General features: G+C 39.5%; 6 protein-coding genes and 1 long non-coding RNA gene across 8 annotated transcripts; 4 read left to right on the top strand and 3 right to left on the bottom strand.

Moving 5' to 3' along the window:
• The first annotated feature begins 9051 nt into the window (after positions 1 to 9051).
• Positions 9052 to 9651, top strand: LOC141586771 (uncharacterized). Its single transcript, XM_074408099.1, has one exon. It carries the CDS (start codon positions 9052 to 9054, stop codon positions 9649 to 9651), a length of 600 nt encoding a protein of 199 aa, XP_074264200.1.
• Positions 9652 to 39835: 30184 nt separating this feature from the next.
• Positions 39836 to 45088, top strand: LOC141585919 (inositol-pentakisphosphate 2-kinase-like). The gene is made up of 9 exons (XM_074406995.1): positions 39836 to 39994; positions 40143 to 40250; positions 41445 to 41648; positions 42292 to 42439; positions 42747 to 42787; positions 42980 to 43090; positions 43189 to 43785; positions 44452 to 44630; positions 44727 to 45088. Exons 2-8 carry the CDS (start codon positions 40149 to 40151, stop codon positions 44605 to 44607), a joined length of 1359 nt encoding a protein of 452 aa, XP_074263096.1. The 5' UTR covers positions 39836 to 39994; positions 40143 to 40148; the 3' UTR covers positions 44608 to 44630; positions 44727 to 45088.
• Positions 45089 to 45465: 377 nt separating this feature from the next.
• Positions 45466 to 49191, bottom strand: LOC141585918 (pentatricopeptide repeat-containing protein At4g01570). 2 transcript variants are annotated; one of them, XM_074406992.1, is made up of 2 exons: positions 45794 to 49191; positions 45466 to 45703 (listed from the first exon to the last, which is right to left on the bottom strand). In XM_074406992.1, exon 1 carries the CDS (start codon positions 48559 to 48561, stop codon positions 46186 to 46188), a length of 2376 nt encoding a protein of 791 aa, XP_074263093.1. In that variant the 5' UTR covers positions 48562 to 49191; the 3' UTR covers positions 45466 to 45703; positions 45794 to 46185. The 2 variants fall into 2 exon arrangements, with proteins under 2 accessions (XP_074263093.1, XP_074263094.1); XM_074406993.1 differs by having other exon boundaries at positions 45466 to 45699.
• A 2087-nt stretch (positions 49192 to 51278) lies between these two features.
• LOC141658455 (uncharacterized) lies at positions 51279 to 52807 on the bottom strand. The gene is made up of 2 exons (XR_012549267.1): positions 52736 to 52807; positions 51279 to 51796 (listed from the first exon to the last, which is right to left on the bottom strand). It is a non-coding gene; the product is annotated as an uncharacterized LOC141658455 (long non-coding RNA).
• A 2332-nt stretch (positions 52808 to 55139) lies between these two features.
• LOC141586756 (uncharacterized) lies at positions 55140 to 56779 on the top strand. Its single transcript, XM_074408075.1, has 2 exons — positions 55140 to 55149; positions 56112 to 56779. Exons 1-2 carry the CDS (start codon positions 55140 to 55142, stop codon positions 56777 to 56779), a joined length of 678 nt encoding a protein of 225 aa, XP_074264176.1.
• Positions 56780 to 61604: 4825 nt separating this feature from the next.
• On the top strand, positions 61605 to 63269 carry LOC141586731 (putative UPF0481 protein At3g02645). Its single transcript, XM_074408040.1, has one exon. The coding sequence runs from the start codon at positions 61605 to 61607 to the stop codon at positions 63267 to 63269; it is 1665 nt and encodes a 554-aa protein (XP_074264141.1).
• Positions 63270 to 66092: 2823 nt separating this feature from the next.
• On the bottom strand, positions 66093 to 71397 carry LOC141585917 (phosphatidylinositol/phosphatidylcholine transfer protein SFH8-like). The gene is made up of 14 exons (XM_074406991.1): positions 71258 to 71397; positions 70526 to 70826; positions 69968 to 70067; positions 69487 to 69753; positions 69320 to 69397; positions 68714 to 68815; positions 68587 to 68636; positions 68404 to 68503; positions 68218 to 68289; positions 68021 to 68131; positions 67710 to 67839; positions 66824 to 67227; positions 66668 to 66742; positions 66093 to 66585 (listed from the first exon to the last, which is right to left on the bottom strand). The coding sequence occupies exons 1-14, from the start codon at positions 71262 to 71264 to the stop codon at positions 66565 to 66567; spliced, it is 1818 nt and encodes a 605-aa protein (XP_074263092.1). The 5' UTR covers positions 71265 to 71397; the 3' UTR covers positions 66093 to 66564.
• Between the last annotated feature and the right edge of the window lie 488 nt (positions 71398 to 71885).

Raw genomic sequence — 71885 nt, 5'->3', positions numbered from 1 at the left:
ACTTTTTCCCGCTCAAATGCTTATACCTATAAGTAGGCCTTTTTTTTACATATTACTATGCTAGGCTTAGTATACGCTGTCAAATAATCTATAACATATACAAATCCACTAAAATCTATAACATTAGTACGCTGTCAAATAACCCTAAATTGAGTAATATATCATAGAGGAATGTATATGCAGCAAATAAGTATAACAATATCAATTAAAATATGCACTAAAAATATCAAAATTTTACATATCTTTGTAATAAAAATATACAACAAAACTATTCCTAATTATACAGCAAAATGATTCCTAATTATACTACTCAATAAAATTTTACATATCTTTGTAAAAATACATTCCTAATTATACTTGATGGGGCATATTCTGCACCCGTTGACCAGTCAACATATTGAGCAAGGTCAAAGATATCCACAGCAAGTCAACGGCTTAGACAACCTAACCGACGAGGCCTGTCGGCCTGTCAGATGGGTCCCGGCCGGCAACCACCAATGGGCACACATCCGCGAACTCATATCCAAGACCCCTCGGCGGTGAGTCAACAGGGCCCGCCGGCCTGCCATGGGTCCCTCGGCCGAGGGGTAGATCAGTCTTTCCACCTGCTAGCCACTTGGCCACTACGCGACAAATGGTGAAAGTCTATAAATACTCCTCAACTCTCATTGAGGAGGGGATCCACAATTTAACCTAAGAATCACTATTCATCTGGTAATATCTTCCTTATCTCTCTACAATATATATTTCACCAAGTAACAACTTATCTTTCTAAGTTTACTGACTTGAGCGTCGGAGTGAGTTCGCTCGGCCCAAAGCCGAGCCCTCAGTTTGCTCATTGTTTCAGGAGACCGCAAGGAGGAGTCAACCAAAGACGTCATTCTAGAAGCACGGGTGGTAACAAATAACTGCTCTGGAATTACACCCGGAACAATTGGCGCCCTTTCCAGTCCTTGCAGGAAGAAAGCTTATCAACAGAGAGGACGCCCGGCTCCATCTGCACGCTGTACCACCCCACCTTACCGGGGGTCGATGCCCGAAGATGATGAAGCCGGCGGAATAAGTTAACTGTAGGTACCTCCCCCTTGAAAAGACAGAGCCACACGAAGCCAACTATCGTCCTAATGGCCAACGGATGCAGTAGAGCCGCGGCGACGTTCATAGCTTTGATGATGGCCGTGACGTATTTATTCAAAGGAAACCGGAGGCCATACTCCAGATGCCTGATATATACGCCGATATGACCCGGAGGAGGGCAACAGACCGCCTGACCCTCCCCAGGGATAACAATTTTGTACCCCTCACCGAAATAGAAATGACCCTCGAAAAGAGTTCCACCGGGAACAACTGGCGAATTTATTGGTCCAGGCACGGTCAGGACCAGTCATGCACGCCTCGCCGTGATCCAGGATATGCGGCCTCTCTTCACCAGAAGAAATCCCTTCCTCACAGTCATCATCGTCGTCATCATCCTCCCAGTCCTCCAAAACCTTTTGGTCGACCTCGGGAGAAGGAGACCTCGGACCCCCGGACCTTAGCGGGACGGCGGCGGTGCCTCCTCTTCATCCGACGCGACGGAACCCCCCAAGCACGATTACTAGGTCCGGCCTCGAGAAGACATGGTAGCAACGATTATTCAACAAAATAAGAGATCGAGAAAAATTTGTTTGTTTACCTTGAAGAAAAACACTAGCCGAAAAACGACACCGAAGATTAGAAAAGAGAAAAGCCCTTGGAAATTTGGAGGAAAGAAAATTTTAAGAGAGAATGAAATTGGTGCCCAATTTCAAGGACTAACTCGCCTATTTATAGGAAAAAGCCCATGAAGAAGGACCAATCGGGCACACCCATGAAACGTCGGCCAATCGGTGAATGGACACGTGTCGGACATGCAACCACGGAATGTCAATCGTTGCAACAGTTGAACGTCAATCAATGCAACAGTGGTCAAGCGTCTTCAACACGCCCCTTCATATCTCTCTGCCTGTTCATCTTCCTCAACAAATTCCCAAGTATCCGTTTCTCCGCCGCCACATGATCAACCAAGCCGAAAGCACCGCCGGGGCAATCGAAACAACCGGCACTCTCCACCCTGGTCTCGGCCAGCGTCATTGCCTTTTCCACATCGGATGTCCATTACACAACCATGTGGAGGGGGATATGGTGCGGCCTAAGCGAGCCACGCCGAGGTAGTAGGCGGGCGAAATTTTCCACTCGCGCGCGAGAATATCGCTCAACATACATCGGAGCCCATGCCACGGCATAGACTACGCTGGGGCAAATTGATGGGACATATTCGCACCCGTGACCGATCCAACATATTGAGCAAGGTCAAAGATATCCACAAGTCAACGGCTTAGACGGCCCTAACCGACGAGGCCGGCTGTCGTTGATGGGTCCCGGCCGGGCAACCAGACCAGCCGGGCACACATCCGCGAACTCATATCCAAGACCCCTCGGCGGTGAGTCAACAGGGCCCGCCGGCCTGCCATGGGTCCCTCGGCCGAGGGGTAGATCAGTCTTTCCACTTGCTAGCCACTTGGCCACTTGGCCACTACGCGACAAAAGGTGAAAGTCTATAAATACTCCTCAACTCTCATTGAGGAGGAGATCCACAATTTAACCTAAGAATCACTATTCATCTGGTAATATCTCCCTTATCTCTCCACAATATACACTTCACCAAGTAACAACAACTTATCTTTCTAAGTTTACTGACTTGAGCGTCGGAGTGAGTTCGCTCGGCCCAAAGCCGAGCCCTCAGTTTGCTCAATGTTTCAGGAGACCGCAAGGAAGATGGAACCAAAGACATCATTCTACAAGCACGGGTGGTAACGTATAACTGCTCTGGAATTACACCCGGAACAATTGGCGCCACCCCCGGCGCAGGCTTACTAGGTCCGGCACCAGCAGGAGACATGTTACAACAAAACTTACGAGTTAAAAAGAGAAAATTTATTTGTTTACCTTGAAGAAAAATGCCACGCCGGAGTAATGATTCTGAAAGCTAGAAAGAGGTTTCGTCAAAAGGGCTAGAGAGAAGAAAATTTTTGAGAAAATGAAATTGGTGCCTAATTTCAGGGGTTAACTGCCCTATTTATAGGGGAAAGCCCATGAAGAAGGACCAAATCGGGCACTGACCCATGAAGAAACGTCGACCAATCAAGAATCGGACACGTGTCGGACATGCGACCGGAAATGTCAATCGTTGCAACATGATTGAATGTCAATCAATGCAACGGTAACCAAGCGTCTTCAACACGCCCCTTCATATCTCTCTGTCTGTTCATCTTCCTCAACAAATTCCTAAGTATCCGTTTCTCCGCCGGCCACATGATCAACCAAGCCGAAAAGCACCGGCCAGGGGGCAATCGAAAACAACCGCACCTCCACCCTGGTCTTAGCCAGCGTCATTGCCTTTTCCACATCGGATGTCCATTACACAACCATGTGGAGGGGGATATGGTACGGCCTAAGCGAGCCACGCCGAGGTAGAAGAAGCGGGCGAGAAAATTTTGTCTTGCGCGTGAATATACGCTCAACATACATCGGAGCCCATACCACGGCATAGACTACGCTGGGGCAAATTGATGGGGCATATTCGCACCCGACACGACTACCAACATATTGAGCAAGGTCAAAGATATCCACAAAGTCAACGGCTTAGACAACCTAACAAGACGAGGCTGTCGGCTGTCGGATGGGTCCGGCGGGCAACCAACCAGCCGGGGCACACATCCGCGAACTCATATCCAAGACCCCTCGGCGGTGAGTCAACAGGGCACGCCGGCCTGCCATGGGTCCCTCGGCCGAGGGTAGATCAGTCTTTCCACCTGCTAGTCACTTGGCCACTTGGCCACTACGTGACAAAAGGTGAAGGTTTATAAATACTCCTCTACTCTCATTGAGTAAAGGATCCACAATTTAACCTAAGAATCACTATTCATCTGGTAATATCTTCCTTATCTCTCTACAATATATACTTCACAAAGTAACAACTTATCTTTCTAAGTTTACTGACTTGAGCGTCGGAGTGAGTTCGCTCGGCCCAAAGCCGAGCCCTCAGTTTGCTCATTGTTTCAGGAGACCGCAAGGAGGAGTCAACCAAAGACGTCATTCTACAAGCACGGGTGGTAACAAATAACTGCTCTGGAATTACACCCGGAACAATACTACTTAATAAAATCTTTCAATTATACCCCTAACGACCTCTCCATAGTTAAGATCTTTTGATGAATCAGAGATGGTAGCATAAACATGTCGTACAAAATATATTGAGATGGTAGCTTATACTTATTTATGAATATGGAGAAAATAGTAGTTTTAATTGATTATGAATCGTCCGTTTAGATGTGTCGTATTATTTATAATTTGTTCCGTTTATAAAGTTAATATGCGATTTACTTACATTTTGTTTTTAACTCAATGATCATATTCCCCTATTGTAGTGACTAGTGACCCTATATTAGGGTATGTTTTTGAATAATAATCGGTTTTCATTATATGTAATAATAATAAAAAACTTGCACAAAAATAATTTAATCTAAAAGTCTTTTAAATAGTATACTTTTTTTAAAATATATCACTAACATTATAACGTACATTAGAACTTATAATAAGTACAACTCATTTATACAAATATCTTAAATGACCACTATATAAGCAAAACTCACAAATATCGTTCTTTAGCTCTCAAATACCGTGCTTTAGCACGGGATCTCAACTAGTCACTAATGAATCAATGATCGATTTTATCCATTACTCCGAAATAATTAATGTGGGAGTGAAAGTGTCATAACTAACATTATCCTTCTTGTAGACCATGCCACCATGCTGGAGAGCCGAAGACATTATTTTAACGTAAGGGGCGAAAAAAATTTAACTAGGGTCCAGGGCAGGCGGGTAGTAGTACAAGGTAAGCTTTTTCTGTAAGCACGAGATCGATGAATTGAGGTTAAAAAAAGAAAACATGATGAAATTAAGATGAAAGTGTCAAAAAGTGTGTTTAGTTTTGGCACTTAGTTGAAGGGGTTTCCTACTTTGTATGACTACGGTCTACGTCCAATCGACTAATCAAATCCTCGTTAATTGTAGTACAGCTAGTAAAATATCTAGCAATGGATTTACTTAAATACTCCACAGTTGTTAAATTATGAGCTTTGCTTATGTATTGTTGATCAAGTGTTACAATGGTTATTTCAAATCGAATTACAAGACAAGATATTTGTAACGATATTTATAGCGCAGCAAGTGCAATACAGTTGTTCTAACATGTAATGGCGGAATCAGGATTGGATGTTATTACACGAATTAAAATGTAGAGCAGAAATTTTAGTGGTGAATTGGCTATGTGATTTACTAATTTTAAAGAATTTGGCATTAAATTTAAAACTTTTCATCGCCACGATCATAGTTTTTTTTACACCCGTTGCGATAATAATTATCGCATCGGGTGCTTGATCCTACAACTCTAGTTACATAGGAACAATAAGTTGTTGCCTGTTGGCAATTGGCATGAATGGATAATGGTAGGTACACCGTACACTCAAAAAGAAATGTTCTTAATTGAAGTGGTTTGTGTTAATAAGTTGTACCTACAACAGTGTTATAAACTTAGACCAAAATGTTTGTTGTTGTGTTAATTCGGTGTTAAATCGTCTTGAAGAAAGGATATCAAGATATAATTATATAGGGCATTTCATTAATTGAAGTTCGTATAAAAATAAGGGATACATAAAAGATGACTTATGTGTATATGATTATATATGTAAAACAATAGATACAAATATTTTCTTGTATGAAAACTTTTTTTATCAGTTGCCAAAAAAAAAGATTTTTTTTATTTTGGTTTAAGGAAGCCATAAAGGCGATAATACTGGCGGAATTCGAATTCAGGTTATGAGTACCACACTTCATGACTTTATCAATTAAATTAATTGACATCAACTAAAACAATAGATATATATATCAATGACTGACTTTATCCATTAACAATTAATATCGAAATCAAAGTGTTGTAAGATTAGTAACATTATCCTTCTTGTAGAAGAGTGACCCTAACTACTTAAACTAGATGTTGATAGTGTGTTATGTGTAGGGCACAATGCATCGGACGTGGGAGTGGTTACATTGGTTAGGTCCCCTACGCATAAGACATTAATGTTTATTCCTTTGTTTTAAAGGTCCATGAATAAATGATGGATTATATGTGCCACATTTACTATATGACGTGGTGAGGAAATATATTCTTCGAGAAAATTAATTTTTTGTAGTTTAGACCATGATTAAATTGTAGATTTTGAGTTTGTCATTAAATTATATCCCAATAATATTCTGAACATTAAATTTAGATAATATAGAGTACTCTATCTATTACGGAGTATGTAAATTGCAGAGCATGTTCAACTAGATGTACATTTAGAAGTGTTGCAAGTGTTGTATATGGAAGACGGAGTAACTGAAAGTGGCAAGTTCTTGACTACTTGGATGAACCAGTGAATTATGTTTGAATTATTGAAATCGTTTTCTTGAAGAGTAATTTTACATCCTCGGGTTATAAGAAATTTTTTCCAAGGCAAGAAACATGATTTTCCCCTCTTGTTTCTAGGTTTGAATCAATATATGTACCTGGTTTTGTATTTTGTTAGGTCTTCCAAGGAAGTTTTAAAATTTTTCTTATTTCATGATGTGCCATATATTTATATGGACTGAAAAGAAGATGAACTCTTATGTACAAGTTTTAAGCCGTTTTTAACTCTTAATAATAATAATAATAATAATAATCATAGAAAACCACGCTAAGTATGAAACGAGCGAACAAGGTATTAGTCCTAGTGTACTATGAATTGGTCCTTGACTAAGGCCGAGAGCCTGGGATCAAATGTTCTTTATAACTCGGGCTGTTGTATGACTATGCAATAATAAGTCTACAATTTGACCTAACAAACATATCAGATTATAATCATATTTCTACGTTTTTACTATAAATAAGTCATTTCTCTCCTAATTCAAACCTGACCCAGCCACATTATTAACATTGTAAAGATAGAAATAAGAAACAAAGCCATAAACAAAAGAAGCATCACCATACATTGTCATTAAGAGTATGGATATATTTTGGAACATATTCTTGTGCATAAAAGTTAATTAAAACAACCATTATCATCCATTGATCTATTATAACAAAAGAATCATGCCATTATTCTTATAATAATATACTTTTTGATAAATTGATGTTCTAATTATCTAATTTAAGCTAGTTTAGATGCTCAACTGAAAGTAATGTTGGACCTTTTGCCTAGAACAAATATTCCTAAATATTGAAAATTGATGCATAAATACTATTAATATGTTCAATAATTCATTAACTTGATCACTTCAACGTCCTACCTTTCTAATTTAAAGGAGATCTTATTCTTTACGGGTCCTTTAAGAGATTTTTTAACAAAAAATATTTTTTGATAAGACCGCCTATTTATATGTGATTTTAAATATACTTATAATACTAGAAAAGTAATTTAAATTCTTAAGTTTGTGAGCTTGAAAGTTATTTCATTATGCAGTATATTTTATTTATTTTCAAGTATAACTTGTTAAGCTGACTCATATAAAAAAACGGTCTTATAAAATTGTTGGACATTGGTATCTTGACTTTGAAGCTTTTTTTTTAAATACTTAACTTGGCTTTTTACATTCAAAAGTTATTATTTTCTTTTGAGATTAATTTAGAGTTTTCTTTCTAATACAGAGTATATATTAGGATTAATTTATGTTTATGTTCACCCTTTCGACTAATAAACTAATAGACATGTTATATTAAAAAAAGTTAGCACTATTACAAAACTTTGCCTTAATAAATTGTTCTTTTTAGGGACAATATAGTTTAGTGTTAATGCATTTATTCATTTTTCATGATTTGTCTCTATTAACTTTGAATAAAAGTATTTAATTTAATTTAATTGGTATTTAATTTAACACAAATTCTCATTATTATAGTTGGGATATATCCGTCTATAGTTATAGCGGAGCCAAATATCCATCCAATTTAATCATAAGACAATCAACAAGTTGTATGGTGGGTCTAAAAAATATCACCACTCCAAGCATATTTGACCCGTCTTTTACTTTAAACAGATACTAGTTTTAACCCGTGCAAAATTGCACGGGTATGTATTTAGGCCGGTAATAATGTTTTGGGACGATTTTTTTTTTTTTTTTTTTTTTTTGCATTTTTATTGTACTTATCTAGTTGGTCTAAATCAGCGATATACATAATTAATGTTTCAACTTGTTACAAATACGTGTTCACATGCAATGGTTTAAGAGGAAATAACAAAGGATGTTTTTTTTTAAAAAAATATATCGTACTATCTAGTTTTTATAAATTATGCATGTAATTTATTCGCATTATATATAATTCAATCCCGTAATTAAATGTAATTCCTTCTCGTAATTATGTAATTTTATTATTATTATTTTTTTTAAAATTATGTAATTCATTTATTCCGATTTGTAATTCATTCCGCTTATATGCCTTAATTTCATTTATTCGGAATATATAAAATATATCATAGTATTATTTCATAGTATTTGTTCTAAGACGGGATTTGTCGCATGTTTGTATAGCCGGAATTCTGAAGAAATAAATACATTGTACACTAACGGGTCCCACCATAACATGTATTTCCAAAAAAAAAAGAAAAAAAAACCGAATTAATGACGTGGCACGCCGTGGATTGTGTATTGTCTTCTGAATTAATAAAGATAAGATTATTTATTTAATTTAATTTGTTTGGATATATAGGGAGCCATACCGTCTTATAAAACCACCCCGACACTCTTCCATTTCTCACTACCTTCGCCCTCTCTATCTCTTCTTTATCTCTCTAAAACAAACCTAAACAAAAATTAACCGCTTCACACAGTTTTTAATAATTTCACATTTTCACACTTTCACGTTAAAAAATTTCAAATATGGACACGATTTACGAAATCGATATGATCAAAATCGAGAAGGAGAAAGCGATGCGACGATATCGAAAATTCCGAAAAATGGCGAATATTGTACGAACTATTGAGGTAACGATCGCAATTACGTTGATTTCAATTGTGATTTCGTGGATTTCGTCGTGTATTCCGACGGTTGTTGAATTTTCCGGCGTTATTTTGCCGCGATTATCCTCGATTTTGTTCAGTCCTCGCTTCGTTTTCGTTATCGGTAACGTTATCGTTATTACTCTGTTTGCGAACTCTTCGCCGTCGAAAACGGAGAATTCCGGCAAGAATTCGACGAAAAATGATGACGTCAGCGTCGAAGTTGAGTCTGAGGCTGCCGAGGTTGTTGAATTTCCGACGGCGGCGGTTGAGATGGCGGTGGATAGAAAAGTGACGGAGAAAGTATACCGGAGAAGCCAGTCCGAAGCGATAGATTTTGTGGAGAAGCCAAAGCTCCGGCGGTCAGCGACGGTGCCTTGTCGGAAAGTCGGATGTGATGAAGTTTCGACAACGGAGACGGAAGTGAAAGCGAAGGCAAAGAGTGACGAAGAGGAAGAGTTGAGTAATGAAGAGTTTAATAGGAGAGTCGAAGAGTTTATTAAAAAACAGAGGAATTTCTTAAATGAAGAAAGTAAGATTTTAGTTTTAAGTAATTAATCAGGATATTGTGTTATTAGTGACGTTATTGCATTTTCCTATTATAATTCGTGGTCTCTGTGAGAATTTTTCTTGCACGAGATCATGAATTGAGGTTAAAAAAGAAAAAGAGGATGAAATTAAGATGAAGGTGTACAAAAAGTGTTTTAGTTTTGGTACTTAGTTGATAGATTTGTTAGATTAGTATGAGTATGTTTAATCGATTAATCAAATACTCGTTAGTTGTAATAGTATTATATTAAGCAATAGATTTAATCAAATATGAGTAGTTGTTAAATATGAGTTTTGTTTATGTATTGTTGATCAAGCAAGTGTTACGAATTCACAATTGTGCGTTTAAAATCAAACAAGACAAGTATGTGTTTTGTTTATGTATTGTTTATCAAGTGTTTAGTGTTATGAATTTATCACATTCGTTCTATTGTTCTGGCATGTAGACCTGTACTCGGGGCGGGCTCTCCTGGTTAGACCCGGGCCAGGGCAAGGGGAGGAGCGGGCTTGCCAAGCCGGGCTAAGATATGCTTAACCCGGGCCTGGGCTCAAGGTGGGCAAAGGGCGGGCCTCACCAATTTATTTTTTGCTAAAATGACGGGCTAAGGGCGGGCCGGGCTGGAATTTTAGGATCCGGACCAGGCCCGATCCAACGGCGGGTCAAAGCCTAGCTGATCCTGGCCAAGTTGAATAAAATAACGGGCTAAGGCTTGCCGGGTCCGGGTCGGGTCGGGCTGTTCTGATGACCAGCTCTACTAATATGTAAATAACGGGATTAAGATTCCGAGTTATTACATGATAGAAATTTTTTGGGGGTAAAGCTAGCTATAAATTTCGAAGTTTTCATTATTTAGGAATACAGTGTTTTTTGTAAGCCCTCTTTTGTCGACCTGTCGATAATTTTTTGTTCACAAAATCTCATTGAAGACGGCACATATCCGTCACTCCGGAGTGACAGATATTATTTTCTCTCACAAATGATCCAAATAGAGGAGAAAGAGGGAAGGACATGGGGGTGCCCCCACCTTGTCCCCCAATTCGTTTTGTGAGTGACATTACCTGTCACTTGCTCCGACCCGTCTTCAGCAAGACTAGTTAGACGAGTAGAGAGGGAAGGACACAGCTACGCCATCATGCAACTCTAGCTAGACGAGTAGACAGTCTTGGCGAAGTATGAAAAAGGTAAGTTTGATGCAACGACAATGGACACAACACAACAATAATTTACTAAAATACCATTGATGGTACCGAAATTATGTATAACAAGTCTCATTGAAGACGGGCATATCCGTCACAAGCTGAAGACGGGTCAAATAATACCCAAATAGGTAGATAAGACAAAAGCAAAATGCCTAGGGAGTAGCATCCTGCTTTTGTCTTATCTACCCACTTGAGTATTACTTGACCCATCTTCAGCTTGTGATGGATATGCTCGTCTTCAATAAAAATTTGTGAATTATGTAATATTGTGATAGTATCTCATTTTCTTAACTCAGACTCTTTTATTGTTTCCAATTTGCCCCAGATCCATTAAAATCTCCGTAACAATATAATTGGTCTAGTGCATATGTCAAGATTTCGTAATCTTTGTGTATATTCATTGCTTATCTTTTCCATGTAACTAATATATTCTGTAATCTTATTAGTTGTCATTTACTCATGTAATCTTTTGCATATCCGGGTAGTTTGTTAGCATTAGTAAATTGTATAAATACTTTTTTTTTTGAGAAAGCACCCCAAGGGTACAATTAATGCATTAATGAATCAGCAATAACAGCAACGTTCGCTATCGGAGGCAAAATATCCGCCCACTCCGATCGACCAAAGACTCTAGGAACTAAATGAGCTAACGAGTGCGCAACCGAATTGTTTACGCGATTAGTGTACGACCAAATAACAGAATTAAAAGAACATGCAACCTTTAAAATGTCACTTAAAACTAAATAAAACTCGGACCGGCCTTCTTTCTTCTTCTTCAACGCTTCTATGACTTGGAGACAGTCACTTTCAACAATTACATTCGGATGTCCTTTTTGTAAAGCCATCTCGAGACCTTCAAAGACTGCAACAGCTTCGGCCACATGCGGTTCCCATGCTTCCTTCCAGCCATTTGACATCGCCCATAGCACTTTCCCTTGATCATCACGGCATACACATCCGACCCCAACCCCATCATCCACCTTAACCCCAGCGTCAACATTTACTTTAACATAACCCTCCTTCGCCTTCTGCCATCCTTCCCCCACAGACCCCGCATCCTGACCATTGCCTCCATCCATGCCCATTCTCCTCGACCAGCCACCCCCCTCAATTTCATCCCCCACATCCCTCGCTCTCTTAACCACCGCTCCATGGTCAGCCCCCATTTCATCGAAAACAATCTTATTCCGATGCTCCCATAACGCCCAACACCCTAGCATGAACCGGCTTTGCTCCATCCTCCCCAGCCCCCTCCATCGGCTCTCCACCCAATCCCTGATGCTCCCTCCACCCTCCTCCTCCTCCACGGCCAAACCCAACCCCTCCCACACCCGTTTGGCAAAGTGACAATCCCGAAACAAATGGATACTCGATTCAGAAAAAGAATTACAGAAAGAGCAGCAAGAAAACTCACCTCCCACTCGGGAAACAATGTTCGCCTTTGTCGCTAAAGCCTCTTTGCACAGCTGCCAGAAGAAAAGCTTCACTCGGGGCCATACCGGAATTTTCCAAAGCCTGTTCCAAAGCCATTTCTCCTGCTCCCAGTTCGAGGTCTCCCCCCCCTCAAGCTCCTCCCCTGCCAACCGTCTATAAGCGGATTTCACCGTGTATAACCCGTCTTTTTCATCGCACCAAGCCCACACATCACAAGGTCGTTCACGACTTATTCGCATTCTCATAATCCTCTCGCACTCAAAAGGAAGAAATAAAGTTTCGAGTTTCTCGATATCCCACCCCGCATCACCAGTTTGCAAAAGCTCGGCCACTTTCATGTTTTCACATCCAGGGGGACATGGAGAGATAACACGACCCGAATTATTACCAGCCACCCACGCATCATTCCAAACCGAGGTTGACGCTCCGTCTCCAATCCTCCTTCTCAAGCCCCGCTTCATCACCCCTTTGGCCTCATATAAGCCTCTCCAAGTATAACTCGGATTGTGACCCATTTCAGCCGTCATCACATCCCCCGACGGGTAATATTTAGCCCGCATGACCCTTGCCCACAAACTGTTTGGGTTCGTTATGAGCCTCCACACTTGCCGACCCAGTAAAGCCAAGTTAAAAAGACGGAAATCGCGAAAACCCAAACCCCCTCTGCTTTTCGACTGGCACATTCGTTTCCAAGCTACCCATGGAATCCCACGGTTACCATCGCTCTTTCCCCACCAGAATCGAGAAACCACTGACCGAAGATCGTCACAGAAATTCGCTGGAATTTTAAAGACACTCATCACGTAGGTAGGAAGCGAATTGGCTACCGCCTTTATTAGAACCTCCTTCCCTGCTCTAGACAACATTTTCCCACGCCATCCCTGTATTCTCTTCGTCAGTAAATTGTATAAATACTTGATTACTCAATGAGCTGAGTCGAACCCCGTCAGCATTAAAATTGCCTTTGTGACTCCTTTACACCCAAAAAAATGACCCTTTTTTACCCATACAAAACATTGTTCATGGATCTTAGGCTCCGTTTGGCAAGACATTTCAGGTACCTGATTTGGTCAAAATAACTTATTTGACCAAAATTTCAGGTACCTTATTTTTTTGTAAGCATTTGGCAAGAAGCTTATTTAACCAAATAAGCTACCTGAAATGAAATGCTACCTAGAGTAGCATTTGAAATTTCAGGTACCTGATTTGTTTTGATTTTCCGTTTTTACCCCTTAAATTTATACTATTAAATAATTATCATATCTTTTTACGTCATTTCATCAAAATCAGTTACCTTTTCAGTTAGTTTGCCAAACACTTTTTTTATATAATCAGCTACCTTATCAGTTCCAAATTTCCAGTTACCTTTTCAGGTTTCAGTTAGTTTTTCAGTTTTCAGCTACCTTTTCAGGTTTCAGCTACCTTTTCAGTTAGTTTTACTAAACAGGGCTTTAAAGTGGGTCTTGCAAATCCGAGATCCATTCAACGATTTTCTATAGTAACCTTGCTTTATCCCAGTATTTGGTCGAGACTTTGCTTGGTAGATATTGTGTTTATAAGACCAAATCTTTGTTGCTGTTTTGGTCTATTTCAGTAATTATATCTGTATTCCAAATTGGGATTAATCGGCGATGTTCTTGGATCTGTCTGTAGGATAAAAAATAAAAATAATATGCACTTTTTACCGACAAGGCGATCTTGAACTAAGGATATAATCAAATAATGGGGCATTTTAATAATTGATATTCGTATAAAAACAAGATTACATTAAAGATTGTGTATGGATTACATAATTTATAGACGTAAAACAATCAATACAAATCATATACGTTTGTACTGAAAACAGAAGTGTGTTATAAACTTCCGTTCGCTTAGACCCCGTTATTTTGCACAAATACTATCTTACAACCAGTTGTATATTAGCATTGTACAACCGCCTCAAAGTTGTTGAGTTCTTTACACAAAGTTGTCGAGCTATTTTATAAGTTATTGAGCTAATTTAAAAAGTTATTGAGTTTAATAATTATTCCTCTTAAGCTCAATAACTTTGTATTATTTCGACAAATTTTGTTAGTAAAAAAAGCACAACTTTATAACAAAACTCGACAACATTGAAAATGTTGCACATAAACTACATACAACCAGTTGTATAATCTACTAATTGGTTATTTTGGGCTTAATTTCAGTTTTTATAATTTCAGCTCAATTCAGTTCAGGCCAAGTCAATTCAGTTCAGCTTATGGCCATTCATGTTAGTACAGTTCAATTCAGCTAATTTCAGTCCAAAAGAAGAGGGTTTTATGTCATTTTTGTTCTGCCTTGTATTCAGCTTATTTCAGTTTAATTCAGCTCAATTCAGTTCAGTTCAGCTCTAGTAAATTTAATTTTTTTCAACCGTAAAAAACAAAGCCCTATAATCATATATGATATCTCGGTTGATAAAAAGAAATGTCTCATATTAGTATTTGGTACAAGGAAAAATCGTTCATCACTTCATGAATCAATGTCCGATTTTATCCATCACTAATTAATGTGGGAATGAAAGTGTCATAACTAACATTATCCTTCTTGTAGATAGTGTCGTATAGAGCTGGCCATCAGCACGGGCTGACCCAGCCCGGTCCGGGTCCTGAAATTCCAGCCCGACCCGTCCTTGACCCGCCATTTTAGGAAAAATAAAAAATAAAATGGTAAGGCCCACCAGCCCGGCCTTAGCCTGCCTCTGGTCCTGGCCCGGGTCAAGCATATCCCAACCCGGCCCGGCCCGACCAACCCCGTCCCTTCCCCCTGGCCTGGTCCGGGTTTGACCAGGAGAGCCCGGCCCGCCTCTGGCCAGCCCGGCCCGAGTACAGGTCTAGTGTCGTAAACATGACTTTGACCCAAGGGGGACGAAAAATTTCAACGATTGAATAGGTAATTGTACAAGGTAAATTCTTCTGTAAAAACTTTCTAGTTTTTTTATACGAGACTCGATGAATTAAGGTTAAAAAAGAAAAGAGGATTAGCATTAGATCAAAGTGTCAAAAAGTGTTTTAGTTTTAGCACTTGTTAGTTGTGGGAGTTTGAGAGTTTCCTACGTGTTATGTTACCAATGTACTCATCTTAAATGAGAATTTATGTCGACGATGTTGATAGATATTACGACTACGTATGCTTAATTGATTAATCAAATCCTCATTAATGGTAGTTCTATAATATCTACTAATAGCTTTAGTTAAATACTCCATAGTTGTTAAACTATGAGCTTTGTTTATGTATTGTTGATCAAGTGTTACAATGGTTGTTTCAAACCGAATTACAGGATAAGATATTTGTAGCGCTCGGCGAGTGTAATACACTTGTTTTAACATTAGTAGCGGCGAAATCTAAGATTTAAAATGAAGATGTGATTTACTCATAATCTTACAAAAAAAATTGACATGAAATTGTAATTTTTTCATTGTCACAAATACTTGTTTAAAACGGTTTAACATAAATTTATCATAAAACAGGATTATTTAGTACAATAACCTCTTTTACCCACTATTAAAATTATGTTTGAATCCGTTTTACAACTATATTAATATAAAATCGCTTTACACAAACCGTATTGTCTGAGATTTTTTGCACCCGCTATGACGGCAATACGAACACCAACTGTAGTTTACATAAAAGCAAGAAGTTGTTGGCAATTGGCATATCATTAATGGATAATGGTAGGTACACCGTACATTCGAAAAGAAATGTTCTTAATTGAAGTGGATTAGTAGTACGTACGTATTACATAGTGTTATAAACTTATAAGACCAAATGTTTATTGTTGTGTTAATTCGATGTTAAATCGTCTTAAATTAAGGATATCGGGAAATAATTATATAGGGCATTTCAACAATTGAAGTTCGTATAAAAATAATAACGGATACATGAAAGATGACTTATGGATCAAGTATTATATACGTAAAACAATAATCTTTAGATACATATCATATGCGTTTGTACTGAAAGTAGGGGTTTGTTATAAACTTTCACACGGTTAGTGTTATATACTCATATGCTCAAATACAGTGTCTCACGTTGATAAAAGAAATGTCTCGTATTGGTACAAGAAAATATCGTTCACCACATTACAAACCAAAGACCGACTTTATCTATTAACAATTAATATCGGAATGAAAATATCATAAGATTATTAGATTACTAATAACATTATCCTTGTTGTAGATGTTGATTGTGTGTTATATGTAGGGCAAAATGGATCGGACGTGGGAGTGGTTACATTGGTTAGGTCCCCTTCGTATAAGACATATTGTGGTGTTGGGAAGTAACATTAGTGTTTATTCCTTTGTTTTAAAGGTCCATGGAAATAAATGATGGATTATGTGTGCCACACTTAATATGTGACGTGGTGAGAAGATATATTCTTCGAGGACATAATTTTTTGTTGTTTAAACTCGGATTAATTGTGGAGTTTGAGTTTGTTGTTAAATTATGTGGCGCTGAAAATCAAATTTAAACGCGAATATGATACTTTCTATGATTCTATCTATTATTTAAATTGCGGAGCATGTTCAATTAGATGTACGTTTAGAACTTAGAAGTGTTAGAAGTGTTGTATATGGAGGATGGAGTAACTTAAAGTGGCAACTACTTGGATAAACCGATAAAATTATGTTTAAATTAAAATCGTTTCATTGAAGAATAATTTTTTCTTGTTACTGCCTCGAGCTATAAGAAATTTTTGCAAGGCAAGAGATATGCTTTTTGCTTCTTGTTCTAGGTTTGAATCAATATATATTACCTTGGTTTTGTATTTTGTTAGTTCTTCCAAAGTTGCAAGTTTTTTAATTTTTCTTATTTGATCAATATATGACATTATATGCCATTTATATGCACCGAAAAGAACACGAACCACTTATAGACAAGTTTTAAGCGGTTTTTAACAAAATAAAACTCTTAATAATTAATCATCATAGAAAACCGCGCTAAGTATAAAACGACAAACAAGGCATCAGTCCCGGTGTACCAGGAATTGGTCCCTGACTTAGGCCGAGAGCTCAATTAAGATCAAACGTCCTTTATAACTCGAGCTATTGTATGACTATGCAGTAATAAGTCTACAATTAGACCTAACAAATAAATGAGGTTGTATTCATGTTTCTATGTGTCAACTATAATAAATAAGTCATTTCTCCCTTAATTCGAACCCGACACAATCACATTAACATTGTAAAGATAGAAATAAGAAAGAAAAGAAGCATCACCATACATTGTCACTTAAGAGTAAGGATATATTTTGGAACATATTCTTGTGCTTAAAAGTTAATTAAGACAAGCAACCATTATCATCCATTGATCTATTATAACAAAAGAATCATGCCATTATTATACATTTATACTTTTAATATACTTTTCCCACATATTCTTCTTGCTCATTGTTTTTAAGGAAACCTTGATGACTTGAGGTTCTACTTATCTAGTTTAATCTAGTTTAGATGCTCAACTGAAAGTAGTGTTGGACTTTTTGGGTAGAACAAATATTCCTAAAAATTGAAAATTGATGCATAATAGTCCTAATACGTTGTCCAAACTATAAAGGCAAATGTTCGATAATTCATTAACTTGATCACTTCCACGTTCGAGCTTTCTAATTTAAAGGAGCTTTGATTCCTTACGGATCCTAAATTCCATAGGCCATAAGATCGAGTTTTTCTAAGTCACAAATTAATTCAATGATAAGACCGTCGCGGTTTATATGAGATTTTAAAATAATTATATTATAAAAGTTATTCTGTATTATATTCAAGTTATTTTTCAAGTATCTACTGTTCCGGGTGTAATTCCAGAGCAGATGTTTGTTACCACTCGTAGCTAGTAGAATGATGTCCTTGCTTGAATTCTCCTTGCGGTCTCCTGAAACGATGAACAAACTGAGGGCTCGGCTTTGGCCGAGCGTACTCACTCCGACGCTCAAGTCAGTGAACTTAGAGAGAAGTTGTTGTAACTTGGCTAAGAGTATATTGTAGAGAGATAAGGAAGATATTACCAGATGAATAGTGGTTATTAGGTCAATTTGTGGATCCTTTCCTCAATGAAGGTTGAGGAGTATTTATAGGCATTCACCTTTTGTCACGTAGTGGCCAAGTGGCCAAGTGGCTATCGGTGAGAAGACGTTGTACCCTCGGCCGATGGACCTTTGGCGGGCTCGCCGGGGTCTTGGATATGAGTACGCGGTTTGTGTCCCGGTGGCTAGTTGTCCGGCCGAGACCCGGGTGACAGCCGATGGGCTCCATCGGCTAGACCGTCTAAGTCGTTTGACTTTCTTTGTGGATACCCTTGACTTTGCTCAATATGTTGACTTGGTCAGCGGTGCAGAATATGCCCCATCAATTTGCCCCAGCGTAGTCTATGCCGTGGTATGGGCTCCGATGTATGTTGAGCGTATATTCGCGCAAGTATTTTTGCAAAATTTACGTATCGCTTCTTCAAGCATCGGCGTGGTTCTTGTTAGGCCGTACCATATACCCCCCTCCACATGGATGCGTAAAGGGTATCCGATGTGGGAAATAATATGACGCCGGCGAGACCAGTGAGAGTGCCTAGGTTATTTTTGATTGCCCCGGCCGTGCTTCCCGGCTTGGTCGATCATGTGGCCGGCGGAGAGCGGTGCCTAGGAATTTGTTGAGGGAGATGAACATGCGAAGAGATGTGAATGGGCGTGTTGAATACGCTTGGTAATCGTAGCATTGATTGACATTCAACGTTGCAACGATTGACATTCCGTGGTTGCATGTCCGACACGTGTCGCTTCTTTGATTGGTTGACGCTTCATGGGCCGTGTCCTGATTGGTCCTTCTTCATGGGCTTTTCCCTATAAATAGGCGCTTATTCCGTGATTTTGGCCATTACTTTCATTTCCTCAAATTTTCCAAAATTTTCTCCCAAAATCTTCCTCTTTAAACTTTCAAGGGCTTTCTTTTCTTCCAATCTTCGGTCTTCGATCCGTGAGTGTTTTTCTTTGAGGTAAACAAACAAATTTTCTTTTATTTCGTTAGTAATTGTTGCGAACATGTCCTCTGTTGATGCCGGGGCTAGTACTTCACACGGGGTTCCCCATCGCGCTTTGACGAGGAGGGGATACTAGAAGCCGTCCCGTTAAGGTTTGGGGGCCCTAGGTCTCCCTCTCCCGTTGCTGATCTGCCCCTCCTGGAGGAGTTGGAGGATGAGGATGATGCTGATGATGAGGGGGCTCCCGTTGATGGTGGAAGGACGACTATCCCGGATCATGGTGAGGCTCGCACGACCGGCCTCGACCGTGTATTTACAAATAAATTCGCAAGCGATTCGGAGAGGCTCTTTTCGGAGATCATTTCTCTTTCGGTGAGGGGTATAAGATTGTTATCCCCGAGGAGGGTCGAGGCGGTCTGCTGTCCTCCCCCGGGTCATATCGGCGTGCATATTAGGCATCTGGAGTATGGGCTCCGGTTTCCTTTGAATGAGCACGTCATGGCCATCATCAAAGCTATGAACGTTGCCGTGGCCCAACTGCATCCGTTGGCCATGAGGACGATAGTCAGCTTTGTATGGATCTGTCTCTTTAGGGGTGAGGTCCCATCAGTTAACTTGTTTCGCCGCCTCCATAGTCTTGGCCGTCAAAATCCGGCAAAGTGGGGTGGTACAAATACTGACGACGGAGCCGGCTACGTCTCGTGAACAAACTCACTTCTTGCAAAGACTGGCAAGGGCGATGGGTGTACGTCCAGGTGCCGGATGACTACCCATTGCCTCGGTCTTTCCAGAGCCCCGTTCACTTACGGTGTGAGACCCGGGAAGAGTATGAGAAACACATCTCCCGGGGTAGCAAGGTTAAGATGGACGCTTCGTTTGTCCCCCTTACTGTGGATGAGAAGCGGGCGATGCACTGTTGATCTTTGAGGAGGGATGGCTGCCCCCGACTCAGATTATTATCCAGGATGAGCTGCTATGCCGCGTCGGCCTCATACCGGCCCTCAACTGGGGTGAGTGGGGTCGGTGTGAGGCCCATCTTTGCTTGTTGTGTTCCTTTTTCAGAGCCTTGTTTTACTTCCTTTATGTAACTCTTGTTTGATTTCTTGCAGATCGGTTTGGGCGGGATCTGTCTGAGAAGGACTTGAAGAGGCTAGGGCTTGACAAGGACGGGAAGGTTGTCAATCGGCGTCCTACGGCTGAGTTGAAAGATCGCAGGCTATCCCCCAACGAAATCATGGAAAAGCAGACGAGGGGGTTGGATCAGGAGACGGCCCATGCACGGGTTCTTGGAGGCGTGCCGAAGAGATCGAAGAAGGCGGCGTCCAAGTCGGCGGCGGTTTCAACGCCAACTCCCTCTTCGACCCCGGTGGTCCAAAAGGATCATGTGGAGGTGATCAACATTACTGAGGAGGAGGTGACCGTTGCTAAGGTCCCTTCTCCGAAGAAGAGGAAAGACCCACCGTCTGCCTCCACCTCCGCCGGGAGAAAACCGCCTCCACCACCCCCTCCAAAAAGAGGGTCCAAACCGGTACGGATCTAACCTGCGGTTCGGATTTAGCCGGTTCGTTGGACGTTCCTGATGACAGACTTTCTGATGTGTCAATGCACGGTGACATGGATGCTCTGTGTAAATTTTTTGTAGATCCATCATCGGCAGTCGGCGTTCTCACTGAACGGCAAGCGGGGAAGCAGCCTGAGAAAGCGATTGAGAAGGCGGGTGACAGGAATGTCACCGTTGACTCCTCACCCCAGAAGGCTACTCCTACCGAGCTCGTGGCGGAGGGTGAGAGAATATACAAGAGGTTGGGGAAATGGAGCCGTCTAGCCGCCTCCCTCATCATGGAGCAGGAAAAGGCCGCGGCCCAATCTGGGCCACTGATTGCAAAGCTCAAGCTTGATCTCTCTGCTGCGAGAGGGGAAGCCGGAAAGGCTAAGCTGGATCTTCGTGTTGCCGAGAAGCGTGCGGAGGAGGCTGAGAAGCTGCTGAAGGCCGAGAGGGCCAAAGTTGAGGAGGCCGGGCGCGCACGGCCAAGATGATGGATGAGCTGGAGAGGTATAAGGGTGCCTACGACGGCGTGGTTGCCAAGAGGGACGAGTGGGAGGATCTGTTCCAGAAGCAGGCGGAGGTGCTCAGGAACACACAGGCTATCCTGGCTCAAAAAGAGAAGGATATTGACATGCTTCAAGATGATCTCCTCCCTAAAATGTGCGTTCAATTCCGGGACCAGGCCGAGGAGGCGGCTAAGGAGGCAATCGAAGGCTCGACCCCGACGGCACTTTCCGTGGGATAAATATGACCACTCCTGGATGAGATGGCTAGGCTGGAGCGGCCTTGAGAAGGCGGAGGCGGCGAAAGCGGCTCGGATAAGCGTTGGCCAAGGCGGCCTATGATGCCAAGGAGGCCGAAAAGGAGGCTGAGAGGCTAAAGGTGCCTGAAAATGTCGAGCCCTCTCTTGAGCCGGCCACCGTAGATGCTTCGCCCTCGATGGAGGGAAGCAACGAGGCATAGGGAGACGGCGGTCGTCTCCCGGACTCACCCGGCATCTCGGATAGCCTTAGCTGTTCGGGGGCCAACTATTGAGCCTTTCCTCCCTGCCATCTTTTGGCGCTTCAATTGATATGCTTGTAATCTTTTGCTTTTCTTTTCCCTGTTTGTAAAAAAAAAAAAAACTTTCTTGGTAGGTTGTGTTTAGGCTTACCCCTATGGGGACTACCGTCGTCTCGTATTCCTCTTTTAATTCTTTTAACAAAGTTTGTCCTATTGGCCTTTGGCTTGGCCGAGGCATTGATCAACCACCTTTGTTTGTCCTTTTGCGTTATTAATTGAGTGCCTTCGTTTTTACCTTTGGTATGGCCGAGGCGGTTTGAATGCATATCTCAACTGCGTAACGTCTTTGATGTATTGACCGATGCGTCCCGTTGCTCTCGGCAAGTTGCCGAGGTAATCGGGTTGAGGCTCGATAGCAATTCTTCTAGCGTACCGGTCATTGTGTCCCCGTCGCTCTCGGCCAATTGCCAAGGTAACGGGGTTATGGCTCGATAGCAATTCTTCTAGCGTATCGGTCATTGTGTCCCCGTCGCTCTCGGCCAATTACCAAGGTAACGGGGTTATGGCTCGATAGCAATTCTTCTAGCGTATCGGTCATTGTGTCCCCGTCGCTCTCGGCCAATTGCCAAGGTAACGGGGTTATGGCTCGATAGCAATTCTTCTAGCGTATCGGTCATTGTGTCCCCGTCGCTCTCGGCCAATTGCCAAGGTAACGGGGTTATGGCTCGATAGCAATTCTTCTAGCGTATCGGTCATTGTGTCCCCGTCGCTCTCGGCCAATTGCCAAGGTAACGGGGTTATGGCTCGATAGCAATTCTTCTCTTTGGGTGGCGATTATGGAGGACAGGCACTTGGATGGAAAACTTGGTTGTTTCTTCATTTAAGATCACGCGTTGGGGTGTCCACATTGTGTTTGGACACCTCCGCCGCTATACAAAGTACTTTCTTAAGTTGTCGGTGTTCCAATGGCTCATCAAAGGCACACCCTCCATGTCTCATCGGCCCGGTATGTACCCGGCCTCATTTCTTCAACCACCTTATAGGGACCCTCCCAGTTGGCCGTTAGTTTACCATGAATATTTCCTTTGTTGGTGGCGGCCGACTTTCTTAGGACTAGATCTCCTACTTTTAAGTCCCTCTTGTGGACTCTTCGGTTGTAGGCTCTTCTCATCCGGTTTTGGTATACTGCCAAGTTGAGGCGTGCCGTATCTCGGCTTTCTTCGACTAGATCCAGGGAGGCTTTAAGGCCTTCCTCATTTTCGATTTGGATTAAAGGTAGCCGTTACGAATGTCGGCACCGTTGCTTCAATTGGTAGGATCGCTTCGGATCCGTAGACTAAATGGAAGGGAGTGTACCCCGTTGCTTCTTTCTCGGTGGTCCGTAGGGACCACAGGACGCCGGGTAGTTCATCGGCCCATCTTCCTTTAAGGTCTTCCACCGTCTTCTTCAAACCGTTGAGGATTGTTTTATTGGCTGCCTCCGCCTGTCCGTTGCTCTGTGGGTGGCAGACGGAGGAGTACGCATACTTGATGCCAAGCTCTTCCAACCGCTTCATTATCAGTCACTCCAAAATTCTCGGCCGTGGTCAAATACCATGACTTGGGCAATCCAAAACGGGTTATAACATTCTCCCAGGATTACCTTTCGGACGGCCGTGGTCTTTGCCGATGCATCGCTACGACTTCAACCCATTTGGTGAAGTAATCAACGGCGACGATCAAAAACTTCCTTCCTCCGGAGGCCGTTGGAAACGGTCCTAGCATGTCCATCCCCCACTGTGCGAAAGGAAGGGGGCTAAGCACCGGTTGTAGGTCTCGGGAAGGAGCATGTATCACCGGGGCATGCATCTGACAGTTCATGCACCTCTTGGTCTTCGTTCTGGAGTCTTGAAGCATGGTGGGCCAGAAGTAGCCGGCTCGGAGAGCTTTGTGGGCTAGTGTTCTTGCCCCCATGTGGTGTCCGCATACGCCCTCGTGAATCTCTGTCAGTATTAGTTCTGCGTCGGTCGGACCGACACATTTCAAGAGTGGTCTTATTACGGACCTTCTGTATAGTTCCCCTTCGAATACCAAGTACCTGGCGGCGATCCTTTTGAGTTTAGCCGAGAGATTGCGTTATCCGGACTCGCTTGTGAGTTTGTATTTCATTATCGAGTCATCCACGTCGTCTCGGTTTCCACGTCCCCCCACCATGCCGATGGTCTCGGTGATGCTCTTCGCATTCCCGATGTCTACAAGCACGGTTCGGTGGACGTTTTTGACGAGTTGAGTGGCAAGTTTTGAGAGAGCGTCGGCTCGGTTGTTCTCGGACCTGGGGACACATTGGATTTGGAAAGATTTCAATTTTGCTATGTCGGCTTTTACCCTTTCCAAGTATCTTACCATCCCGTCATCCCGAGCCTCAAACTCTCCTCTGATTTGGTTAGTAACCAAAAGTGAGTCTGTCTTCAACACAATGTGTTCTGCTCCCGCGGCTCGGCCATCTCGACTCCGGTTATCACCGCTTCGTATTCGGACTCGTTGTTCGAGGCCGAGAAGGTAAATTTCAAGGCGTACTCAAACTCGTCTCCGTTTGGGCTGATAATGAGGATGCCGGCTCCCGAGCTGTTCGTCGTGGAGGAGCCGTCGGTGTAAACTTCCCATACGCCCGGTTTGGCTCTTCTTGATATGTGCATTCGGCCAGAAAATGCAAGTGCTTGCCCCTTTATCGAAGGCCTTGGTTTGTACTGAATGCCGAAGCCAGAGAGTTCTACCGCCCATTTGATAAGCCTACCGGATTGTTCGAATTTCTCCAAAGCTTTTTCCAAAGGCTGGTCGGTTAGGACCGTCACGGGATGAGCGTCGAAGTAGGGTTTTAACTTCCTTGCGGCAATGACGACGGCGAAAGCTGCTTTCTCAATTAGCGGGTAATTTCTCTCGGCGGGCAACAGTGTATGGCTGACAAAGTAGATTGGGTGTTGCTGTTTGTCTTCTTCCCTGATGATCACGGCACTGACCGTGGCCGAGGTAACTGCTATGTAAAGGTATAGCGTCTCCCCGAAGATCGGCCAGACGAGTTGGGAGAGTCGAAGATGAGCTTTTAGTCGCTTGAAAGCCGTGCTTTGTTCCTCCCCCACCAAGTCTTTATTCCCTTTCAACACTTTGAAGAATGGGGTACTTTTGTCGGTGACCGAGAGAGATGAAACGGGCGAGAGCCGCCATTCTCCCGGTCAAGATCATAACCTCTTTTCGATTCCTTGGTTCCGGCAGATTTAGGATTGCTTGGACTTTGACTGGATTAGCATCAATGCCTCTGGCACTGACGAGTACACCGAGGAATTTACCTGCCCGGACACCGAAGTTGCACTTCATTGGGTTGAGCTTCATCTTGTATTTCCTTAGCGAACAAAACGTTTCCCGTAAATCGGCCAGGTGCTCGCTGTCGGACTTGCTTTTCACGATAGCGTCGTCGACGTAAGCCTCAATGTTTCGCCCTTTTTGACTTTGGAATACTTTGTCCACCGATCGGGTACGTTGCACCGGCGTTTTTCAAACCAAACGGCATCATTTTGTACATGTATGTGCCGTTCGCGGTGATGAATGCGCATTTAGGCATGTCCTCCTCATCCATGAATACCTGGTGATATCCCGAGAAGGCGTCTAGCGGCTCGGCATGGTGTAGCTGCCCGTGGCGTCGATTAAGCTATCTATCCGAGGCAAAGGGTAACAATCCTTGGGGCATGCTTTATTAAGGTTGGTAAAATCTACGCACATTCTCCATGCCCCCGATGATTTCTTCACCATTACGACGTTGGCCAACCACTCAGGATAAGTACAAGGCATAATAAAGCCTGCTGCTAGTAATTTATCTACCTCGGCTTTGATGGCGTCATCTTTCTCGGCCGAGGAGTTTCTCATCCTTTGCTTGACAGGGCGAGCGGTGGGGAGTACGTTTAGCTTGTGAATGATTACCTCCCGGCTCACGCCTGGCATCTCGGCCGCTGAGTAGGCGAAGACGTCTTTGTTTTCCCTCAGCAGATCTAGGAGAGCGGCTCTGAACTTTGGTTCCAAGTCGACACCGATAGTCACGGTGCGGCCTGGGTCAATCTCTACCTCCTCGGTCACCGCTTCCTCTACCATGCCGACGGTGGTATCCGTGTGTTTGCCATCCTGTCGTAAGGATGGGCTCTTCCCCTTTTCTGATTTCTTCGCCGCTTTGAAGGATTGCAGGTTGCACCCTCTGGCGGATACTTGGATATTCACCACCTCATCGCTCTCGTTCTTCGAGACGAGTTTATGCGCTTCCCCCCGGTCCGAGACATACATCAATGTCAGAGCCCGGATGGACATCACCGCGTCAGCTTCACTCAGGGTGTCTCGGCCTATGAGGACGTTGTAGGCGGATGAACCGTCAATGACCACGAATTCCGACATAACATTCTTGGCTGCACCTCGCTCTCCGAACATTACTGGCAGCCTGATTGACCCCAGGGGTATCATGACGGCCCCAGAGAAACTGTACAACGGGCTGGTGCAGGGGGTCAAGTCTTCAACCTTTAGACCGAGGCTAAGGAAGCATTCTCCGTACATAATATTTGTGTAAGCGCCTGTGTCAATTAGGCACCTCTTCACCAAATGGTTGGCTATGTCCAGGTGGACTGTAAGTGGATCGCTGTGAGGAGCGACGACTCCTTCGTAGTCCTTCTTCCCGATGGTCATATCGGGGATGTCGGAAGCGGGGGTTGCTAAGTTGGGCACAAAGTTGATGGCCTGATATAGTTCATTCAGTCGTTTTGTACCCACGAGCGGACTCGCCGTTTTCATTGCCGCCGATGACGACATTGATTACTCCTTTCCGTTCTAAGACGGGTTTCTTATTTGATCCGTCGGCATCTGTTCTTCGGCCTCCGGCAATATATTTGCCTAGGCTCCCCTTCCGGATCAGTTCCTCAATGGCATTTTTCAGATGTCGGCAATCGTTTGTTAAGTGGCCGGTGTAGCCGTGGTACTCGCAGTATTGGCTTGTGTCACCGTCGCCCCTCGGCTTAGGGGGCCTTTCCCACTTCTGACCTTCGCTTTTGCTCAAGGCGAAGACTTCGGCGGCGGATACAACCAGGGGGTGTGATCGTATCGCTTTCGGTAGTAAGGTGCCGAACTCCCCCCGGCGCCCGCCGAGTTCTGTTTCCTGGCGGACTTATCGGACCGTGACCTATTGTCGCCACGGCGCCTTTCATCCGGGCTGTCCTCCCGGCGGCTCTTCTTTTCTGAGGGCTCAGTCTCGCTGGGGCCTACCCAGGTCTTGTGGTAGTCTTCTACTTTGATGGCCTGATCGGTCATCTTCCTGGCGGCGTCCAGGCCCAAACCTCCGTGCTTGATGAGCTCGTCTTTTAAGTTTCCCTTTGGGAGGCCCTTCATCAGTGCGAAAGCCGCCAGTTCGGGGTTGATTTCCCGAATCTGCTGGACCTTGCCGTCGAACCTCTTCATATAGCTTCGTAGAGACTCGCCCTCCTCCTGCTTGATAGTTAGGAGGTCCGACGTCTCCACGACCGTCCTTTTGTTGCAAGAGTACTGGGCTAAGAAGGCGTCCTTTAGGTCGGCGAAACAGTATACCGAACCGTCGGGAAGCCCCTTGTACCAGTTTTGAGCCATCCCATGCAGAGTCGTTGGGAAAACTCGGCACCAGACCTCATCAGCTGCTCCCATACCGACATGTAAGACTCGAAAGCCTCGGCGTGGTCGGTTGGGTCACTATCTCCTTTGTATGTGAACGCCGCAACTTCGGCTTGGTTGGCACGGCGGTGTCTAGGACATAATCACGAGGGGTTTTTGACCACGTGTCGGATGACACGCGGCGACCGACTCCTCGCATTCCTAGTCCGACTTCTCTCCTCGTAGCGGGAAGGACTTCTTCTCCGGCTCGGGCTTCTTCTCCGACTCTCCCGAGTCGGGCCCCGGTTCTCCCGGGGTGTGCCTCGTCGGTGTTGCGGCGGCGATGTCCTCTCCCGAGTGCGAGAAGGACTTACGTTTACCACGACCACTTTGGGCTCCTCCGGCGTCTTGGTAGGGTCTGCTTCTCCCGGTGCTCCGTTCAAGTTTCTTGGAGTCACGTTAAGGCCCCGGTCTCTGGACGGCTTCCGCCGCTCGTGTCGGCGTGCCTATGTGAGCCGGTGTACTCCCACCAGGTCGGGAGTGTCTTCGGTTTTGCTACGTCAACCACCTGTCCCATGATGGTGACCTGGTTGGCGGGAGGCGGCGTGTCCGTGTTATCGGTATTCCGAATTCCGGTTGGACTACTCCGCCAGTGGAGGGTTGCACTACCCGAGAATGGTGAAATATATCATCTTGGTGTAGCTCGGTTTCGTCGGTCACGACTACTTGTTGTTTTGACATCTTCTCAGCTTTTTGGGTGGGTTTTTTTTTTTGTTTTTGTTTTTGTTGTTTGGGAATGAATGTGACTAGCTTCTAGTGTCAGCCCTCCCCACAGACGGCGCCAATTGTTCCGGGTGTAATTCCGGAGAGCGATGTTTGTTACCACTCGTAGCTAGTAGAATGATGTCCTTGCTTGAATTCTCCTTGCGGTCTCAAAACGATGAACAAGCGAGGGCTCGGCTTTGGCCGAGCGTACTCACTCCGACGCTCAAGTCAGTGAACTTAGAGAGAAGTTGTTGTAACTTGGCTAAGAGTATATTGTAGAGAGATAAGGAAGATATTACCAGATGAATAGTGGTTATTAGGTCAATTTGTGGATCCTTTCCTCAATGAAGGTTGAGGAGTATTTATAGGCATTCACCTTTTGTCACGTAGTGGCCAAGTGGCCAAGTGGCTATCGGTGGAAAGAGCAGACTTGTACCCTCGGCCGATGGACTGTGGCGGCTCGCCGAGGGTCTTGGATATGAGTACGCGGATTGTGTCCCTACCGGCTAGTTGTCTGGCCGAGACCCAGGTGACAGGCCGATGGGCTCCATCGGCTAGACTGTCTAAGTCGTTTGACTTTGCTGTGGATACCCTTGACTTTGCTCAATATGTTGACTTGGTATAAAAGTCAAGTTTTTCTTGACTTCTGATTGGCGGATGAGTTTTTATATGTAGACCCTCCATGTTTTTTTATTCTATTTAATTACCGTCTCTCCCAACCCAATTCTTATTCCAATCTCTTATTCCTTATTTTAATTACTTATGTTAAAACATAAGTTAAGATGTCACAATTTACTTAAAATATTGCAATTTACATACATTCAACGGGGTCAACATGTCAAATATCTTTAATATAATTCTAATAAAATACGGGTGTATATTATCTGATATTCAAATCTAATATTTATCAAATATTCGAATCTCCAAATATGGACTATTTATATCGTCACGGTATTGAGCACTTAATCACGCTCAATTATATATTCATGTATCTAATGATAGCGCCTGTTATTACGACCCGTGCAAATTAAACGGGTATAAAACTAGTAATAACCTATTTCTTAGGTATTGTTTTATACAAAGACAGTGTTATGGAACTGCTGAACAGGTATCTTGACTTAAGTTTTTTTTTTCAATTGAACAACTTTATTCTCATTACTTAACTTGACTTTTTCCATTCAAAGGTTATTATATTTTCTTTTAATAGTAATAATTTAGAGTTTTCTTTTTTAATATATTAACATTAATTTACGTTTATGTTCTCTCTTTCGAGCAACTTTGCTCTTAAAATTTGTTCTTTTTAGGGACAATATAGTTTAGTGTTGATGCATTTATTCATTTTTCATGATTTGTCTCCATTAACTTTGCATATAAGTATTTAATTTAATTTAATTTATTTTAATTGTTCTCATATATAGGGACTCATCATACCATAAGGCCGGGTGACGGGAAGTCGGGAAGTTCCTTTTTGTATGGGGTTGTTCCAAAAAGGATTATTCTATTCATCTTTTGTTTGTTATATTATACTTTACTTAATGCTTATTCTTTGAGTTGGTTGATTCCTTAAGAAACATAAGAATTATAAGTACTTATCCATTTGCAATTTGCTTGAAGGCCTTGAGCAAGTGTAATATAGAGGAGGAGAAATAAGAGTTTATAGTATCAATTTTGGCAACTTATTTTTAAAAATTTTGATTATAAAATTATCATGTACGGAGTAATTTATTAGATACAGTCATACAAAGTACCATTTATTCCAGTATTGATTAACCGATATAATTCTTTTTTGCCTTATTTTGCCGAAAAGTACCATATCTTAATTTTTTTTAAATTTAATTTACCTCATTTAATTTCTTGCTCTATTTCAAATTTTTATATATGTACAATAATTTTGTAACTCCTCTCATTAAATAACATTTTGATATGTATGATATGTGTATAACAAATGGGCCGTGAAAATTAGAAACATCACCTATCCATTTGGGACAGAAAGCAAACATGCTACAATAATAGATAGTGTGGCTAGTCTTAGACAATAGTAGGGGCCTCCTCTAACTAGTAAAATGTTCCAAAGTACACTTGTCAGAAAATCCATGTCGTAACCTGTGCATTTAATTAATTTTTGATCAAGACACCAAGCAAATGAGAAAACATAAAAACAAAAGTGGGACATCAATTATTAGGAATCTTTATAAAATTAATCAACTCTTTGGTGGGATGGTCTCTTTGGTCTCTTTTATAAGACGGGTTTATATTCTATTTAGTATTACTAAGTTTACTGGACGTCGTTAAATATACATGAAATATGAGGCAATATATATATAAAAAATGAGAGATGATAAAATAGGGTCATATTAAAGTAAATAATTTCTTAATAAATTATTATAAAACGATTTTATACAAAAATTTGTCTTTATATATTTGGGCTGTTCAAAAAGTGGACCGAAACGGATCGGCCGATTAGGGTCGGTCCAAGTTCGGTTTGCTCAACTCCAATCCGATCTTCAGGTCCTCGTTTTTCAGCCAGTCGGTCTCCGGTGCCCCGGTCCGATCCGGTGAACTCCCTTAGATCTTTATAATTAGAAATGTGATAGTGATAGATAAGGTGCTTATCCATTTAATTATGAGACTTTTAGAGTGATGTGGTGGTTGTAAATTTGGCCTTACAAATACAATCATTTTCATAAAGTATAAGATTAATCATTTATTTATAATTTCTTAAATTTCATAAATTATAAGATAAGAGTTGGCAAAAATAAACGAAGATAAAGGGAGAGTATTATTCATTTCTAGGGCAAGTACAAGTGTTTCTGCCTATCATTTCATAGATTAGGTGCATATATTTCTTCGTGTAGGGACTTTTCCACCGTACACTACGAGACCATGTACTTGTTTACAGCTAAATCTATGTGGCCTAGTCCATGTTAAGAACTTAAGCGTGGGGTAATACAGTGGCACATTTTATTGCTAGGATGTGCGAGACAGAGGGTGATGAAATTGTACTTGGCTCTGATTTTCCGCAAGCTATTATGGCTCTTGCAAATCTTAATTTAATATAATGCCCTACCCACGTCTTTTAACTCAAAAAAAAAAAAAAAAAATTGGTTACCGATTCACCGGTTTCGGTTTTTTAAATCGGCGTAAAGATTGATCAGATACGAATTAAGAAAATTATCGATATAATTATAGACGATGGTCGTATTAGTTAGGTCATTTGACATTCGTACAAACTATCAATATTATGTGCATATGAAAAATAGTCGTTTACAATAATTTCACTAATTCGGTATTTGTAGTTAAATTTTTGAGATTTTTTCAACTTTATCTTATGGAATTTTTATCCGCGTTTACTAAGATTATTTTTCGTCTCTTAACAACAAATTCTGACTCCACCACTGCAAACGTAGATAAATAGTTAATGATTAGTGCAATAATAGTATAGCTAGCTAGATGAAGGTCATCTTATCTAAACTCAAGGCATGATTACTTGATTAATTAGTTACACAAATTCTCCCTTATGACGGAGGGTATCCGTCGCAAACTTGCGACGGGTATCATATTGTCTCACAAAAAACCCATAAGGGGTGAGACAAGAGTACATGGGGTGGGTGTCCACCTTGTCCCCTCTACCCATTTCCACTCACAAAATACCCGTCGCAATATCCGACCCGTCGCAAGGGAGACCTACTGAATTAGTTAGGTTGCATGCATGCATGAACATTAATTCAATACATTATACTACTTCGTACTATACTTATATGCTTCTAGGAGGCACCTACAAATATGCTTCTTGTTTCCTAACAAATCATGAACACCTTTAGTCAATTGTTGCCTTGTTGGTAATTGTTGACTTCGTATTATGTTAAATAATTAGTAATAGTCTTTCAATGCCTAACCTATTTAACTTATTTGTCCCCTTTACGTACATTTGTTATAATTTTTTTTTATTTAACTTATTTGTCCCCTTTATGTACATTTGTTATAATTTTTTTTTTTTGACAGTTGGATAGATAAATAACAGTATTTACAATTGTCGGGCTTTTTTGGCAATATTTGTCGCCTTTACATACATTTGTCATAATTGAACGATCGACCTAGCTAACATTCTATTGCCCTACCTGAACGGGTAGTTTAATTTCTTTGGTAAGTATATGCAAGACGGATCTAATATATAAAAAAAAAGGAAATCGATATAAGAGCTTGAATTATTTATACTTAATCACCGAGTTAAGAGGGGTCAAGTAATCAAGTATTATTCACTTAAATGTATATGAAAACGGTAAAGCATGTAGAACCAAGAAAAAGCAAGCCCTAGAACCCTAAAAATGTAAAAAGTTCCTTTGATGTCATATGTAGGTCTTGTGAGGAACTAAGGTGGGTTAAGCGGTGTTGACACTTGTCTGCCGTGTTCTTTTTGGTTTAATTTCAATTTATTTCAGTTCAGCTCGGCTTTATTTCGTTTAGTTTTATTTAGTTTTAGTCAGTTTTGTTCAGCTCATCTTTTCACAAAATTAACGATTATTTCAGCTCCATTCACTCCAGCCCAGGTGCATTCAGTTCAGTTCAATTCAGCTCTACTCCATTTAATTCAATTCTGCTCGTTTTAGCCAAAAAGAACAAAGCAGACAACTTAACTTTGTTATTATCAACTAGTCTCTCTTCAAACCATATCAGTAAGTTTAAAATAGGTCAATTAATATTCTATTTACGATTTTGCAAAGATGTGACAAATATTCTATCAAACTCTAGACATTTTTTTCTCTATTTAGCATATTTGACCCGTCTTATATTTAAGACGGAACCAAATTTGTTTTTTGTTATAGGAGTTTTACCCCTTGTAAGCTTGTTAGGTCGCATTACTCGCATGTTTGTTATAGGCCCAACAGCAACCTTATGTATCTTGTTAGGCCCAAGGTTTCTCCTTTTAATCGTGCTAATCGATAAACGTTACTTAACAAGTCAATATTACTGTATTTGTTAGCTACCAGGTCGGCCAAACGTCGGCACAAGTCAATTAACAAGTAGCAATCCACAAGGAAAAATTACAAATACTTACCATGTATTTGCGTTTTTCTTTACAAATTACCATAATGTATTTGTGTTTTTACAAATAACTCCTTACCTTCAATGTATTTTCTCCAATCATCACCGTACTTTCACCCCGAATATCATTTATCTTATTTTCAGACTTTTTAAGTGACGATTAACAAGAAATTCCAAAATTAGCCTCGTTTACTTACACTGATTAAATCTTTTTTTTTTTTTTTTTTTGACAGCTGTAAATAAGGTTTTCACAGTTTCATGGCTTGGTTTGCAAGATTATGCGCAATGCCATTTAACCGCCTCGGGATAAAATTAAAACATAGACAATGAAAAGAACTATAGGAAGCACGAATGTCCTCAAGAATGCCCATAATCCTATGGTCATCCTTGTCAGCACCTGCCAGTTGATTTATAAGCTGCAAGCAATCCGAAGAAATGTCCAGATGAAGATGTCTCCACTCTTGCGCCCACAGAATAATATCTCGGACCCCCATGGCTTCAGCCTGTAAAGCCGATTCTGCTTTTGTGTGCACCTGTCTCCGCCCCAGTTCACTCCCCATATTATCATAGGCAATCCATCCAAAGGCCGCCTCAAAATTCCCTGTTCATTAGCATCAACCTTCACCCGTATCACAGCACATCCGCTTGGCTTACCGAGAATACACACAGGATGCCCATCCCTAATAGCCAAAGACTCCTCTTGAATTGTCCTTTCCTCATCCGGTCCCCTGTTACTTCTTTCCGTTTTTTTGTCAAGAGACCTCTTCAGAATGCTCACTCGTTCCCGGATGGCCCGATATATCATATTGATGATAATGTGCGGGTTGATCTCCTGATTTTGAAATTTGATCCTGTTGCGCATAGTCCATAACGCCCATAATGTAGCCACGAAGGACATCACCTGATAGATTCCTTCCTCTCTTTTGGCTAGATATCGGATCCAATTACAAATCCAGTCAGCAATAGAGACGCCCTCAGTTCCTTCTACGTGAATGCCCAGATCAGAACCTGCCCAGATTCTACTTGAAAAGTTGCAATCTCGAAAAAGATGTTCGGGCGTTTCCAAAGTCCTTTGATCGCTGGCACACATGCCGCATGACGGGTCCACGTCAATGCTTCGCTTGTAGAATTCATGTCCTGTCGGTAAAACATTTGTGATAATTTTCCATAGGAGAATCTTCCACATTTGTGGAATTGGCAGCTTCCAAAGTATTTTCCGACAGAAAAGTCGGCTTCGGTCATTTACTCTACTTTTGTCTTTGGCAGTTCCTGCCCTGATCATAAACTCCTCGAAAATTAATCCATAGGCACTCTTTACCGTGAAGATACCCGACGTCGTGTGAGGCCAAAAAATCTTATCCCTGATTCTTACTTCACAACGCGGTACAGCCAGGATTCGCATAGTCCACTCATCCGTGAAAAGGCTCTTGATGACGCCTTCGTTCCAGGAACCATCAGGTAGTATCAGATCTCTAACCTGTAAGAAAGCAAGATGGCTGGTATTGAGCCCCAGCCATTCATTTCTGGGTTCCGGCCTTTCTCCCCCAACCCATCTTTCCGACCACACGTTTAAGTTCGAGGCGATTCCAGGCTTCCAACCGATATTCTCCAGTACAAAGGATAGCCCATATAAGATACTACGTACACCCCAAGAGCATCCGAGCCTCGATGGGGTAAAGCCCATCTTTGGAAAACTTGTGTCCCAAAAATCTTTTGTCGGAAAATCCTGCAAAACAAAGAGTTCTCACGAGAAACAAGTCGCCATCCATGCTTGGCTAACAGAGCTTGGTTAAGACATTGAACATTCCGAATACCAAGACCACCCGCACTCTTCGGCAGACTTAGGAAATTTTTACTACACCAGTGAAGTTTATTCCCCAATTTACATCCCGCCCACCAAAATTGTGTCAAAATAGAGTTAATCTTTTTTGCCACACTTACCGGAACTCTGAAGACCGATAGAAAGTAGTTTGAGAGATTGGATAGAACCGATGAGATCAGGGTAAGACGTCCAGCTGGTGATAGAAAAATTTCATTCCACGAAGAAACTCGTCTAGTGACATGATCAATAAGGGCTGCAAAGATCCCTTGCTTAGACTCTTTAAATTCCGCAGGAATCCCAGGGTATTTCCCAATTCCATTATTCTTCTTGATACTGAAGGCTTTCATAATCGTATGGGCCTTAAGCAGAGTGATGTTTTGACTAAATAGAATTCCTGATTTTTCCACATTTATTTGTTGCCCAGACGCTTTGCAGTAATCATTAATAATTTGCACCAGGTGAGTTACAGTTTCCTCTTTATTCTTGAAAAAGAAAATTGAATCATCCGCAAAAAAGAGGTGTGTAATAGGTCGCACATCCCTAACTAGTTGAATTCCATGTATCAGTCGTAGCTCATTTGCACGTGCAATATTTCTGGATAGGACTTCCATACATAGAATAAACAAGTAAGGGGATAAGGGATCACCTTGTCGAAGACCGCACTGAGGTTTGAATTGTGGAAGTGGGATCCCATTTATCAAAATTTCATAGCTCACCGAAGTAACACAATTCATCATAAGCGTAACCAAAGATTGAGGAAAGCCATACTTTACCAAGACCGCCTCCAAGAAATCCCATCGAACCCGGTCATATGCCTTACTCATATCCGCTTTAAAAGCACATAGAGTTTGTCGTCCATACCGGTGCGTTGTTATCTTATTAATGGCTTCATGAGCCACGAGGATATTATCACTAATGTTTCTGCCTGGGAGAAAAGCGTTCTGAGATTCACTGATCAGTGAGCCCATCACCCTTGCCAAGCGGTTAGCAATACATTTTGTCACAATCCTCATCGTTACATTACAGAGGCTAATAGGTCGATAGTCCGAGACTCCTTCCGGGCTCTCTTTCTTCGGAATAAGGGTGGTGAAAGTCCTATTGAGTTCCCGGAGCACCCTGCCTGAATTTAAGACAGACAGAACAGCCTTCGTAACATCACCTTTGACCATAGACCAACACCTTTGGAAGAAAACAGCAGGAATACCATCAGGACCCGGAGCTTTGAGTGCACCCATTTGAAAAACCGCAGTGCGTACCTCCTTGGTTGTAAAAGGCCTACAGAGGCGATCCATATCATCTTGAGATAGCGAGTGCTCAAGAGGCTGAAGCAAGTCCTCGAAAGCAGAGTGGTCTCGCCACTCCACACTTCCACTAGATGATAGAAAAAGATCCATGAAAGTATTCTGGAATTCATTTCGAATGTGATCCATATCATAATACCAATTTCCATCCGATCCTTTGATTCCATGAATGTGATTTCTGCCTGCCCGGCCTTTAACCCAATTAAAGAAGTATTTAGTGCATGTATCTCCATCAACCATCCATTTGGCCTTCGCTCTTTGCTTCCAGAAAGCCGCCGCTGCCCTTGCAAACTCCGTCACCTCCTCATTCACTATAGAATATTCCTCATCCCCATTTCCGGCAATGGCTAAGGACATCCCCTGCTCCAATTTTTTATCAAAATCTTCCCATTTCATGCGCCATTCAGCACGTTTATCCAGAGCCCAGTGTTTAGCACACGTCCTTATTCTAGCTAGTTTCCTATTCACTTGGTATGTCGGTGATCCTCTGACAATTGTCCTCCACTCAATCCGAATCTTCTCCATACACTCCTCATGGTCTAAAACCCAGGCGTCAAGTTTATATGGTCTACTTCCTTTTGCATCCACAAGGTTCAGATCCACTTCAATAGGTGCATGGTCCGAGATTTGGATTGGGTAATGTTTGATACCAGTATTGGGGAAAAGAGTAAACCAATCCTTTGATCCATAGGCCTTATCAATTCGCTCATAAACTCGCTTCTCACCCTTACGATTATTGCACCACGTGAAACGTGGTCCTTTGAAAGGTATATCCAAGAGTTCATTACGAATTTTCCATAAGTTAAAATCATCCGCCCCTCCTATAGCCCTTTGACTCAGGCTTAATTTGTCACATCGGTACTCAACTTGATTAAAATCCCCTACCATTAGGAAGGGGGCCTTACAAGACTCAAGCCATTTCTCCACCTCGTGCAAAACCGAAGCACGCAAACTCACACAAGGCGCACCATAGAAGAGCACGAGGTACCAGTCTAAACCATTATACTTTTTAACCAAGAGGATAATAAAACGATTACAAGTCTTGACAACCGACATCCGAGCTTCCTTCCTCCATCCCACCCAAAGTCCTCCCGATGCTCCCACCGCATCAACCCCAAAAGACTTATCAAAACCAAAAGACCTAAACAACGGAGAAACCCTACTAACATTACATTTAGTTTCAACTAAAAACAGGAAATCATAATACTTAGTACCTACCAACGCTCTTATTTTTGGAATTGTAGGGGCGAGCGTGTTATTGAGACCCCTACAATTCCATACAAGTCCCATCATGGTGAGTGAGGAGGTTGTGAAGGCCCAACCTCCGCAAAGCCATCATCATCCGGATCAAATCTCCCTCCATTCACAGATGGAAGTGAGGAATCACTTGACTCCACCATCACTACGTCTTCAACATTAACTCTGAATCCCCACGTGGGCGGCTTCTGTTCTTCCACAGTGTTTGCAGGTGACCAACACCTTCTCTTCGCCATCTTGCGCAGATACTCCTTAGCCTCCTCCACAGATTTCTTTGCTGATTCAGGAATGATATAATCCCCAAAGATCTCATACAAAGATTTTCTCTTTCTTGCCCCCCTGATTTCCTTCTTGCAATCCTCTCCCATATCAGAAACATGGTAAGCATCCATCAAACCCAGGCATCCATCAGAAGAATTTCCAACAGGTAGGGCAGCAATCAATCTGGCTTTGGCCCCTGATTCCGGAATATCAAACAAATGCACTGCTGCATTCCTCACAGAACTTTCACCTTTTCTCTTGTTGTCAATTTTGCCAGCTTCAACCTGCATAAGCAACTCCCATGGGATTAAATTTGATGAGCCTTCATCCAGCTCCTTACCTTTGTTAGCAATAGCTTGTGAGAAAAGAGAGGTGTGAGCTTGTCTTTGTTGCATATCATCCCCTGTATGCTCCTCAGAAACCGTGTTATGATGCCCCAACTCAGAACCACTCCTCAAAGCAAGTTGGAGTTCAGTATTAACTTCTGCTGTGTCATCAGAAGAGATGACAATTATCTCCTCCTCTTCCCTGCCATCAGAATAGAACTCTGATGCAAGGGATTCAGATGCTAGCATATCCCCAGTCTGTGAGGGGGCATCATTGGAATTGTCTTCAGCAACATTCAAGTTGGCAGCAACTGTATTATTAACCCCCTCTTCCTGTATTGTTTTCAGCCTCCACTCCAACCAGCTCTTCATTATCAACAGCTAAAGCCTCAATCATCATCTCAGTATTTTCCTCCCCATTCCTTTCCCCTTGACCTGACCCCATCCCTACATGTCTGGTGGACCCATCAAAGATAATGGTAAACAAAGGGGCCACCCTCCATAGGTGGGTCAAAAGTTTGATTATATCCTCTGTGCTCATCCTCCATATGTGCCCAGCCCAAATCATCCTCAATCCTGCTCAGAATAGCAGCTTGATTCCTCTGATCACGATCTAAAGCTCCAATAAGGCTGTTATGATTTGTATATAAGATATATGGATCCTTACCCTGAACTTGATCCAGAACTCCTTGTTGAAGGAAGTTTGGTTCACCCTGAACTTCCAGCTCCTCACCTGCACTATGAAAGACTTCATTGTTGGGCTCATCCTCCTCTAACCAGCCCCCTGCCCCAGGTATTGCTAAATTACCATTGCCCATCTCAACATCCTGCACTTGGTTAAGTTGACCTTGTCCCTGATTTTGCCCTCCTTCCCCCTCTTACACTGATTAAATCATTATCCAAAAAACATTACATTTACCCTCGTTGACTTACACCGATAAAAAGCGGTAATTAATTACGAAGCAACCTATTTGACAGGTCGACTTATATTATGGACCAAACAAAAGTGGTAATTAATCTTAATGTTTTAAACAAGATCACTTTCGTCGTATTTTTCTTCCCTTGATCTTTGTGCCAATGGAGTTCCCACCTTTAGAATAGTGGGGTCTCAGGAGCTCACAAGTCACAGCTTTCCTGATAATTGACGTTTATTATTGTTAAATTTATTTGACTTGAAAATTTTACGGTATTCTAAAACCCAGATTAAACAGGAATATATCAATTATACTAAATTAATTCTACCTTCTATCAATTCTAGGTACGCCACTACTTTGTGCCTTAGTAATCGAGAACACTATTAATCGGAACAATTGGTCTCCCTTGTGACGGGTTACCATTTGTGGCGGATATTTTGTGAGTAAAAATGGTAACAAAATGGGTTAGTGGAGAAAGAGGACCACATAAATAGTGTTGCAGAGAGAGAAAAAGTGGATACTTTGTGAGGTAAAATTGTATCCGTCACTCAAGAGTGACGGATACGTGCCGTCACAAACAAGAATTTGTGTAATCGGAATACCAAATATGTAAAAGTTGGTGAATTTTTTGGCCGACTTGTATATTAGTCCATTTTGCATGTGAACCACTTAATAATTAGAATTCCGTCCAAACACCACTCAGTATATTTAACGCAACAAATGTCCTTATTCCAAATTCCAGCTCATCTCTTCTATTCAAACAAAAATTAGCGTTTCTCAGTTGTCACGCCAAACTTGTGTTCTTGCTTAAAATTCACACTCGATTCTGCACTATACGTCTATACGACGCCGTTTTCGCCGAAATTTAGGTTTCCGATTACTTCCGAACTTCGTAATTGCTGAATTTTCATTCAATTCAATTGTACATTTCTTTGAGTTGTGAATTCAATTTTAATTGTTGTTTTTTGATTTTTTGTGATGATTATTGATATTTTGTTTGAATTGATTGAAAATTAGAGGAAAATGGAGATGAAATTGGAGGAAAAAGATGCAAAAGACTGGAAATACAAAGGAGAAGGAGCTGTTAATCTTGTTCTTTCATACATAGGATCGTCTCCTGAGTTTGTATGTTTCTTTTTACTTGTTTTAATCTTATGAGCTTGTGATTTTTCGTAATTTTCTAGCTTCGCTATGAGACGGTTTCATGATAAGTTTATTATGTTCCGAGGTTATGTTCGTTGATTTTGATTAGTTGAATGTCATTATAAAAGTACTAGCTTTGCATGTCATGTTTTACTTGTGTTAATCTTATGAACTTGTGATTTTCGGTAATTTTCTAGCTTCGCTATGCGTTTTTTTTGTTTTTTCAATGATTGTTATATGAGACGGTTTCATGATAAGCTTTCTATGTTCCAAGGTTATGTTAGTTGATGTTGATAGTTGAATGTCATTATATAAGTACTTCAGCAATGTTTAATAATAAGTGAAGTTCGTTAAATTAAGTAAAGTTAAGCCAAGTTGTTAATAAAACTAAGAAAGTTTCAGTGAAATTCAAGCAAACCTGAGTGAAGTGAGTAAAGGTTTTTATTGTTTGAATGTTTGAAATGTAAGTAAAATAAAATGCGTATTATAGACTATAGAACATACTTAGGCCCCGTTCTTTTGGACTTAATTCAGTTTAGTTTAGGTGAGGTTAGGTAGGTCAGGTTAGGTCCTATAAGTTAAGTTCAGTTCACTTTTACTCCTCGTTTAGCTCAGTTCAGTCGTTCAGACTTCAGATCATTTTTACTCTTCAGTTCAGTTTAGGTCTAAGTTCAGTTCAGTTCAATTAAGAGAGTTTTAGTCCAACAGAAGGGAGCCAATCTCTTTGCTTCCCTTATTTTTTTTTTTTTTTTTTTTTGCCGAAGTTCAAAAAAAGAAACTCAAATGAGACAGTTATGTGCGTAGTACAGACATTTCAATTTCAATTTCATTAAGCAGTGTCTAAAAAAATTCCCTTACTTTTGGCAACCCAGTCAAATATAACTATTAACTTGTTTGAAGACTACTAAGATAAATATTGCAGATGTATTTTGAGTGCATTCTGCTGTACTAGCAATTTGGTATGTTTGATTGCTTAAAGTGTTTCTAGTGTTGGTAGCAGAAGCTATTATTATGAACAGCTGATGTGTTAAGTGCATTATATATATGACTATATGAGAGTATGAGACATTAAATTTCAGTTGCTTTTTGCTTATGTCTATATGAGTTTACGTGTGAAATGTGGTGGAAACTAGAATTTTGTTTGAGTTAAAGCATTGGTTACTTTGTTTGACACAGATGGGGAAGGTAATAAGGGTGCAGAAGGTCCCAAGGAACGAGTCAAAGAATGAAGTCCAAGGCTTGTTTTTGTCCAAACATGAGCTTACATTGTGGGAAGATGCTGGTGAATTCATTAGATCACCGACCAAGGAGATTGGTGAACAGCTGTTTGTTAAGTGTGTGATGGCTCCACTGTTAGGACCTGAGTTTGTTGATCCTGGGGTATGCTGTCTTCTGGGTATTTTTTGCGTAACGGGTATTTAGTTTGTCTTTAATTAAGCAATCTTATGAGTGCTGTATGAAACCAATCTTATGCTCTTTCAGTGAAGATCATTTCTGCTTTCATTGTTGCCAGGGCCAAAGCCAAGAATAGTTAATGTGGCTGGCGTGCCACATACTTGGCTACCTTAGAATTAGATTCACATCATTTATGGAAATGGTTGTTAGTTGGCCATCTTAACGGTAAAACTTGCTGTATAGTAACAGTTCTGATTGATGGCAATTCATCTATTACATTCTCCAACATGCACCTAAGTTTTCAACTTCGTATCCGTTTTTCCAATAATTGGCATGAAAAACATCTTGAGCCTCCCTTTCTATAGAAATTTGGAATAGCTCGGAATAGAGCAGCTTGCGGTATGAATCTGCATGATCAGTTTATTATTTGGACATTGCTACATTAGTATGCCTGATGTTGCAAAGGCTTAGAAAATATTGGAACATGATCAGTTCTACTATATGAACATTTTGTATCCCACATGTTGAAATGGCTCACAACATTAGGGAAGCACGGGGGGTACTGAAGGCATCATTCTATTACAGAGCATGAATTCTAATCCCTTGGTATTTTTGTTTAAACATGCAGACATGTGTCCTTGTATCTAGGGAATTTCTGGAGTCAGTTGAAAGAGATGTGCTCTCCGAGCGCCCTCTTTGGAGAGTTGATGCAGCCAAAGTCAACATTTGTGCTGATTCTGTGCTGCTAATGTCAGATCATTCTGTATTCCCAAATAGTAAGTAACCACATAAAGCATTTGGCATATACACATAATGAGATCTTATATTACATCTTTAATGCTAACCCTAGGGCATTTTGATTTTTTCTGTGAAGCTATAGCCATATAGTCTTTTAAAGGAAAAGTTACTGTATGTCTCACATTGAGGAAAATACTATGTCATGAGGGATTGTCATATTGAAGTAACTCTGTTGTCTGGCCTGGGAAAGCTATACCAGATCTACATATTCTAAAAGATGTTAATAATTCTGTATAGTCAGTAACAACCTCTGATGTTTCCTTGTATCTTATTGCTTTCCCTTAGGCTCAACCAAAGGAGAATCATGCATATCCGTAGAAATAAAGGTGGTTAATTACTATATCACTTATCAAGTATTTTTCTCCGGGATTTTGTTTCTTTTTTGTGGGCCTCCCCCCATCCCGTTCCCAAATCTTCTTAATTCATACTCATTTAGTATCTTTTGATATTAATCTTGGATAAATTGTTTGTTTTTGTATCGTAAAACTTATAATGGGTCTTTTGGTTCCCATGGGCAGCCTAAATGCGGATTTCTTCCTTCTTCAACCTGTATAGCTGATAAAAATGCCTTCAAGAAGAATGTGTCTCGCTTTAAAATGCACCAACACCTCAAACATAAAGACCTTAAGGTGATGGTTTTATAAGGGGGCATGAATATCTTCTTTCCGTTTTCTTTGTAAGTGTGATGGGTTTCCATTTTCTCTGACATGTGATTTTGTCCTCTCAGGTATCACAGTTGAGCGAGTATGAACCTCTGGATTTATTCTCTGGATCAAGGGAAAGGATTGATAAAGCCATCAAGGCCTTATTTTCAACTCCACAGAACAATCTGCGTGTTTTTCTAGATGGCGCTCTCATATATGGGGAACTGGGAGGTGGTGCGGATGGAACAAATTTTTCAGCTGAATCGTTTGAGGATCACATCAGATCTTTCATACGCAGCGAAAGTGGTTCAAGTACGACTAGTTTTGTGAATCTTGTTGGGCAGGCAATAATAAAATTGGGTGTTCTTGAAAGACTTCTTGAAATCCAAAAGCTTGACAAATATGATATCGAGGGGACAATTCATGCTTATTATGACATCGTTTCCGAGCCGTGCAAGTTGTGTGGATATACTAGTGGAGAAAAGCAAACTAGAAAACACAGCTCTTTGCATTCACTCCCTTTTGATGAAAGTCTGAAGATAGTGAAAGACTACCTGATAGCTGCGACAGCGAAGGACTGTAGTTTAATGATTAGCTTCTGTCCAAGGGAAGAAGTGGATCCCGATTCCCCTTACAAAACTGTATACCTGGATGCAACTAATCAGTGGTTCGAATGCGAGGTATATAATTTCCAATTTTAATCACATTTTTGTATTATTTAAAACGAAAGGATAATTTGCTAATGGAGGCAGATTCTTACCTTGCATCGTAAATGGTACTGAATGCAGCTATAATGGTTCCCCTCTCATGATTCTTAATATGCTTGAGCTTGAAACACACATTGGTGTGCTATAAAAACATGTACTCCCTCCGCCCTGATCATTTGTTGTTCTTTTTCATTTTGGGGTGCCTCAATCAATTGTTGTCCTTTCTATTTTAAGAATGCATTTGATGAACAATCTGGTTATTCACATGTTATATAGTTATTGGCCCTCTCCTCTTTCCTTGGTCTTTGTGCCAAAACCAGAGGACAACAAATGACCGGAACGGAGGGAGTATTTTACAGCCTGGTAGAAATTCTTCCGACTATTGTTGGGCTAGGATGAATATATATAGGATAATGTATTGCGATGATCTTAGAAGAATATCAAGGCTAATTACATATCATACAATGAACTTGCTAATAATTGGAGATAATTATTTACGTTTTATCGGGATTATGCTTTAGACAAATGGAATATGCTAACTAGGAAGGTTATTTACTACAATATTAATATAACAGTGTCCCTTTCGTAAGTTATACGGGGTATTAATTTATTAATGATGCCTACTTTTGATTCAAACAGGCATGTTTTATTGATCTTGATTTGAAACCCTTGAAGAAGATGGAGTTCTACTATGAGCTGGACCAAAAGATTGTTAATTACTACAGACAGATGGTCAAGCCAGGGCTTGGTGTTGCAAACGGTGGCGGCATCGAGGGGCATGAAACTGGATATTGAGTTTGAAAATGTCTTAATGAGAGGTAACCTGATTGTGATTTATATAGAGAAATAGCTTTCACATTCAAGTAATTATGTGCATCCTCATCGGTTGTATACTTGTACGTGTCTTGTTGCAGATAACTGCGGTATAAGTTGATCTATGTTGCTCGAAGTGTTGGCAGAAGGTGATGAAATTGGTTCTGCTCCTACAAGGAACCCTTCCTTTGTGCTGGACTCATTGAGAAATACAGTTGCAAGTACAATTATTAGATGCATTTCAGAGCCAGGGCAACTCGAGGGTGACAAGTATAGTCGTCCACTTAAAGTTCTCTCAAGACAAGATGTAGGAGAAAAGAAGCGCAAATGACCGAGATAGTACAAATAAAAATTTGCTCCATGCCCTCGGATGTGTATTTTGGAGCTGTCGTGTACTCGTGTGTGAGTTGCAGACTTGCAAAACAAAAATCCATTTATTAATAGATGAACAATTATTGCCTAATCGGTTTGCTAATCGAGGTTATTACTGAATGAAATCAAGAGATCGGCCTTGGAGAGGATCCTAGTTGAAGGTGCATAAGCGGTTGCATGTTTAGGTTTCAGCAATGTGCACCCTAAAAGAGTAAGATTATCGTCCTGTCACGAAAAACACTCCAAATAACTGTAAACTCGAATTAGAAGGAATACAATCATATTCGTGACATCTAATATCTAAGCAACAAGTCGCCGCCTATCTTGTGAATACTTGTCCAAAATAGTGAAGCAGAAGACAAAAATATGCTGCTTCAGAATTGTCGTACCACTCGTACCAAGTAAAAAAGAGAAAAATGAACAATGCTGGGCAAAAAAGAAAAAAAAAAAAAACTTATTCTTGTTATAACGGCCTAATCTCCGTGACATAAATGTAATCAGTACCACCTCCAAATGCAGCCGTAAGACCATAATGCAATGTTGCCGAATCCAGAACTCCTATAAAATCTTCTTGCACTCCCAACTTCAAGCAAAATAGTGAGTCAAGATTTGTGCAAAATAATTGATCAAACAATTTCACGTTGCGGTGCAAAAGCACTTCAGACTTAGTTAGCGTTTCTTTCATCCTTTGATTTCTCATCCCTACCTACATCAACGAAAACATTTAACAACTCATATATGAAGACGACAAAAACTCATCCAGTCTCACAGTAGACCAATTGTATGATAATGTTACCTGCGCATCAGCTTCAGTGAGATAAACCTCAGCTTGCTTCAACATGCATATCTAATCCAAGACCTGGCGAATGGTCACCCGGAAATCCAACTAGGGGAACAGTCCTACATGATTTCCTCGTCCTTACAGTGGGACCCTTCTGTTTTGCAATAAGACGGTGGTATATGCAATGTATAATGATATTACCAGTCGGAGCATCATCAATGCCCTGGTCCCAAAAAAATTCGATTTCAAGTCAAACATGAATCTCTATATCAGAACATCACTGTCAGCCAGTCAGGTGGAAATCGTGTAGTCGACTAATCAGTAATGAGAACACTTTAGGGCAAGAGCAAGCTCATGGCGAACCTTATCCAACACATAACCAACAATGTTAACAAAGATGAATCTGTTTATTTGGTGAACTCGATTGATGCCTTCTGCTGACGGGACTTTTCCATCTCTTTCCCAAGAATATCCAATATTGTATCAGTCACATGATTTGGTGCACAACCAGCATCTAACATCATCCTTAAAAACTTGTTAGCATCTTTAAGCCTACCCGCTTTCATGTGAACTTCGATTAGCGTATTGAAGGTGACTACATCAGGATTGATCCCACTAGTTCTCATCTGCTCGAAAAGTTTGAGCGCTTCATCAATTCGACCACCCTTCCCGAGAGCGTTTAAAAGCGTATTATACATGACAATATCAAGATAACCACCTTCCTTCATTAGCTTATCTAAAATAGAGCTGGCAAGATCAGCTCTTCCCGTCTTTCCCAAGCTTTGAATTATTAGATTGTATGTAGAGACATCGGCTGGACAAAGGGTCGAACCCATTTCACTAAGAACTCCCCATGTTTGATCAAAATAACCCTTCTTAACAAACGAACTCATAATGGAATTATATGTGTAACTCACAGCATCTACACCCATATCAGTGAATATCTCGAATAATTTGCAGGCTATACTCAATTTCCCTTTCGCCAATAAAATAGACATGTATGTATTAACCATATCAATGTCAAAAGAGCTCGTTCCATTCGCCTGAACCCTTTTCCCCTTTGTCGAGGAAAACCATTTAAAGAGATGAGCGTCAGACGTGGCATTCAACTCGGATTCTTCCGCCAGCTGATCCATATGAGGGGATGATGACCATTCGTCCACGTCTGCAGAAACCGTCACCGATTCTTGTCTATTATAACCAGACATCAAATCTGCAATTTCACTAAAATCGCCTTTAGCCGGGAAAATGGGGGTTAAATCCTCTCTTGGTTTCTGTGGACTTTTCAATGACGTTTCCATCTCAGCTTTCCACCTCAGAACTTTGTGTAATACATTTCCATCCCGTATGTGTCTCATAAGCCGGTCCGTTGAATCCCATAAACCTTGCTTATAAAGGCCAATTAGAAGCGAGGTTATGGTGACTAAATCGACAACAAATCCTCTGACTTCCATCTCTTCAACTAGGCGCAACGCGTCCTCAATTAGACCCTCCGTGCACAGATGCAAAATAATGATGCTGTAAGTAATGCCATCCACGAACTTCCCCTTCTTTTTTAAGTCGCAAAATAGTGAGTAACCAGCAATTGCCCTGCCATTTTTTATCAACCCATCGATCAAAATGTTGTACGTCCAACAGGTCGCTCTTATTCCGTCTTGGGTCATCTTCTCAAAAAGTTGGCAGGCTTCTGAGAGTTTCCGTGCCTTGAGAAAGCCGTCTAGGAGAGAGTTATACACAACTGTATCAGCCACGAAACCGTTAGACTGCATTGCATTGAAGATCCTAACTGCATCATCAATTAAATATGATTTGGAGCAACCCTGAACTAGAATACCGTAGGTGAAGGCGTCTGGCTCATGGCCCGAGTCTTTAAGCTCTTCCCAAACTATCAATGCATCTTTAACCTTGCCAACCATGCAGAGTACATGAATAAGACTATTATACGTACACAAATCCGGACCGTCACTTGATTCCTTCATCTCTTTAAATAGACAAAGAGAAGTTCCAAGGTCACCCCAACACCCAAACGTATGAATACATATATTATAACCCCACGTATCTAACGCAACCTTCTTCTCTCTTAATCTATCGTATACTTTCTTAAACTCATCCTTCATACCCGCCCGTCTAAGAGAAACAAGCAATTCATTGCAGGTAATTGGCTCACAAGGAACCGAATCTCCACAACTAACGGGTGTTTCAAGAAGTTTATCAAACATAGCCAATGCTAAATCAAGCTGATTTTTCCGAACCAGCGCAATCACAACCGAATTAAACATGTATGGACTCAAACTAGCTCCTAACTGTTCAATCCGATCAACAACTTCAAGAGCATAATCAATCTGACCCGAGTGGATGAAAGCATCAAGTATAAGCTTAAACGTTTCCGAATCAACAAGGACACCATCATGCTCCATAGAGCTTAACATGCTCCCCACCAAATGATCATTCAAATAGAATCTACTCTTAGAACTACAAATAACCCGAAAAATCTGAGAATATGTCTTCACAGTATGCCTAAACCCATCCTTACCCGAACACCAAGTGAAAAAACCAAGCTTTTTCGATGTATCAAGCGAGTTTTTCCGAAGAACTTGTAGCACAAGGCTCTCAGACACAGGTATAGCATTACCATCAAGATTTTCGGTTCCGGATTTCAACAAAGTTTTGGTAATATGCCCAGTTAGGAGAAGATTCCCAAGTTCAAAAGACACTCCATTAACTCCTTGTTTTCTATTCAATCCACCCAAACTAGAAGAGCAAAAGAAACGACAGTTCTTCATGAAACAATAATTCTTGTATAAAACCGTTTTACAGAAGACTTACTCTTCATGAAATACAGCTACAAGATTGTCATTTTTTTGCAAATTGCATTATTAAGAAAACCCTAATAAAATCCTGTAATCATGAACTAAATGTTGGCATTATTGAATCAAGGGTACAACTACAAAATTGGGGATTTTCAATTTTTGCATTATTAAAAACCCTAATAAAATCATGTAATCATGAATTATATGATGGTATTATTGAATCAAGGGTACAACAACATCATGAATTTCATACAAATCGATCAAAGAAACGATCTTTTTTCAGTAACATCAATCTTTGATTATCTGGGCACTTAGAAGTAAAACTAAAACCCAGAAATGCATAAAAAAAAACAGCATAAGATTAATAGATTATGGATTTGAAGTTGTTAAGAGGAGAAAGATGGAGAAATACCAGCTGTTGATTGATACAATTTTATCTTGTGATTATTGGGTTCATATCTTCATGTTTTTGTTGGATTTTCTAGGGTTCTAAGAGGGGTTTGACTAATTGTCCTGCCATTTCTGAGAGAGTGAGGACTGAAGAATGCCTGACTGAGAGTTGCATCCCCAATTCCCCGTCAATCATTTGGCAATTAGTCTCACACGGATAAATCCGTCTAAAGGAAAAGACGAGTCAAATATGCTTCAAATAATGACATTTTTTAGCTCCAATGTACAATTTGTTGTTTGTCTTATACTTAAAGAGGATGGATATTTAGTCTGTCTATAACTATAAACGTATATCTCCCGTCTATAAAAAGAATTTGTGATAATATGGGGGATTATTAGTTTCTCAACTCCGGAATTTAACTACCTAATCTCCGACCATTCGAAATTCAAAAAAAAAAAAAAAAAAAAAAAAACTCCAACATGACAACCACTTATTTGAGGATGTCGGACTGTCGGTATGCAATAAACAAATCTTAGGCGAAAATTGTATACTCGTTAAAATCGAATAAGGCAACTCCTGAAATGACCCTGGACACCTAGGGATGGCAATGGGTAGGGTCTGGGTAGGGTTCGCCTAAACCCGGACCCGACCCGATATTTTCCCTTTGGACCCGTACCCGACCCAGACCCGCAAGGGTCTAAAATTTGAGGACTCATACCCGGACCCTATGGGTAAGGGTAGGGTTTGGGTCTACCCGTGGTCCGAGTTTCACCACTTTAAGAATAAGATTAACAAATTATGGGGTCAATAATATTTTAAAAAAAATTCATACTACTTTAAAATTATGAGTTTATTTCATTAATCTGCCGTTAATGGTGGTTGTCGGTCGCCGGCTATTAGAGAGGTGGTTGCTAGTCGCGTATCAGTGTTATGGTGGTGGTTTTCTTGTGTCAGTGGTGGAGTGGTAGTATTGTCAGAAGAGTTTGGTTGAGTTTTATCACTTTATGGGATGAGGGAAGAGAAAAAAACTTTAGTTGGGTTTCTACAGTCTCCCAGTATGAATTCAGAAAAGTTGTAATTTTGATTTTTTTTTCTTTAATAAAGGGTCTAAGGGTCGGGTATGGGTCTCATAACTTAGACCCTTTACCGGACCAAATATTTTCTTAAGACCCATACCCGACCTATACCCATTGTCTGAAAAAATGAGACCCATACCCGACCCATTAGGGTCCGACCCTCAGGGTCTGGGTCGGGTCTCCGACCCACTGCCATCCCTATGGACACCTGCAAGAAAAATAGGGAGAGAAAGAAACATGACCCGACACGACCTCCCGAACGGCTGAAATTGAAGTGTATATACACGGTTTTCGGGATTCCAGGATCTCGGAACAAAAATGTCCGTAAATTACACCGACGGTTCATCAGGTCAGATAAAAGCGTCCACAAAATTTGAGGAGTAACAAAGAACATTTGAGGATGCCGGTATGCAATAAACTAATCTCGGGCGAAAGTTGGATACTTGTTAAAAATAGATTAATACTTGTTATTTGGTGCTTAAATCGAATAAGGCAACTCATGAAGCGACCTAGGACACATGGAAGAAAAATCGGTAGAGAAAGAAACATGACCCGACACGACCTCTCGAACGGCTAAAATTGAAGTGTATAATACATGGTTTTCGGGATTCCAGAGTGTCGAAACAAAAATGTCCGTAAATAACACGGGCAGTTTCTCGGGTCAGGTAAAGCGTCCAATGAAATTCTGAGGAGAAACAGATGACATTTGAGGCTGCCGCTATGCAATAAACTAATCTCGGGCGAAAGTTGGATACTTGTTAAAAATGAATTAGGGATCGTTTAGTTCACTACTTAGGAATGGAATGAATTGGAATGAGAAACCATAGGAGTATGGGGTTCCAATTCCATACATTCCAAAACATGTTTGGTTCATTAGAAAAATAAACATGAAGGAATGGAGTTTGAATCCATGGGAATGAGGTGGGTATGAGATTCCAAGGGGTTGGGGTGGAATGAGAATTCATCAGGATTCTAACTCCATTCCAAAATACCCCAACCAAACACTAGAATGACTAGAATCCATTTCATTCCATTCCAAACCCCCCAACCAAACACCTCCTTAATACTTGTTATTTGATGCTGAAATAGAATAAGGCAACTCATTAAGCAACCTAGGACACATGGAAGAAAAATCGGTAAAGAAATAAACATGACCCGACACGATCTCTCGAGCTGAAATTGAAGTGTATAATATTCAAAGGTCCCGGAATAAAAATGGCCGGTGGAATAAAAATGAGAGGTATAATAATAGCAAGAAAGAAAAATGCGCACTTGATGGAGGGCTTACATAAGGTAATAGAAATAACGTCATACAATTATAAACCAAAAAAGAAAAGGGTATGAAATTCGATAACACCCGATGATATTGTATAACGACGTTTTGAAACACTATTTAATGATTTCTTCTTGTAAAATTAGGCGCTTGATAATCATCCTTCCGATAGCTTTGTTACCGCGTTGGACAAGCCGGAACATAAGTTCTCCGTTATCGCGGGGTTTTTGGAATGAGTCGGAAGCCAATGATGTTATGTTGGCATCATTGGAATATGTTTGACTCGCACTCTTAATCTCCCTTTGTTTAGGGTCATAGACCTCAATTCTGATATCGGTGTATTCGCCAGCCACTTCGAACACGCCTATGTATGTCTTATTAGATTTTAGAAAACCCACATCAATCTTACCTCTAACATCAAGATTAACCACATTTGTATATTCCATATACAAGTTGCCATTGCCATTCCTGCATTTGAATTGTAACATCCATGGTTATTCTCGGTATGTAATTGAGTTTATGAGTTGTAAACTTGTAATAACGAGATGATGGTTGAAGTCCAACTATTATATTTATTTTTTATGACATTTTTTCATTCGAATGTCCATTGGGCTTGAAGAGTGCACAGACACCCCGTACCCCATACCATGGGTTGAAATTCAGCTTCGTGAGTTATTGGAGTTGAACCCGTGACCTTTGGTCACACTGGCTCTGATATCATGATAGATGAACCATCTCAACCAACCAAAACCTTAGGGTGATGGTTAAATTCCAACTATTATATTCGTTAACTATTGTGTATTGATCTGGATGGTTTATTTAAAAATTGTATAAAATATAAATAATACTTCTTATGTCCCGGTGGTGAATAGCTTACATTTGATTTAATTTGTTTTTTGGGTTTTTCTACGATGAGCAAATTTGTTTTTTGGATTTTTGTACGATATACCCCATGTGTTTTTTTGGATCCTACGATATACCTTCGCCTTTTCAAAATCACACTAAATACCCCCAAAATTAAGTAAATTGGTCTACAAATACCTACATGCTAAAATTTTACAATTTTAAATATTATATTTGGGCGGTTTTTAATAGCAAAAGGTTAACAACAATGCAGTTGGGGGAGTAGTAAAATAGAGTAAAATATAAACAAAAACTCTTTTATAGGCTTATCTTATACTTAGATTTGACTCCAAAAGAAGATTGGTCCAATGTTAATATTTAATTACATTTATATTTTAATAACCCAATATTTTATTATGATTACTAACATGTTTAAATCTCCAATAAAAATATCAAAATAAAATATTTTCTTGCAAATTTATTAATGAATTTAGTTGGAACTTTTGTTGTTAGGCTCGTACCGTTTTGCATTGGCCCATTGGCCTTAATTCAGAATTTACGTACCGTTTTGCATTGGCCCATCGGCCTGTCACGGTCAGCTCGTTGCCGTATATCTGGACCAAAGGAACATTCAACTCGACTACATTTTAATACGTACTTAATAAAGCACAATTATTGTTGTCAAAAAAAAGAGAGCACAATTAATAGAGAGCAATTCTTGTTTAAGATGATAGTATTTAAACTTAAGACAAATTAAATATAAGTACAATTATAAAATGAATTTTGGTGGAATTTCATGAAAAATCAAACAATAGAGTTTAATTTCACGTTTTGTTAAAGTTAAGGGGTTGATTGCTACAATTGAAATTTAAGGGGTCTGATTTCACCAGTGAACAAAGTTAAGGGGGACAAATTACCACTTTCGCGATATAATAATATGAAATATATGTTTTATTGAGTAACTTATATTTTAAGTGCAATAGCTAAAAGCCTAAAACTAGTGATTTCAAATCAAGCTCGTGAATTACCAAATTAACATCTCAAGGGGTTGTGTTTGGTTCACCATGGGAAGATAGAGTTTATAGGAAGTAAAATGGACCAAATTAATCGTGGATGATCGAAATCCAATTGTCTATTAAAGGCTTTTTTAAAACATAAATTCTCATTGAAGACGGGCACTATCCGTCACAAGCTGAAGACGGATAGTGCCCATCTCACAATATGCAAGTGACACTATTTATAGGGTGCTCCATTTCCCTCCCACTTGCCTTATTGTGAGAGAGACAATATCCGTCTTCAGCAGTTCAGCTTGTGGCGGATAGTGTCCGTCACAAGCAAGACTTATTGTTTTTAAAATAGAAACCCAAATTGAGACACACAAAATGGAATAGGGAAACTAAAGACCGGGATAAACGTAGTAATAAAAATTGCGATTTTATGGAGAATCAGAATTTTTAAGTTAATTGAAGTATTTTATTAGGTAAACTTATCCAACTTATCCTATGTCTATTTACTATCCATATGCTAGTTGTTTATTCGGGATTAGGGGTGAGCGTTGTTCCGAGACCGGACCATATATACCGGACCGAGCCAATGATCGAAATTGTGAATTTAGTGGACCGAATACCGGACCTAAAAGTTTCGGTTTTGGGCGGATCGGACCAAACTCGAAATATTCGGTACGGTCTGGTCAGGTCTTAGACCTAATTACAGGACCAAAAACTATGATTTGTCACTAATAATAATAAAATAATTAAATTTAGTTTCGCTAAATCAAACATAATAAATAATCAAACTATCATTTTATTTATAATTAAGCCTTAATTTTGAGTTTGTAATGTCTTTTAAAGGTAAATTAATAAACTATTTCAAAAATTATAAACATTAAGCTTTGGTCCGGACTTAAAATAATCGGTCTTGAACTGAACCGGACCGGAAACCGAAGCCTAAAAAAATACGGAGCAAGGACTCCACCAAAAAAATTCGGTCCGGTTCATTTTTCCTATCTGGACCTAAAAATTGCAGGGTCAATTTAGTCAACCGTCTTGATGGGCGGCCTGCACAAGGGACACCCATGGCCTATCCACGGACATAGATTGTATCTACGAAAGAGCAACTACGTATTTTTATAGCCAAGAGTTGAGGATGTAAACACATAACAACAAAAGTAATCGTTGATAGAAATTCTTACTGATAATGAAACGGTAACTGCCTGCAAGGAAAAAACAAGGAAACCCGAAGGAATGAATAAAGAAGTTAGTCTGCTGCCAAAAGTTCAGGAAAAAAAATAATAAAAAATCAAAAATGAAAAATGAAAAATGAAAAGAAGGTATAAAAATTGCTTACAGAGGGAGCCATTTCAGCAAATTTGAGTTTGATATCAAAGCGATGCCGGTAAGTTGGTTAACTGTATGATTGCTGCGACTATATTTATAGCACAAATCGTACCAAAATATCCTGATAAGTTAAGGCTCTGTTTGACACGACACTTTAGGCATCTTTTTGACCGGATTAGCTTTTTTGATAAAAATTTCAGGTAGCTTATTTGTTTTGTAAGTGTTTGGCACAAATAAGCTACCTGAAATGCTACACAGGGTAGCATTTGAGATTTTAGTTACCTGATCCTGTAAGATATTTCCATAAATCAAATAAGTATTATATTAATATTTAATTAAGTTATTTTATGGAAATTAAGTTGGTCCATTGTATGGTGGAATTTACCTAGGATTTTGTTTCCACTATTGTCTCCCATAAGTTACCATTCACAATTTAGGAAACTGTTCAGTTCACTCTTTGGTGGCAAGAGTCTATATAAGGGGAACATATTTATTCTGATTAAGGTTCACCGAGCCTACCTCATTAAGAATATACACCATCTAAATTGTGAGGCTGAGGGTTTGGAAACCAAGTCAGATTTGGTGCATAAGGAATTGGGTTATTCATTAAGACGGATCAATTATTTCAAGCAATGGCTGGAGGTAAGTAATCGATCTCTTTTATCGGTTCCGCATTCAGTTGATACATGTTCATTATGAGACTAGAACATGTTAATTTTTTGACTATAAAACTTACAGTTGGTATCAGAGCGATTAAATCGCCTCTGTCTTGCTTAATTAAAATATTCATTGCCGTGTAGAATTTTCCGTATTTTAGAATATTGACTTGATGGTTGGGTCGCGTGTTTTGCTAAAGCATGTATTAACTACGGAGTATTAAGTCGTGGGGTACATGGTTTCCCTAATTTTGTTGACATATGCTTTGCTCTTTTGACAATGCATGTGTCTGTTAATACTTTGGCATATGAAGCAACGTAAATTTGTGGGCATACTCATATTAAGTTGCATAAGCTCAGCAATTGAGTTTCAGAGTAAGCGCACTAGTTTTAACCATGATCACTAATTCTCTAGTTTGTATTTCGTATATTGAAAGTACCTTGTTTGACTTTAAGTATTGAGTTCGACCAGTTAATTTTATGGTCATATAATTTTTCTATATACATAAAGTTGAGTATATAGATTAATTATTAATGTCGAGTGATTCAAAATTTTATTAGTTAGAGAGTAGCCACAACACCTCTAATTAATTGAAATTTTATTTTGGAATCACATGTGGAAACTAGACATTATTTGTGATTAGTCGTATGTAATATAATGAGACTTACCCACAAGAATCTTGTTGTATGCATTTGTATGACTAATTAGGATGATATATTGAATCTTCTTTCTTAATCTACCTACAGGAGTTAAGAGATGTATATGATTTGATAGTATTGTCATTAAGCTAAAGTTTTATTTTTATGTATCTAATTGAGTAGAACTTTAGCCCACAGGCAAGTTTTATGTCTCTAGATACATATTTGAGCATGATTTACATTGGTAAAGCATGATTAAGTTTAAAGTCTCAACTTTGGTAATAAGCATGTTATTCATTATATTTGCAGTAATTTTACCTGGGAGTTCTACTGATGTTAAATTTGACATTCCTGAATTGAACGGTGATAACTATAAGGTCTGGAAAGAGAGAATGCTACTGCAGTTGAGATGGTTAGATATTGATTATGCTATTCGGAAAGACGAACCACCTAAAGTAACTAAAGAAAGCACTAAAGAAGCAATTGATCTTTATGAAAAGTGGGAGAAATCTAATCGTCTCTCTATTATGTTCATAAAGACAAGAATGTGTGCTAGTATCCGTGGTTCTGTCGATCAGCATACTAAAGTTAAAGATCTAATTAAGGTCATCGATGAGCGTTTTGCAACTTCTGATAAAGCTCTTGCTAGTACCTTAATAATGCAGTTTTCATCTTTGAGGCTCACCGAGACTAAATGTGTGCGTGATTATATCATGCGCATGAGGGATATTGCAGCCCAACTTAAGACCTTGGAAGTTACCATGTCTGACGATTTCCTTGTGCACTTCATTTTATGCACTCTTCCTCCAAAATATGCTCCTTTTAAGATCTCTTACAACACACATAAGGATAAATGGTCAATTAATGAACTTATGGCCATGTGTGTTCAAGAGGAGGGCAGACTGTTAATGGAGGAAGGTGAAAAGGTGAACCTTACTGTTGTTTCTTCTTCAAAGCGGCAAAAAGGGTTTTTTTAAAGATAAGGGAAAGGGAAAGATTTCAGCTGAGCCAGCCATTAAGAAGGAGTCTACGTGTTTCTTCTGTAAAAAAAAGGGACACATGAAGATAGACTGCATTAAGTTTAAGGCTTGGCTAAAGAAGAAAGGTAATTTTCATGCGTTTGTTTGTTATGAATCTAATATGGTTAATGTTAATCATATTACATGGTGGATTGATTCTGGAACTACAATCCATGTTTCGAATACCTTGTAGGGTATGACAAACCTAAGGAAACCAGTGGGCAGTGAACTTTCAATCTATTCAGGAAACCAGATTAGTTCACATGTGGAGGCCATTGGGACATGCAACTTAATATTAAGTAGTGGTTTTATTTTGCATTTGGAAAAGACATTTTATGTTCCAAATTTCTCTAGAAATTTGATTTCAGTATCAAGACTTGTACCTTTGGGTTTTACCTTTAATTTTTCGACTGGATTCAAAAGATTCTCGAAATTATGAAATTATTGGTTATGGTATTTTGTCGATAATTTATATCGTCTTGAACTGCAAAATAATATTACTCATAATTCTATGCATGTCAATGCTGGTTTAAAACGTTGTATTATGAATGAGAATTCCTCTATTTTATGGCACCGGAGATTGGGACATATCTCCATTAAGAGGGTAAAAAGATTAGTAAAGGATGGAGTACTTGATACTTTAGACTTTACTGATTTTGATACTTGTGTTAGTTGCATTAAGGGTAAGCAAACTAACATGTCTAAGAAAGGTGCAAAGAGAAGTTCTAGCCTATTAGAAATCATACATACGGATATTTGTTGTCCGGACATGAACGCTAATGATCCAAAATATTTTATCACCTTTATTGATGATTACTCACGTTATATGTATCTTTACTTACTTCATTCTAAGGATGAAACTTTTGATGCCTTTAAATTGTTTAAGGCTAAAGTAGAGAACCTATGCGGTAAGCGCATTAAGATTGTGAGATCTGATAGAGGTGGGGAATACTATGGTAGATACACTGAGAACGGACAAGCACCTGGTCCATTTGCTAAATTTCTTCAAGAGCATGGGATTGTTGCCCAATACACTATGCCTGGTTCTCCGATCGATCGAATGGTGTAGCAGAAAGAAGAAATAGGACATTAATTGAGATGGTGCGTTGTATGAGAAGTAATGTTAAACTTCCTTCATTTTTGTGGGTTGATGCTCTTAAGATGGCAGCGTATATATTAAATCGGGTTCCTTCCAAGGCTGTGTCTATGACACCTTTTGAGCTATTTAAAGGATGGAAACCGAGTTTAAGACATATACGCATTTGGGGATGCCCGTCGGAGGTGAGAGTGTATAATCCATAAGAAAAGAAACTTGATCCAAGGACTATTAGTGAGTATTTCATTGGATATGCCGAAAAGTCTAAGGGTTATAGATTCTATTGTCCATCTCATAGTACAAGGATTGTGGAATCAAGAAATGCTAAATTTCTTGAGAATGACTTGATAAGTGGGAGTGACCTAATTCAGGACATTGTCCTGGAGAGGGATCATCATGAAGTTCCACCCTCTGATTCAAGTGACAGATTGGTTGTCATTCACACTCCTCAAGTTCAATCGAGTGTTACACAACCAGTGATAGAAATTCCATAAAATGTCGATCAAAATATGGTAGATCATAATGAGGAAGAGGTTCACCATGAGGATGAACAAGTTCCATTAAGAAGATCTATTCGTGAAAGGAGATCGGCTATTCCTGATGATTATGAAGTATATCTACAAGAATTGGATTATAATGTTGGAGCTGATAATGATCCTATGTCGTTTTCACAAGCCGTAAGTTCTACAGATTCAAACTTATGGATGAATGCTATGAATGACGAGATGAATTCTATGGCATCTAATGGAGTTTGGGATCCCGTTGTATTATCTGATGGTGTAAAACCTATTGGGTGCAAGTGGGTCTATAAGACTAAAAGAGATTCACTTGGCAACATCGAGAGACATAATAAGGCAAGACTCGTTGCTAAAGGATTCACTCAAAGGGAGGGAATTGACTACACGGAGACCTTTTCTCCTGTATCAAAGAAAGATTCTTTTCGAATTGTCATGACATTAGTAGCTCATTTTGATTACGAGTTACATCAAATGGATGTGAAAACAGCATTTCTCAATGGTGATTTAGAGGAAGAGATTTATATGAAACAACCTGAAGGATTCTTCTCTAAATATGGTGAGCATTTGGTTTGTAAGCTAAATAAATCCATATACGGTTTAAAACAAGCTTCCCGACAATGGTATAAGAAATTCCATGAAGTTATTTCTTCATTCGGTTTCGAAGAAAATATAATGGATTAATGTATATATCTTAAGGTCAGTGGGAGTAAAGTTTGTTTTCTAGTGTTGTGTGTGGATGATATTTTGCTAGCAACCAATGATAAAGGGTTGCTACATGAGGTGAAACAATTCCTTTCAAGTAATTTTGATATGAAAGATATGGGTGAGGCATTTTATGTCATTGGCATTAAGATCCATAGAGATAGATCTCGAGGCATTTTGGGGTTGTCTCAAGAGGCCTATATCAATAAAGTACTTGAAAGATTCAGGATGAAAGATTATTCACCAAGTTTAGTACCAATTGTGAAAGGTGACCAGTTCTGCTTGGACCAGTGCCCTAGGAATGACATTGAAAAAGAACAAATGAAGAATATTCCATATGCTTCAGCTGTTGTTAGCATTATGTATGCTCAGGTCTGTACTAGACCCGACATTGCATATGCGGTTGGAGTGTTAGGAAGATATCAGAGTAACCCAGGACCTGATCACTGGAAGGCTGCAAAGAAAGTGTTGAAATACCTTCAAGGTACTAAGGATTACATGCTTATGTTTAGACGGACTGAGAATCTTGAAGTAGTAGGTTACTCCGACTCCAACTACGCTGGTTGCATAGATTCACGTAAATCCACGTTAGGATATGTGTTTATGCTAGCTGATGGAGCTGTGTCATGGAGGAGTGTGAAGCAAACCTTGACGGCTACTTCTACTATGGAGGCTGAGTTCGTATCTTGTTTTGAGGCTACCTCACATGGTGTTTGGTTGAAAAGTTTCATATCTGGGCTTAGAGTTATTGACTCTATTTGTAGGCCGCTAAGAATGTATTGTGATAATTCAGCTGCTGTGTTTATGGCTAAGAATAATAAAAGTGGAAGTCGAAGAGCGTGTTCAGGAAAAGAAAGTGATCATTAAACACATTAGCACAGAGTTGATGATTGCAGATCCCTTGACTAAAGGCATGCCAATTAAGACTTTCAAGGATCATGTAGTGAGAATGGGACTTGGTTCCATTATGTAGTACATTCATTAAGTTTTTGTAAGAAACTTTTATTAAGTTGGATATTTTCTCTTTTGGATTTATATGCGCATATTTATTAAAGTTATGTTGAGAAATATCATTTTGTTTGAACCTCGAGTAAACGTGGGGTTTACTCATTAAGTTAAATGTGTGTGGTGTGAGTGACTTGATATATTGTGATACATGGAAGATTAATTTTTGCTCTAAGGGAATTCGTCGCCATGATCCATATATTGTGTCTCTTGTTAAATGGACCAAGTGGGAGAATGTAAGATATTTCCATAAATCAAATAAGTATTATATTAATATTTAATTAAGTTATTTTATGGAAATTAAGTTGGTCCATTGTATGGTAGAATTTACCTAGGATTCTGTTTCCACTATTGTCTCCCATAAGTTACCATTCACAATTTAGGAAACTGTTCAGTTGACTCTTTGATGACAAGAGTCTATATAAGGGGAACATATTTATTCTGATTAAGGTTCACCGAGCCTACCTCATTAAGATTATACACCATCTAAATTGTGAGGCTGAGGGTTTGGAACCCAAGTCAGATTTGGGGCATAAGGAATTGGGTTATTCATTCAGACGGATCAATTATTTCAAGCAATGGCTGGAGGTAAGTAATCGATCTCTTTTATCGCTTCCGCATTCAGTTGATACATGTTCATTATGAGACTAGAACATGTTAATTTTTTGACTATAAAACTTACAGATCCTGCTTGAAATTACATTATTACCCCTTCAATTTATAATATTAAATAATTATCATATCTCTCTATGTCATTTCACCAAAATAAGTTACCCTTACAGTTAATTTGTCAAACATAATTTTACATAATCAGCTATCTTATCAACTCTTGATTTTCAGTTAACTTATTAGATACCTTTTTAGGTTTCAATTAATTTTTCAGTTTTCACGTAGCTTTTCAGGTTTTAGTCACCCTTTCAGCTAGTTTTACCAAAACAGAGCTTAAGTTCAGTACAAGTCCATTAACTTCAGATCACTTCAGCTCCATTAAGTTTAGTTAAGTTCAATTCAGACAGTTTTAGTTCAAAAGACCAGGGCCTTATTGCTCGTCAATGTTTTTTCTCAAAAAAATAAGGGTATAAGTGAGAAAATGAAAAAGTTGAAAAGTACAAGTGAGAATATCCAAATCGAAGCGTCTTGCTTCTGACGGACACTATCCGTCACAAACTGAATACAAATAACATCCCTCTTACAATAAGGCAAGTGGAAGGGCAAGTGGAGGGAAATGGCATAAATAGTGTCGCTTCCATATTATGAGAGGGGAACTATCCATCTCCTGAAGAAGCTGTATATTGGGGACCGCATAAAGTTAAATAGGAAGAGCAAATGTGAATGGGGAGACTATAAGAAAATGTCTACTTTGCTACTTGCGTAGGATATTCATCTCAGGAATAACTCCATATATCCTGTTTTGTTCTGGATTTAATGGCTACGAAAAAAAACTTTAGAAAGCAATGAAACAATGGCAGTAATTAGCAATAAGGATTGGGTGATCTCCATTAAAACCAAACTACACGAAGAAGTAACGCCTAGCAGTAACATAAAGACGTGCATATACAGGGTTCCCGTATGGTTGAAACAACATGTATGTGATGGTAATGATGAAACACCATACGTACCCGAGATTATCTCTTTTGGGCCTTACTATCGTGCCGGATTAAACCTTGCAGAGATGGAGAACCACAAGTGGCGTTGTCTTAAAAAAATGTTGGAACGCCAGAAACAACAAGTTGACGAATACCTTGAAGAAATGAAGAAACTCGAACCTGAAGTACGCGGCTGTTATCAAGAACCGGTTCAAATGGACAGCAACGCGTTTGTGGAGATGTTAGTTCTTGATGGTTGCTTCATGTTGGAGTTCCTTAGAGTCCATAAGTTTGGATTAATGCATCTTAAATACACTTTCGATGATCCCGTCTTTTCTAAAAGTACTATAACACATGTTATTGCAAGGGACATGATTAAGCTTGAGAATCAACTTCCTATTATTGTCCTTAAAAGGCTTCTAGAGATTCAAGAAAAGAAGGATATTAGTGAAAGACGTATCGCGAGGCTAGTTTTGCGTGCGCTCTCGTCTATATGGGTCACTACTGAGATCCCTAGTAAAAACAAACTTAAGGATATGAGGAAAGCTGTTGCTTCTGATTCTGGAAACGAGTTGCTTCATTGCCTGGATATTTTTCGGTCCGGCCTTCTGTACCAACCAACATCTACTCATGTACACTTACAATCTGACGCTGAGTCGGATAATTCTGAAATTAATGGATTAATAAACTCGAGGTTGGATGAGCTTCAAGAACAACAACTTGATCAAGCTATAGAGTTGGAGAGTTTTGATAATCATGTTCCCAATTTGAGGCCGGATGGTGAGGTGGCGAGTTCTGAAAATCATGTTTCAAGCTCAAGTTCGGAGGATGAGTATGAAGCACAAGACTCGGAAACTAGAAAAAACAGCAGAAAAATGTCATATTTAGAAAATGTAGTTAAAAGGGTAATAATGATGTGTGGATGGTGTCCTCGACCATATTATGAAGAAATCGAGAACAATAATTCAGCGTTGATGGTGTACTGTGTGGAAGACCTGAGAGTGGCTGGCGTGAAGTTCAAATCGCGCAATTGTCAATCATTTTGGGATTTAAAATTTGATAAACAAAAAGGACTGCTAGAGATTCCCCCAATCAAGATTGACGATGCAACGAAGACTGTATTTCTGAACTTGATTGCATACGAACAATGCCACCTCAGAGACTTTACTGACATGCAGATTACAGACTATGCGGCCTTCATGGACAATCTGGTCAACTCGGCTGCTGATGTGGGCCACCTCCATCAAACCGGAATCATAATTCACCAACTTGGGAGCGATGTTGAGGTGGCAGACCTATTTAACCGTTTTGTTAAGAAGGCCTTTGTTGATTGGAAAGACGGAAAGCTGAAAAACTTATATGAAGAATTAAACAGGTACTGCACTCATAGGAGACATAGATGGAGGGCAAGTTGGCGAAACGAGTATATGACGAATCCTTGGGTTATTATCTCCATCATTGCTGCTATTGTCTTGTTCGGAGCTACTATTCTGCAAACTGTTTATACCGTTTTTCCTTATTATATACCTGGTAAAAGTTAGTGATCGATCTTCGTTCCACAATATTTTACATTTTTACTGTATGACTACGATACTACGATTGATCAAATGAGTCAAATGTTATCTATATAAGAACTTTTTTACGACTGCCAAAAAAAAATATGATACTATGAATCATTTCATTACTCACTTATAAAATAAACTAATTAAATATACATTTAAATCATTACTTATATTATCTAAATACATTAATTAAATGTGGTATATAATATCGAGGCTTGTTAATAAGTCGTCTTGGAATAATATTTCGGCTAATTTGAGCAATTTACGAAATATTTTAAATAATATTTTGACTAATATTAACAATTTCTAGAATATTTTCTCAACTTCCCATTCTTCTTATCACGTGATTATAAGAAATTGATATGTGAATTCATGGTGAGACATAAATTGTTTCAGTAACAATGCACATTCTCGTCTCAAATACTATCACTAATCCTTGACATGGAAATGCTCGCCTTGGCTCTTTTTTAATTATTGTTTTTTTTTTTTGTTAATATGCATATTTATTTGTTCTTAAATTATAAATTAATTTTAAGAAAGAAGAAACTATAAATTACTTTTAAGAAAGAAATGTAAAAAGAATGTGATTCGAGTTTCAAAATCTAAGAGTGAATTTAAGTTTCGGCTGGGCATGAGCTTGAGTTTAAATCTAGACATTGTTAATAAAGTCCAATTACTTAGCCGCTATTTTTGTTAACACGGTAATCCTGCTAGGCTGGTACACCCAAAAAAAAAAAAAAAAAAAAAAATCTGGACCTGTCTTTGCACTCGGTCACAATTATTGGAATGCATATCATACATGTTAATGGGTGATATTGGGTTTGAGTATGAGTGTATGACACGATGACAAAAATTCATAAAAGTCTTCGACTTTAAAAGGAAACTAGCATGAAATTACCCAAATGTAATATCGACCTACATTAAATAGAAACCGAATAATGGACCCGACATAGAAGAAGGTTGAATTAAGAACAAGCGTGTTGTTGGATATTTTGTAATTTGTACAGTGACATTAAACTACGTAGACTAATATATACTTGGACACAATTATTTTGTGTAGAGCAAACTAATATCCCCTTGGATTGTAACATTAGATCAACGCAAAATGCGGTTCATACAAAGCCGTCACAATAAATTGGAATTTGGAATGCATGTCATGTCATGTTAATGGGTGATACTCGGTTTGAGTATGACATGTGGTCACAAACTCGTTAATTCTTCGACTTTACAACGAATCTAGCACGAAACTACCTAAAAATCCGAAATAATACCAATCTACATTCGTTAGAAACCGAAAAATGGACCCGACATGGAAGAAGATTGAATAAAGAACAAAGCGTGTAGTTGGGATATTTTGTATAGTGGTATAACTACATTGACTAATTTACTTGGACACAATAATTTGTGTAGGGCAAAAATAGAGACACCCTTAGATTGTACTCCGTAGTACCATTTTAATCAAACAAAAAGCAAGCTTGTTGTACTCGGCCTATGGACCGTGTATGATATATACCGTGTCGATAAGATTTAATTGATCAATGTCAAACTATTCACACACAAATGACAAATCACAATTATATTTCGTAGTAATTGCTATGGATGTGCATATATTGCCATATTATTCCTCTTGCCGACAAATAGTAAGACCATTGACAATTGACATTAAGCGTCGTCTCATTATAGAACAATCATTTCAATAATATTTGACACTTAAGCATTGATTACAAGATAATGAAATCTCTTTTCATATAGGTAGGGATGGTTACGGAGGCTAAAATTGAATAGAAATCGATTGGAATGAAGCGACCTAGGACACATGGAAGAAAAATCGGTAGAGAAAGAAACATGACCCGACACGACCTCTCGAACGGCAAAAATTGAAGCGTAAATAACACGGACAGTTCCTCGGGTCAGATAAAGCGTCCAATGAAATTCCGAGGAGTAACAGAGGACATTTGAGGCTGCCAATATGCAATAAACTAATCTCGGGCGAAAGTTGGATACTTGTTAAAAATGGATTAATACTTGTTATTTGATGCTGAAATAGAATAAGGCAACTCATGAAGCCTGGGAGACATGAAGAAAAATCGGTAGAGAAAGAAATATGACCCGACACGACCTCTTGAATGGCTGAAATTGAAGTGTATAATACACGATTTTCGGGATTCGAGGAACCCGGAATAAAAATGGCCGCAAATCACATGGACGGTTAGTACTCGAGTCAGATAAAACGTCCACACAAATTTTGACGAGTAACAGAGAACATTTGTGGGTGCCTATTTACAATAAACTAAACTCGAGTGAAAGTTGGATACTTGTTTAAAAATGGATTAATACTTGTTTTTTTGGTGCTGAAATCGAATAAGGCAACTCCTGAAACAAACTCGGACACGTGCTAGAAAAACCGGGAGAGAAAGAAACATGACCCTGAAATCCCGAAAATCGTGTATTATACACTTCAATTATAAAATAACACCACTAACTTCTCGCTAAAACAAAAACGAAAAATTCATTTCATGATTTCTTACGGTTTTATTTGTTATTCCTCGAATCAAAATACAACTAATCCATAAATAAATACACAAAAAAAAAGTTAAACTCTATATATACCGTGCATAAATTGACAGTAACATACGATGTATTACCACCAATTGCTTATTTTTTGAGCATTACAATAAAGTTTTCGAGTTTTATTTTAAAGTTTCTGAGTTTTATTATAAAGTTTCTGAGTTTATTCAATTAGACATTAACCTCAAAAAATTAAAATATAACTCAAAAACATTACATATAAAATCAATTCCATTTGAGTTTTGACGGCAAAAAATTAAAATGTAACTTATAAACTTTAAGAAATTCAGAAAAAATACACATATGCTCAAATACTAATGAAGTATGAGGTAATACATCTGATGTATGTTCCTATTTCTCATAAATTGCACAGGGTCTATACTTGTATCTCCAAGTAAAGACCAAGTAGAATTCATGATGTATTGATGTTTAGTTTACCTTAATCAAGTCCAAGACCCATCGTTGTAAAATTTGCCGTTGTTGCTCCGATTACCAACAGAAAAAATAACGGATGCCACGACACAAACAATAAGAGACGTAGCACGAGAACTTTAAAATGTCGAGCCAAAAAACAAAACATGATACAAACACCAGACACAAGCCAAAGAAAATGTGGCAACAATATTTTGTATATTCCCTTTGGATTCGACGGATTCTAATCCTCAAACTTTAGCAAATGTGTCCATTAAGACCAGTGGTTGATCTTTCAGCAACAAAAAGCTCTCTCCTGTGACGGAAAGATTAAACATTTATGAATATTCGAAATCCAGGTCAAGGAATTATGCCATCGGAATTTTTTTAGGACTCACCCTGTACGTAGCTGCTGCTTGTGCATCTACGTACACCAGAACGTCTTCCTGCCTCATCAAAGCTTCATGCAGCGCCTGTTAATAACATCACCGTGTAATTGTAAAATGAAGAACGCTTTTTAACCAGCTCTAAACACAGTAAAAAAGAAACTTCACCTTTTTCGTGGAAATTAACTCCGCTTCTAATGCATTCACTCGATATATTGCAGTATTTAACAGCTCTTCTTTCTCGGAAGGCATTTTCATAAATTTAGTTTGTAAAGTAGACACTCTCTCTTCCAACTCGGTAAGCCTTCTTAGTGTATGTGAAAACAGATTTGTATCAGCGAGCTGCAAACCTGCCGGAGATCTAAAATCTTCTTTGGAAGTTGGCTGAATAATCACATCTGGGATGCTGTGACGAAAATATGAAATCAGACTGGTAGCGCCTCTAAACAATTTTTGAGTTGCAGATTGTAAGAGGCCGATCAGAGTTGTAAAGAAAGCCATGATCACTGTCAAAAATCGAAGACGCTGCTGCCACTTTGCAGTATCTTCGATGGATGGCTCAGAGAGCTTTTCTGCAACAAGTTACAGTAGAAATGCTGAAATAGGAGTACTGAATTAGAAATATGTTGCATCAGATAATGATACATCGACTTTGTATTCCAAACCGACTAACAAGTAACAACAACAACAACAACGTCAGAGCCTTAATCCCAAAATGATTTGGGGTCGGCTGACATGAATCATCCTTTAGAACCGTCCATGGGTGAACACATACCTCAAAATGCGAAAAAAATAGAAAAGAAAAATTGAAAAACAAAAGGGGAGTGAAATATACAAAAGCCAGGTAAACTTTTAGGTTTTAAAATCGAAATCCGGATTTCTTTTATAAAAACTTAGAATTTAAATCGAGAGTAAAGATTAAAACGATTTTGAAAACCGAAGTAAAACTTAAGGTCAATAAATTATACATAATGCTGCATGTTCCAGAACTCGATTATACCATTGATTTTATACAGCAGAATTCTAGCATTATGAATAAGTCGGTAATGCTAACCTCTTGATGAATTTATCTGAGAAGTAGAGAGGTCTCCAACACATGTATCATCCTGAATCTTTGCAACCGGTACATACTCATCATTATGATGCAAGGGACAAGTAGAACTAACAGTTTCCGCAGCCCTACCCTGTAACAAGGCATTACTTAAGAAGGTTTTTTCGTTGAATCATCTAATTATCTACATATGCAACAAAATAAGAAATCCAAGGTAAAGAATCTGAGCTTACGAACGCTTCACATGTCACCAACATTTATATGAACGACAATGCTGAATAATCTAATAAACATCGACTTCGTTCAGCACTTACTTCTTCATCAACTGGCATCAATTTTGATGGTGCAGAACCAGGTGATCTAGATAAAGAAAATTCTTCAACCTCGGATCCAGATTCTGCAGTGGATACGTCACTATCTTTCATCTGATAGTGACGCATGTGGAAACAGTAAATAATCCCTTCAGTTTGGCTTCAGTACGAATTTTATATCAGATAAAAAAAAAGTTTACCAAGTTGTCACAAGCAATCAACTTTCCTTCACTGTTTGAAATAGCCACCTCGGCTTCACCAGTTTGGATGGTCTGGAAACGGTAATTCAGATATAGGTAAGTCTAACTAGTAAAGATGAAACAATGTATCAAGAGTCGTACTTAAGCACCAGTAATACCGGAACACGACTGCTCAATTGTGACAACCTTTAAAATATCAGGATCTTTCCAGGGCCCCTTATCAGACCTCATACAGCCACCTTGGTCTGCACAATTGCACGTCCCACCCATGAATTCAGGCAACTGACTGTATGAAACAGAAACACCGGAACACATGATAAAGCCGACTAAATACAATTTTCAAATTGAGGAAAACGAGAAGAACTAAACCTTTTGTCAATAATCTCTAGCAATTTGTTCTGATACTTCTGGCCAAGAACCTGAAAAGAAAGAAATATATTAAACAAGTGATCATCATTTACGACGTTTAGCTATCTCAAGACACTCGGAAACATACATGAATTTTGGATGATGTATGAGGATCAAGAAGAGTCTTGATTGTGCTCCAGACTAGTTTAAAACCACTGCCAGCATTAATGATGTACATGCGGTGCAGCGTCTGTAAATATATCGTCATCAAAAGAAGTAATCTTATTTTTATGACATTTGGAGGACACGATGAAAAACTGCGTCCAATATACAACTGTTAGAGTATAAAGCCGATCTTGGGATTCCAACCATCGGCTTAAGCTTTTGGTTGAGATTGTTTATTGACATGGTATCAGAGCCAGTGTGACCGCAAGGTCACGGGTTCGAATCTCATCCCCCTCAATTCTAAAGTAAAATATTAGCACCCGCAAGGTCACGGGTTCGAATCTCACCCCCCTGGGCCCCCTCAATTCTAAAGTAAAATATTAGCACCAGGTTTGGGCATGCCTGCAGTTGCATCCACACTTCAAGCCCAAAGGGCATTCGTGTGAGGAGGTGTGTTAGAGTATAAAACCGATCTTGGGACTGACTACTTCACAATAATATACGAAGGGCAGACACTTTAGTGAGCCATTTTGCTTTTATCCATCAGATTTCACTAATACGTATTGGCAATGTTAGAGTACACATTTACCTCTGGGTAGTTGTCGTTATCAATCTTCTGCAGTTGTATAATGAGGTCACGAGCAGGTTTAGCTATGTTTTTCAAGCCCTAATGACGAAAACATTAAGAATAATTATAAACAAGTCTATAGAATGTCCAATACATACACGAAAGGAGACGTCAGCAATTCAGCATACCATGCCTTGCACATCCAGAATGGATGTAGTTGAATCTATATGCCTTTTGGCAGCGATGGAGCAAGCAGGAAATTTTATTGCAAAGCATTTTTCAAAGTCCTGTGCATGATACTTCAGGTAACGTTCCATTGACGTTACTTGCATAAGCTTTTCAGCATCAACTTTGCCCAACTGATATATGTAGACAGGCCTCCCATCCTTGTCCACACCATGAAAACCTTGGGGACAGAACTTCAAGACTTCGTCCAACTCATGGTATTCAAAATCCTGACGACAGAAATTTGATAGATGTATGTCTTAAGTACCAAGTAGACTTAACACCCCTATTAGGTTTTCGATTCAGTTCACGCAACAGGTTCAAGGATCGATTAACTAAACACCGAAGCAGAGATCAGTAGACCAACAAATACAAATGACCAATAGTTCATGCCATGGTTGTAACGGTAACTGACTACAAATGTCTATTAGTCTAGTCAATCACCTTGAGGAGAGTATCGGCACCAAATTCTTTTCTCCATTGAAGCATATTAGCCCACATTTGCTTTGCTTTCTCAATGTCGAACTTTCTTGCCTTCAAAAACCTAAAAAAGGATGACTGTTGATATAAAATAAAATACTTCTGAGATATCAAAAGAGATAGAGGTTAAGAGTTAGTGAATAAGTAATCCCCGACTGCACGATATGACAGTCACCTGTAATATGCAACATTTTTCAGTAATAACAACCGATACATCTCCGAATCAGCACACTTCTAAGACCAACAAAGCAAGAAGCCCATGGTAAAGCGGTCCCATATAGACTGCTGGTGTTAGAATCAACAAAAAAAATTACTCACTCCATCCCAGTCATTTGTTGTCCTTTGGTTTTGGCACAAAGACCAAGGAAAGGGAGGGGGGCCAGTTATAAGATGACAAGTGGACAAAATTGAGTGTCAATGATTAAATTGCTCATTAAATGCAATCCTAAAATAGAAAGGACAACAATTGACTGATCACCCAAAATGGAAAAGGACAACAAATGACCGGGACAGAGGGAGTACCTCAGCAGCATATAATAATCATCATGTCTTGCAGGCAGCAATTCATTCGAAAGTAAAGTCTCTCGAAAAGCTTGTACAGCCTGCACTTCCTTATTATCGCGCACATCCTTGATGGAAACACAAGCGCCTCTTCCCTCAACTTTCCTTTTCCCTTTCCTTATGCTGAGTGAACGCCTTAGTTTACTAGAGGCACTAATGGCTCTATTCTTTAGACTACCATTCCTCTTCTTTTCATTTTCCGATGCTTCAACATCTGATTTTCGCTCACTGTTTTCAGGGATACTGAATGATCCTTCAAAGCCTGTAAGTAATAACATCAATACAGCGACAACAACATTACCCCAATGCTAGCCTGTAAGTAATAACATCAATAAAATCCTACAACCGGTTGTATTTTTACAACCGGGTTATATTTCTGTAACATTTTACAAAGTTAGTGAGCTCACAGAAGCTCAAAAGAAACAATCTGGTAACTGGTTATAGGATCCATTAACCGCGACAGACCTCATCGGTCTAAAAACATCACAATTATACAATCAAAACAACTTACAATTTATAAATATAAGCAAAACGGTCCATTTAGGCCGAAATTATCTACATAAATATAAATCAAATAACACAAATCAACTGATTTACACACTGCCGCAGTTAATTAACTACTGTATTACATTTAAGCAACAGTTAAAAAAATAAACACATAAATGAATAAACAGTTAAAAACAGTTAAACTACCTGACATAAGAAAGTGAAGAAAAGTACAGTAGAATTCTCAAACTTAATTTTTTTTTTCTTGATTATATGATTTTTTATTTTTAGAATATAAAATCAAAAAGTAAATTAATTCCATGTTCAAGAAAGATGTACTAGCGGTGGATTACTCGAGCGGTCCACTCTACGTATCTTTTTGTAATGTTTTTCTTTTTCAAATTTGTGGCATGCAACTACCGCCTCCCTTTTTGGTTTCCTCTTTCAACATGCCACGTTTCCTGTCTACTGTAATCTTATAAGAAAGACATACGAGAAGGTCTTTTGTAAGACGGTTTTATAACACCCCTATTAAAAGGACATTTATAAATTGACGCATTTGGTAACAACACGGATAGTCCAGTAAATCAGCAACTGATTTTACAATGTTACTTCTGTAAAACGATTTTACACAAACGGATTGATCAGAGTAATATTTCATTGGTATATTGACGTTTCACTATTTACAAATTATTGTATAAGCGGTTAAATTATTGTATAAGCGGTTTTATAACAAAATCACTTCTTTACATATAAAACGACTCATTTAAGGTTTTTTTTACATTTTTTTGATGATAATCGCACATTCTTTAACAAGTACTCATTTTTATGTTGT

This window comes from Silene latifolia, chromosome 6 (assembly GCF_048544455.1).
Source record: "Silene latifolia isolate original U9 population chromosome 6, ASM4854445v1, whole genome shotgun sequence".
Taxonomy (NCBI): domain Eukaryota; kingdom Viridiplantae; phylum Streptophyta; class Magnoliopsida; order Caryophyllales; family Caryophyllaceae; genus Silene; species Silene latifolia.
Note: the sequence above shows the minus strand (reverse complement) of the source record. Positions and strands in the feature narration are given on the sequence as shown.

Excerpts from the sequence above, each read along its gene's own strand:
- LOC141586731 (XM_074408040.1), top strand. The coding sequence starts at position 61,605 with ATGGCAGTAATTAGCAATAAGGATTGGGTGATCTCCATTAAAACCAAA.
- LOC141585919 (XM_074406995.1), top strand. The coding sequence starts at position 40,149 with ATGGAGATGAAATTGGAGGAAAAAGATGCAAAAGACTGGAAATACAAA. Across the intron at positions 42,788-42,979 it reads GCATATCCGTAGAAATAAAG|CCTAAATGCGGATTTCTTCC; the intron begins GTGGTTAATTAC and ends TCCCATGGGCAG. Across the intron at positions 43,786-44,451 it reads ATCAGTGGTTCGAATGCGAG|GCATGTTTTATTGATCTTGA; the intron begins GTATATAATTTC and ends TGATTCAAACAG.
- LOC141585918 (XM_074406992.1), bottom strand. The coding sequence starts at position 48,561 with ATGAAGAACTGTCGTTTCTTTTGCTCTTCTAGTTTGGGTGGATTGAAT.
- LOC141586771 (XM_074408099.1), top strand. The coding sequence starts at position 9,052 with ATGGCGAATATTGTACGAACTATTGAGGTAACGATCGCAATTACGTTG.
- LOC141585917 (XM_074406991.1), bottom strand. Across the intron at positions 68,290-68,403 it reads AAGATCCTGATATTTTAAAG|ACCATCCAAACTGGTGAAGC; the intron begins GTTGTCACAATT and ends TACCGTTTCCAG. Across the intron at positions 66,743-66,823 it reads AGTTAATTTCCACGAAAAAG|GCGCTGCATGAAGCTTTGAT; the intron begins GTGAAGTTTCTT and ends TGTTATTAACAG.